General features: G+C 48.9%; 1 protein-coding gene across 1 annotated transcript; it reads right to left on the bottom strand.

Moving 5' to 3' along the window:
* Positions 1 to 12009: 12009 nt before the first annotated feature.
* LOC144134829 (uncharacterized) lies at positions 12010 to 44291 on the bottom strand. Its single transcript, XM_077667654.1, has 3 exons — positions 44200 to 44291; positions 42389 to 42449; positions 12010 to 14548 (listed from the first exon to the last, which is right to left on the bottom strand). Exons 2-3 carry the CDS (start codon positions 42447 to 42449, stop codon positions 13473 to 13475), a joined length of 1137 nt encoding a protein of 378 aa, XP_077523780.1. The 5' UTR covers positions 44200 to 44291; the 3' UTR covers positions 12010 to 13472.
* Positions 44292 to 72089: the final 27798 nt, after the last annotated feature.

Genomic DNA, 72089 nt, shown 5'->3' with positions numbered 1-72089 from the left:
TACCGCCGCCGAAGTTGCACATTTTTTCATTCACAACATTGTGCTTCGTCGCGAAGCCCCAACAGTCGTATTAATTGACAGGGGAACCGCCTTTACGTCGGCACTTACGAGCGAGGCACTTCGACTCAGTGGCACCAGCCATCGCAAGACTATAGCTTACCATCCGCAAACAAACGGACTGACTGAGCGGCTTAACAAGACAATTGCCGATAAGATTTCTATGTATGTCGACGATGAACATGGGAACTGTGACCGGATACTGCTTTGCATCACGTTCTCGTATAACACTGCGCTCCACAAAACGGCGCGCTTCACTCCGTTCTATTTGGTGCACGCTCGCGAAGCCTTGACCATGCTGGACGCCATGCTTCTTCCGGATCCTACTTCCTCTTCTTTCGTGGACGCTGATCAATTTGTTCGTGACGCCGAAGCCGCTCGCCAAGTTGCTCGCCAGCGAACCTGGTGCCAACAACAACGCGACGCCGAGCGCTACAACCGCCGCTGCCGGGAGGTGATTAACACACTCGTTGACCAAGTCTGGGTATGGGGTCCGATCCGTTTGCGAGGGCGCTCTGAGGAGCTTCTTCACCATTACTTTGGTCCATACCAGGTGTTACGGCGTCTCAGCGCGGTGACCTACGAGGTGCTCCATTAAGGAACCGTCCGGTCGTCTCGACACCCGACGTCCGAAGTAGTCCACGTGGCGCGAATGAAGCCGTAATACTACCGTTAGCCACTTTCCACAAAGACACCGCGTCGTTAACATCCCGCCTTACGTATGTTTTCCCCTCGCGTGCGGCATCGAGTCGATGCCTCTTGGAAGGGAGCGGGGCAATGCCACATTCCTGACATTCTGCCGGAGCCACCTGGTAGCCGAACCTGTCTCCCAGCGCGTGGCCGAAAGTCTTCTTTTGTCTTCAATAAGCGCGGCGGTTCGGCAAGCCTCGCCGTTGTAAACGGCTGCACTTCCCGCGTCCTGCTACGTTTGTCGCTGACAATATAATCACAAAACATCTCACACTTGAAGAGAATTACTGCTCGGGTTATAACAATGGCCTCGAGCCTGCCAGAAGCATGGAAGAATCCCTAACATCAACTTGATCCATAAGAGAGCAGTTGTCAGGGGCATGAAAAATTTCAGATGGAACAGTATAATGTCTGTTGCCTGCAAGATATTTTATAATGTGATCAGGTAATACAGTAGGACAACCACATACTTCTCAATAAGTTGCTAGAGAAATGCGCCAAACGGTACCAACCCCTATATATAGCGTTCATTGATTACGCGAAAGCACTTGACTCAGTGGAAACGTCAGCAGTGATGTAGGCACTGCAGAATAAGGGTGTAGAAGTGTCTTATGTGAAAATACTGGAAGATAACTACAACGGCTGCGCAGCTGTCATTGTCTTCCATTTAAAGTCAGCGATAAAATTCTAATAAGGGATGTCATCAGGAGGGAGAGACGATGTGGTCAATGCTGTTCATAGCCTATTAAAGGAGATATTTCGAGGGCCAGATTGGGAACAGTTGGGGTAAGTTAATGAAGAATACCTAAATATTTAATCTGTGATTCGTTGATCACATCGCCTTGCTATGTCACTCTTGAAATGAACTGCAAAGTATGATCAATGAGTTAACCAGGAAAAACGGAACGCTTTGGTCTAAAAATATAAGATGCTGTAAAACCAAAATAATGTTCAACAATATCGGTTGAGAACAGCATTTTCCAGTTCGTAGCGAGGAGCTGGAAGTGATTAAGGAATACATCTACGTAGAACAGGCAGTGACAGCTGATCTGGATCATGAGAGGAAAAAAACCAGAAGAATAAAAATTATGTGGAGCGCACATGGAAGGTTCTCTCAGATCATGACTGCCAGCTCGCTAATATCCCTCAAGATAAAAGAGCACAACAGCTGTATCTTTCCGATACCCACCTACGCCGCAGAAACGTGGAGGCTAACGAAAAGGGTTCAGCCCAAGTTAAGGACAACGCAGCGACCTATGGAAAGAAAAATCTAGGTGTAACGTTAAGAAACTGGAAGTGGGCAGAGCGGGCGAAGAAACAAATGCAGGAAAATGACATCCTAGTGGAAATCAAGAGGAAGAAATGGAATTGGGCGGAGAATAAATTGCCACGCTGCTGACTTTCTGCCGGCGCCACCTGGAGGTCGAACTGTGTTCCCGAGCGCGTGGCCGAACGTCTTCTTCGTCCAGAACGAGCGCGGCGGTGTTGGCAAACCTCGCCCGAGTGAACAGCTTTGTTCTCTGTATTTTCGCCGGTGGCATTTTTGGTGGAGCCGTGCTGGGTATCATCCCATGTACGCTGACCGGGACGATAGCCCTGACGCTTCTCCCCGACGAGCAGACGCCACACCTGTCCACAAAGCGAGCCGTCGCCTGCGAGGCCTGCAACCCGAATTTGAGCCACTCACGATTCCTGCTCGGGCCATGACTTCCGCCAATGGCAGCCAGACAGGTCAGTCCTTCGGCAGTGCCCCGCCGTTCGTCTTTCTTACACCTCGGTCGCCACCATTCTTCCACGGCGACCGGTTCGAGGATGTAGAATATTGGTTGGCCGGTTTTGACCGTGTGGCCGCGTTCAACCAATGGGACGACGAGCGAAAGCTGCTGAACGTGTACTTCGCACTGCAAGACTCGGCGAAAACGTGGTTCGAGAACCACGAGGCGTCCTTCTCTAACTGGGCAGCTTTTCGCCGCGAGGTGTTGGCCACGTTCAGTTCGAGCGAGCGAAAGGAGAATGCCGAACTTGCCCTTCGCTCCAGGTCACAGCAGTCCAACGAGAGCGTGGCCATGTTTATTGAGGACATGACCCGCCTCTTCAATCGGGCCGACCCAGCCATGCCCGAAGCTACAAAGGTGAGGCACCTTATGCGTGGGGTAAAAGAGCAGCTGTTCGCTGGCCTCATGCGCGACCCTCCGAGAACTGTCGCCGCCTTTGCCAAGGAAGCGACGAGCATAGAACGTTCCTTGCAGGAACGGAGTGCCCAATACGGACGTCAGGCAAATGTAGCGGCCGCTCAGTACTGCACGTCCTTGCCAGGCCCCGGGGATGAGGTGCTGCGAGCGCTTGTGCGGAGCATTGTCCGCGAAGAACTGCGACACCTCCACTTGAGTGCTCCGTCAGAAAGCGTACCTTCGACAGGCGATGTTCTCCGTGACGAAATCCGGCGAGCGGTGCAGCCACCCCCAGCACCCCTTTCGGAGCCGCACGTAATGTCCTACAGCGATGCCCTGCGCCGACCTGCCTCGGCGCCGCAAGCGTTTCGCCCCGTTGCCGAACAACCACCACCCCACCGTTACGTGCGTCCCATCGAGCAGCAGCAGGACCCGTGCCCTCCATTCCGCAAAGCGTACGTGTGACGAACGTCCAACGATCGTCCGCTCTGCTACCACTGCGGGGAGCCCGGCCATGTTCTGCGGAATTGCCCGTACCGGCGGATGGGTCTGAGAGGATTCCCACCGGACGCGCCTCGACCGCGCTATGGTGAAAGAACGCGGGTCATAGAGCAGTACCTGAACACTCAAGTGCCGCCCCCGACCTCACAGCGGCGACAGTCGCGATCGCCATCCCCGAGGCGCTTTGCTACGCCCAGTCGGCCCTCAACCTCCGGTCAGTTCGGAGGCACGTCCCCTCGGCGGGAAAACTGAAGACGGCGTCCTCCGGGGGTAGGGCCGCCGCCGCTGCACGAAGTCAACAGCCTCCACCCGACGATTGGACGCGACGGCCCGAGCGTCAATGACCCGATCCGACGACCTCACCGACGTGCTGCGAACGATTAGTTTCCGCTGAAATTTTAGTAACCGTCGACAGTTATGAACAGACCGCACTCGTCGATACCGGCGCTGATTTTTCAGTGATGAGCAGGGAGCTAGCCATGACACTCCGTAAGGTTCTGACGCCTTGGTGTGGACCCGTGATCCGCACTGCCGGTGGCCATGTCGTGACACCAATCAGCGTCTGCACTTGCCGCATCCAAATCCCTGGTCTTACTTTCACCGGCTCCTTTGCCGTGTTAGCTGACTGTTCAAAGGACCTCATACTGGGCATGGATTTCCTTCACGAGTATGGTGCGATCATAAACCTTCAGGAACTCATGGTATCTTTCTCCGCCCAGCGAGCCGTTAACACAACCACCGAGCCCTGTAAAGTAATGTTGCGCATATGTGACGACCACATAACGATCCCTCCGCGAGCCAGCAAGTTCGTCACAGTCGAGTGTACTGACAGCACCGGCGCTCTTGGCATTGCTGAAGCGAACATGTCCCTGCTACTCGCTCGGCAAGTTTGTGTCGCCCGAGGCCTAGTAGACCTTGCCAATGGTCGTACCGAAATCTTAGTCACGAACTTTACTCGTGAACCGCAACATTTGACGAAGTCAGAAGTCGTCGCTTATTTTGACGAGCTTGGAGAGTGTACGAGGCAGTGCTCTTTATCCACCACGTCAGACCTCGCCGACGCGACGGCTACAGCCATTCCGACTGACGTGAACCCGCACCTCTCGGCCAGTCAGAAAAACTGCGTGCAAAGCCTAATCTATTCCTTCCGCGACTGTTTTGCGGAAACTTCCAAGGTCCGACAGACGCCGCTTACCAAGCATCGAATTGTCGTTGCTGACGACCAAAGACCAATTTGCCAGCGCCCTTATCGCGTGTCTTCCAAAGAACGCGATGCCATCCGCCGCCAAGTTACACAGATGCTCCAGGACGACGTCATCCAACCTTCCACGAGCCCCTGGGCATCGCCTGCTGTTCTCGTCACGAAGAAAGATGGCACCCTCAGGTTCTGCGTCGATTACAGGCGCCTGAATACCGTCACGAAAAAAGATGTGTACCCTCTGCCCCGCATTGATGATTCCCTAGACCGCCTGCGCCATGCCACCTTCTTTTCATCCCTTGACCTCCGCAGTGGGTATTAGCAAATAGAGGTCGACGAACGTGACCGAGAGAAGACCGCCTTTATTACGCCTGACGGTTTATACGAGTTTAAGGTACTCCCTTTTGGCTTGTGCTCGGCCCCTGCCACGTTCCAACGAATGATGGACACCGAGCTGTCCGGTCTGAAGTGGCAGACATGCCTCGCATATCTTGACGATGTCGTGATCGTCTCTGACACGTTTGATGAGCACCTGAAACGCTTGCGTGCTGTTTTCGAGGCCATACGTTCCGCTGGTCTCTCTCTCAAGCCAGAGAAATGTCACTTTGCATTTCAAGAGCTGAAGTTTCTTGGTCACATTGTCAGCGCACGAGGTGTTAGTCCAGATCCCGAAAAGACGGCCGCCGTAGCTGCCTTCCCTAAGCCAACAGACAAACGGAGCCTGCGTCGTTTCTTGGGCCTCTGCGCGTACTATCGCCGGTTTGTTCCCAATTTCTCCCGGCTAGCAGAGCCTTTGACCCGCCTGACGAAGGATTCTGAACCCTTCATCTGGGGCCAAGACCAGGACAGCGCCTTCACAGAACTCAAGTCCCGTCTGCAGTGTACGCCTGTGCTTGGCCACTTCGACGAAGAGGCCGACACTGAACTGCACACTGATGCTAGTAACGTTGGCCTCGGCGCGGTCCTTGTTCAGCGGCAGGATGGTCTAGAACGCGTGATTGCTTACGCCAGTCGCACTTTGTCCCGTTCAGAAGTCAATTATTCCACAACGGAAAAGGAATGTCTAGCTGTGCTGTGGGCCGTTACGAAATTTCGTCCGTACTTGTATGGCCGCCCGTTTCGGGTCGTGAGCGACCACCATTCACTCTGTTGGTTGGCGAACCTGAAGGACCCCTCGGGGCGGCTTGCTCGATGGAGTCTTCGGTTACAAGAATTTGATGTCACCATCGTGCACAAGTCTGGCCAGAAACACAGCGATGCTGACTGTCTATCCCGCGCCCCAATCCTGTGCCCCACTGACGAGTCCGACGACGATTCCGCTTTTCTTGGTGCTCTCACCACGTCCACCCTTGCCCAACAACAAAGGGCCGATTCTGACCTGCTGCCCCTCATAGAATACCTTGAAGGAATCGCCCCATCTCCACCTCGGCTCTTCAAGCGCGGACTGTCATCGTTTTGCTTGCGCGATGGGGTACTCTACAAAAAGAACTACGGCCCAACGGACACTGTCTATCTGCTTGCAGTGCCAGCTGCGCTTCGTGACGAAGTTCTGCGCGCGTGCCACGACGACCTTTCTTCGGGCCATCTCGGGTTTTCCCGCACGTTGGCGCGCATACGCACCAAGTACTACTGGCCCAAGCTTGCTGCGGTTGTCCGCCGTTACGTCCGAACCTGCCGAGAATGTCAGCGCCGGAAGACGCCACCGACTAAACCAGCCGGGCTCCTGCAGCCTATCGATCCCCCGCGCCTCCCATTTCAACAGGTCGGCATGGACTTACTCGGTCCGTTTCCGGCGTCTTCCAGGGGTAACCGGTACATTGCTGTTGCCACTGACTATCTCAGCCGCTACTGTGAGACCAAGGCTCTTCCCCGTGGTACCGCCGCCGAAGTCGCAAGTTTTTTCATTCATAACATTGTGCTTCGTCACGGAGCTCCAACGGTCGTATTAACTGACAGGGGAACCCCGTTTACGTCGGCACTTACGAACGAGGTACTTCGACTCAGTGGCACCAGTCATGGAAAGACAACAGCCTACCATCCGCAAACCAACGGACTGACTGAGCGGCTTAACAAGACAATTGCCGATATGCTTTCTATGTATGTCGACGATTACCACGCGAACTGGGACCGGATACTTCCTTACATAACGTTCGCGTACAACACTGCGCTTCACGAAACGACGCGCTTCACTCCTTTCCATTTGGTGCACGGTCGCGAAGCCTTGACCATGCTGGACGCCATGCTTCTTCCGGATCGTACTCCCTCTTCTGTCGTGGATGCCGACCAATTTGTCCGTGACGCCGAAGTTGCTCGCCAAGTTGCTCGACAGCGAATCCGGTGCCAACAACAACGCGACGCCGAGCGTTACAACCTCCGCCGCAGGGAGGTGATTTACACACCCGGTGACCAAGTCTGGGTGTGGAGCCCAATCCGTTTGCGAGGGCGCTCCGAGAAGCTTCTTCGCCGTTACTTTGGTCCGTACCAGGTGTTACGCCGCCTCAGCGCGGTGACCTACGAGGTGCTCCCTCAAGGAACTGTCCGGTCCTCTCGACACCCGACGTCCGAGGTCGTCCACGTGGCGCGAATGAAGCCGTTTTATTCCCGTTACCCCGGACACAACCCCGCCATTACCTTTCGCCTTATTTTTTTTTTCTTCCCCTCGCGTGCGGCATCGAGTCGATGCCTCTTAGATTAGAGGGGCAATGCCACGCTGCTGACTTTCTGCCGGCGCCACCTGGAGGTCGAACTGTGTTCCCGAGCGCGTGGCCGAACGTCTTCTTTGTCCAGAACGAGCGCGGCGGTGTTGGCAAACCTCGCCCGAGTGAACAGCTTTGTTCTCTGTATTTTCGCCGGTGACAATATGTATAAAGCGAAGGAAAGATAACTGATGGTTAGTAAGGGCGCCTGAGTGGATGCCAAGGGCAGCTAGGCAAGCGTAGCAGACGGCGGCAGATAGTTAGAAAGGCGGATGAGATTAAGAAATGTGCGGGGATAGGTTGGCCGCAGCTGGCACAGGACAGGGTTAAATGGAGAGATATGGCATAGGTACCTGCCCTGCAGTGGGCGTAGTCAGGCTCATGATGGTGATGATTGGCGGTTTACCAGCTAATTTGCTCAAAACGAACTTTACATTACACTCTTATATGTTGCGAAAGCACTAGTCCGACGGGTATACGCCGAGCAAGATAAGAGGATGTATATGGGTGGGTGCTTGCGATATATCTGGGTTCGTGCCAAGAGCATAGCAACAGTGACATAGCAACCACAGCGTCAGAACAATGCTGTGACATAGTTTCGACATCATGTCAACATATGATGCTAAGTCCATGACCATTCATGACTTCCCATGATAAAAATGAAATAAAATGATGAAAACAAAGATAAAGAACAAGAATAAAAAGAAAAGAACAACAATTGTAAAAAATAAAAATGTAGGGTGGGCACACACATTTGCTTCGTTTATATAAAAATGCGTACACGATAATACTACGACATGAAAAACAGCAGGATAAGCCAGAATTAGAAAACCAGCACTAATGTAACAAGACGAGGCAATGCTCTTGCAGTTTTGGTTGCGCGTGTTTATACAATTTAGGCAAAAATTCTGTCATTTTTTGTGGTTCGAATCTGAAACGGTTTTTCAGATGCGGCCCTCTTATCAATTGAGCTGAAATTTTTTATTGTTAACACAGTATATAAAAAAAGACGAAAAGAAAATATATCGATCAATCACGAATTTACGTACTCCTTCTCACTTTCTATGAAACATTTAGTAATCGAGGGTTCAACGAAGATCTGTCTGATCAGGCATTAGTTGAAGTGAAAGTGTAACAGTCACTGCCCAAGTCAAAGTAAAACACGTTTCAGAACCCAAACGTTTTCCTTGTTTACAATGAAGCTAAAAGGGCAAGCAGTCCAAACTTAAATGCGCAGAATATGGCGTAATGCTCCCTCAACCTTTCATTTAGGCAACGCCCCGTCTGTCCAATATACACTTTCCCACACGCGAGTGGGATCTGATGAAGTTGTTTATCAGATGAGGGAGGGAGCATCAGGTGAGGGTGCATGAGCGTTTGATGGGAACGGGGACAGGTTGTAATCTGCCTCTTCACTGTAAGGACTGTCAACAAACCACCTGCGAGCCCATTCTTGAAAGAACTGTAGTTTTAGGTAGAGGCCGGGATCGAGTGTCCCTCGAATTAAAAGAAGCGTTTTTAATTAGGAAAACGGGCCTGAGTGCCGTTAGCGATGCTTCTATATTCTTGCATAAAAGCGAAGAAGCCTTTTTAGAAAAGTTTTCCTGATAGGAATACGTGTACAGGTGCTGTGGTTTTTCCAATGTAATCTGAAAGGTTGAGTGCACAAAGCCTTTTAGATGGTTTCCCTGTCTCACGTCTTTTTCGGAATTTGACGGTTTTAATGCTTTTTGGTTGGTCGTCATTCTTTCAGATCCAAATCAGTCATGTTTCTTTGGCCCTTTACACCACGTGTCATGCCTGTTATTGTTCTTTCTCCGAACTTATCGTTTTTAACTAAGTCATGTTTTTGCAGTTTTTTCTTTATTGCTTTTATGACCCTACTCATCTTTGTGACGTTTGCTGCAGCTGATAGGTGGTGTGACGGTGAACCTATATATTATGTGTTTTCTTTCAATAAAAAATCAGTTGTCAGTAGCGCGTTGTCTTGTCCACCTTTCTTGTGAGTGTCTCTTATTTTTGCGCTAACAGTTGTACATAGAGCTTCCTTCTAACCGCTATCCCGACAACTTTTTGGAAAGGATCCAAAAACAGACCTTAGAGCCGAGCTCTGCCAATCGTAAGGCTTTCACTGCCACTGGTGGCACTCTGTAGGTACGCGCATGGTGCAAGCGATGCTTTGCCCCGTGTTTTGCCGGAGTATAACCTGGGTGGTCCCACGTAAGCTCGAACAACGAGTGGCTGGTCGGGCAGTCACCACACGAGGCGTTGCGCCAAACGGCATCGTCTTCTGTGACCGGCGTCTCCTGGCAATAGTAGGACTGCGACTCTGGTGACCTACACTGTACAGCTGCTCCCTAAGCAATTTGCGCAGGTGGCACACTTGATCCGCCGTATCTCCAACAGACGTGGGGGGCTCAAGGAAAGTGGCACCATGCGAATCGTGTAGGCGTTGCTGATCGGTCGTGGGACGCTCTACACACCTTATCAATGACGAAATCGAAGAGAGTGAAATCGCCTGAATGTCCTCCTGCGATATGTGGTCAAGACAGCCCTCAGACTGCCCCCGTAGACGTCGACTCGCCGCCTCATCTAGCTGGGCCTGCACAACACGGCAGAAGAGCTCGTGGAATCCCAAAGGACCCGCCAGCTCACGCGCCTTCGAGACACGTGAATGGGCCGGAGCGTTCTGCAACGATTACGCTACCCCGAGCCGAACACTCCTTTGAAGCAGAAATCAACATTTGCAGCGTCAACATTTAGAATATACCTGCAGTCCACGGTTGTGACTTTTCGCGACGACATTTTCGCTCAGAAAGAAGCTATTTGCATTGGGTCAAGCATCGCTCATGCCGTCAGCGACATCTTTTTACCACCTTTTGACAATACCTCGGCCGAATCTCTTGTAAGCTCAAAAGTCATACAAACTTTAGTACGAAGATAAGCTTCTAGTAATTTGCAAAGTTGACAATACCGGTTTTTAACAGGAAGTGTTGTGAACATTGGCCATTTTTGAGGCGTGTCTGAAGCCGCTTGTTTTAACTCACGATGTCCCGATAGGTCGTCTCTTCGGTTCTTTGACCTGAGCCTTGTATTTTCAAGTTGGCATGTCTGCTGGGAGTACGAGAAGCGAGGCATAAAAGCTGTGCTACCCTGTTCATCGGCGCATACGAAGCTCGTAAAAGAGGACATCGTGCAAACATGCATTTTGAATGCCCTGGGAAAGTCTTGCCCTCACTTGATTAACGACACTTTCTTGAGGCCGATTAAACGGTAAAATCGAGCCGCTATCCCGCCCATCTGCTTCGTGCTGTAGCGGAGCACGTCCTCGAAAAGCAGGATGACAGTGACAAGATGCCAAAAAACTGAAAAGAAAAGGGTTGTAAACTTGACATACATCCATGGTTTGTTTCAATCAATCAATATCAATCAATCAATATTTTATTTCTTCCTCAGAGAAAGATTACCGGAGGACGAGGAGGGCTCGAAGAAAAAGTGGAAGTTTCCACTTGACGAGCTTCGAGCCCCCTATTTACAAGGCATATACAGTGGAAGATTTAGAAATATACACAATCTCGTGTAGATTGCTCGGAGAGTCAACATAATAGTCATGCTGTCAGCACCCGATAAACAAAGCACACTTTCTATGCTGATGGCTCCTTCGGGAAGTAAAAACGTAGGCTCTCAGACACGACCTTCCAACAGGTACGTTGATTGTGCTGAGGGTTGTTATGTGGCCCTTTCTACGTGGGCCAGAACGGACGGTGTGTTAACGAACGACTGCGAGAGCGCGCCTACAATGCTCGTGAAATGCCTGAAATGCTTTGCGGCATCAGTCACCCTTTCTAAAACAGAGATTATGTATTTCAGCATGAAGTACGGGACATGCCTTTGGTTTCGCATTGTTTGCTATTTGTGGTGGTTTGTTTTGTTCCCCCTTTCACGTGCCTCTGTATTACGGTCAATTTCTTGCGCCCCTGATTTTGCCGCGCTTTATGTATCCTAGAAATATGAAATAGGTCTCCTCATGACCGACGACTGCAAAATAGCATCATGGTAGTTAATTCAGGGAATACCATCGGTGCGAATGGTGGCCCCAAGGGCTCGTTTTAACGCGATAGCGTTAAAGGCCCAGTTGCCTAGGTGGGCCGCCTATGTCACGTGACCTTGCGGTGTCGCCACAACCTCTCCACCGCATTGTGCGGAAACTCACGTGGCAGGTGATTGTTAAATTCATGATTGATCGAGAAAGACTGCTAGGGAATAGCAACTTGGGCCGCACAAAGCCCACCGGTGGCAGCGCCTGCCATCTCAGGGCAGTGGCGCATCCCTTAACGGCTTCGCCAATGCGGAAGTAGTGACCTCAATTTAAAGTCGAGAATGATAAATTTCGCATACATGGGCATTAACTCATTAACGATATCGCCACACATGTTCAAGGCGGAGCTTAAGTAGCCGCTCTAATTTTTGCAGGTTGAACTGCTGGCCCTTGCGCCACTGATGAGTTATTTGTGTGGGACGGCATGTACGTAGGTGAGGAAGTGCAGTGCTATGAGCGGAATCGTTTCCTCTTAGATTGCGTGAGACTTTGTCCAGCGCCAACGCGCACTGCATGGTCGGCACTGCCACGGCCCAGCGGGTTTCCTGGTTCGTTTGGAAGCATCTATAGACACCGAATTTTTTTACGTGCATTTATTAAGACAATACAAAATTCTTCCATTTTAGAAGACGAAAAGCAAGAGGAATGACACCGTGGTCTTCTTCTGTAGAGGCGGTGTGCAGCAACAGCGACAGCATTTCAGTAAGCGGACCATGACATGATACCATATCTGCACAAAACAACTACAAACAGTATCTATCTTTGAATATCATCGGATTACAAACATAATACGACACTTCATTGTTCACAAACTCAGTTTTCCATATTGTAATGTAGCAGTCATGTTTTAAATGCATAAAAGCAAGAAAATTTTACGGAGAGTACAAACGGAGCAATGGTTTCCTCCAGAAGACAGAAGAAACAAACGGTATATTTCGCAAGAGTGCGCGTACAGAGAATGGTATTATTGCCGAGAATTAAAGCCCGAATTTTTGAAACGTTTAACATTATTAGAAACACCAGTTATTCTAAGCTAAGCGTCGCAGAATAGCGTGGTGTAGAATTCAGTCGTTTGCTTACGGTAACTGAAGGCCTATCTGCTTCGGGTGAACTTGTCAAAACGCATTGAAAATACCTCTGTTTAGGTACTGATTACAATATGCGCAGCGGGTTTTGTTATATAAAGCAGAGCTTTGAATAGCAATAGCTTGAAACAAGTCTTACGGCATGTTGTATTATACGGGCTAATAATTTAGTGCAGCTTGCAATCAGGGAGGAAATAATCGTACCAAGGAAGAACAAGTAATTTTGTCATTTCATTGTCACCACAGCTAGACAGATGAGCAATGAGTAATAATAAGTAACTCCTGGCTGAAGACATAAAGACGAATTTTAAGGTTAATAGGTCTCAATATGTTCTCGAATAGACAAGCCATAATCCAGGATAACTTCATGATCACCTTATCATCAGCGGAGAAAACAATAAATTCTGTGTCCTTTCTATTTTTCAAAAACTTTTTATTAGAGGCAAATAATAAATTCCTCAATTGTTCTAGTAGTGTAAGTAGTATTAAGCTTGGACAGTACTAACAATGCAAATATGTCGCTTTGCAGTGCCACAAAACGAAAGTAAACATTCGTGTCACCAGCTGTATAAATGGTTTGTGTTGTTCTGCTTGTTCTGCACTCAGGGACGGCTACTTATCTGTAAGCACTGCTTGAGAGCTGGGGCGTACTCCTCGCCTCTTTAGTGAAGCTACATGCAGCTGGCCGCGAAGTGCGCCCTTCGGCTTCCTCTATAATCCGGAGTGTCATAACAGGGATATGTGCGGGCTGCTGATATGGCTGTGTTCTCATCTCAACTTTCCACATTTTCTGTCTATCATCTAATTGGAGACGAAGCGCGGATTTAGCAGTTAAAGGGAACGTAGAAATAAGCAGGCACTCCGCTGCTGAGCGTCATTCTGCAGTCGACAGATATGAACTTATTGCCTACAAATCCGGTCAGAGCCTAAATTATACCCGGGAGTCCCAAGGCTGACGAGAGGCTGGAAAGAAAATTAGTTGTTTTTTGCTCGTTGCGTCTTGGCGAGCTGAAGGCCGAGCTCCAGGGGTCGCATCACTCCACGGACCACTTGCATAACTACAGAGCTTTCAGGGAAAATGCAGTGCTTGGTAGCTAAGGAGGCCTTTGCGGCTATTGTAGCAACTGAAGAAGTGCCGCAGGATGCATCATCAGCGATAAGGGTCGCGAAACCTAACTGTATGGCATGTAGCGCTGTTGAAGCCACACAGACATCGTAAGCTATTCCACAGATGACAACGTGTGTTATGTTTCTAGCCTTTAACTCCGCTTCAAGAATTGTTGCATTGCGACTGTCGTTATCCCAAAAGGCAGAGTAGCTGTCCACATCTGGATCCGTGCCCTTGCGAACTAAGAGCGCGTGGTCAGGCACCCTGAGCGCTTGGTGTAGCTGTGCTCCCCATGTATCCTGCACGCAGTGCGCTGGCCACAGAGTTTGCACAATGCTGCCAGAGCTCGTTTCATTATCAGCAAACGCCACGGTATCAAAAACCTTGGATTCCTCAGCACTCACGGGACTACTGGAATGGAACAGGCGGCGGTCTTTGTTCTCGAAAAATGAGATGTGGTTCGTTGGGTGCCAGTCTTGAGTGTAGACAATCACTTCCCATGGGAGATTTTCGGCAAGTTCATTGATCACAGGCACAATGCGTTCAGGGTCGCGATTGTCAGTGAGATTTTTCACTGAAAGACTTCCTGTGATGAAGTCGTTCTGCACATCAACAACAAGTAAGGCAAACTTTGGGGACAGTATGACCTCGATCCATGATGTCCACATTCTGTTAAACTCTGAAGCATCTAAGCCTTTGTTATCGTCAGTATCGAAGCTACTAAACGCCAACGCAGCTTCTGTCTGTGTTTCATTGGTTGTTACATCGCCAAGATCAGTAAAAAGTGATCTCATAAGGTCGAGAAAATCTCCATAGGACAAGTATTCTCCGTCTTGCCCAGCACGCTGACGGAACCAATCAAGCGGTGACTGGAACTGACTCCCAAGGTTCAGCTTCTTCATTCGCGTCGAGGTGTTCAGGCCAGATCCCCACTGGTTTTCAGCTAGAAAGAAAACATCGCTATTTTGAGTGGTGCCTGAAAGAACCCGAGGATTTGCAATGACGCATGCATGAAGGCAAATGCTGGACCGCCTTTGACAGCCGCGCGAGGCTTGAGAGATAAAGCTTCTATAAAGAGAAGGCGCAGGGACATCGGCTCTTAGAAGTTTTGGTAAGGTATAAAAAGCACAAGCACTTTTAGAAAGTGAAGAACAAGATGTCATTTTTATTTTTGAGCTTTTACAGGAATATGAACCTCCTCCCTCTTATTTTTATAGTGCCAGTCTCCTCACAACTCTCGTCAGGCCAAGACGGTAAGTGAAATACACAAAAATGAATCAGTGAATCAAAAAAGAAACAAATAATCGGCGGAGCCTTAAAAATGATCCAAACCATTACTGAGTAGAAACTTCCAGGGCAAGAAAAATATTTTAGTGGGTGTAAATCAGAACCGACAAGTCGTCATCGTCGTCGTCGTCATCGTCATCAGCCTGACTACACCCACTGCAAGGCAAAGGCCTCTCCCAAGTCTCCCTAATTAACCCTGTCCTTTCCCAGCTGAAAACACCACATTTGCACAATATCAACAACATCAAGAACATAGGAGGGTGTTATGGTCTGAATGTAGTGTTTTCAGCACCATGTAAGCTTGGCAAGATATGCTCCGTGAGAGAAAAAGGACCCCAGAGGTGCGTTATCAAGCATATATGCAGCGTTATGCGGAATGCAGGTCTAAAGTCATCTACGTGATATCGCTCAAGTGTGGGCGTGTCTACATTGTGCAAACCGGCTGTTGTTTCAACGAGAGAGCGAGTGAGCACAAAAGGACAATAAAAAAAAATGAAAGAGGGGAACCTCCCTGATCACTGCAGAGATTGTAAAGATTGCGGAGCGGTGCTGGAAGAGGAAAAGTTTATCGGGAAAGGCAGGGAGCGAGTTGAAAGGGAAGTTAAAGAAGCAGTTAACATACAGAAAGGTGGGCCCACGTGCAAAACACTTCGTCGGTCAAACTGAGCGGCCGGGAACAGGATTTTTTAGATGGTTATGTGTAGATTTTGTGATTCAATCTTGTTATCATGTTCGTAAATTTTTCATGCCGTCTTCTGTGAGTAGCAACGCCCTGGCTTTTATACATAAATGTAATCTTTTTCTGTAGATATATTTTTCTTGTTAGCTAGTCCTGACTATGATACGCATTGTTGGTGATAATGTATTGGCGTATAAAGGTTGTGTTTTCCACGATAAACTCAGTTCGTATTAAGCGCCTTTCACTCTCTGTGTCTTCCTGTGTTTGTTCCTTCACGCCATTCAACTTTATGCTTATATATAGCCTGCGCAACCACGGCCACAAGATAGTCGCACAGCCGGCAACCTGTTGCATTCACTTTGCTATATGGAAGACGTGCGCTGCTTAGACTGATAGAGGTAAAGATGACAGCACGAACTGTTAAGCGCAATCTACCACCTTCATATTCCGACTAGCCCATACACAAGCACTTCGCAACTGTGCCACTTCACTCTGTGTCGACGTGACATCGGGCGTTGCTCAGGGCTCCGTTTCGAGACCACTGACATGATCAGTGTAAGTTAATGAGATTCTGCAAGGAATTTCTGCTCGTTGGCGCTTCTTCGCCAGAACCTGCATTGCGTACAAAAAAAAAAACTCACACTGAAGGGTATGCTGTTCACTTTCAGTGTGAGCTAACGAATATTCTTGCGCGGTCTGCTATATTGAAAATAGAACTCGGTTCCAAAAAATGCATCCGCCTCTCTTTTAACAGAAGAAAAAATAAAAATGACACTCGTTATTTATGAGACGCAAACGTTATTTTCAGCAGCATACGTATATCTATATGAGTCAGGTGTTTTCACCTCACATTTCATAGAATGCCCATGTGAATCATCGTCATGACCAGTCTGACTACGACCACTGCAGGGCAAAAGCCTCTCCCATATTTGCCCGATTAACCTTGTCCTGTGCCAGCTGCGGCCACCCTATATCCGCAAACTTCATAATCTCATCTGCTCATCTCAAAATCTTATCTGCCTGCTACGCTTCCCTTCTCTTGGTGTCCAGTTCATTACCCTTAGCGGTCATCGGTTATCTTGCATTCACATTAGATTTCTTACCCAAGCCCATTTCTTCTTTTGATTTCTACTACGATGTCATTAGCCCGCGCTTGTTCCCTCAACCACTTTGCCCTATTCCCGTCTCTTAACGTTATGCCTATCATTCTCCTTTCAATAGCTCGCTGCGCTGTCCTTGACTTACTGGAACCCTTTGTTCCTCGCTCATAGGTGAGTATCGGTAAGATGCAGTTGTTGTATACCAGTCCATGAAAATGGTAGTTCTAAGGCAGCCAGAGGGCAAAATTTTATTCAACGAAGCCAGAAATCTCGTCCTTCTAAAAAAATTAGTTTATATTTATTTTTCATTTGATATTAGAGCAAGACAGCAATGTGGGCTAGTTGGTTGTACATTTGGTGTGAATAACGCGCTACACACTAACAAAACGCCAACTGGAACGGGGGACACATATTAGAGAATGTGCGTGATTGTTTAGGGACGTCATCAAAAATCCCTCATTAATCAAATCCACCAAAACAGAATAGAGTGCCAATGCCTTTCTCAGCGCGTTATTAGCGAGGAGAATTGTGTACTAAAACGAACACCGAGTTTAAACAGCAAGCACTATGCTGGTGTTGAACAAACCTCCACCTGAAATTGTTATTCGAAATAATTGACAAGAGTAGAGTTCGGCGATATTCACATTAAGAAACAGCAGTACATATCTAAATGAACTGATCATAAGATCAAATTCGACAACACCTGAAAGGGACTAAACTTTGTGCTAAGTCAGGTTTGTCTGCCAACCGCAACAAAGCGGAACGCACTGTCTGGCAAACAAATATGGCGTACGAATGAATATTTTTTTTTATTTTCTAGGCTGTTACCCACCTTTATAACGCGCCCTGGGCAAAGCGGGGTATTTCAGAGTAAATAAATAAATAAATAAATTTGGTGTGCGCAAGAGCTTTTTACTTGGGATAAATTTATAGTTGAGCGCGTTAAGGAATTGTGAGTCGGTTAGGTCTCTTGAAGCCCATCTGGCGGAATGTAGCTGTTTAGCCTCTCCCCGCGTTTCTTAACACCGTCTCTTCTATGTTTATTTTTGATGCGCCCACACTTCTCAGTCTAACTTTCTGGTTTACGGTTGGCATGTCTTCTACGGCCTAGCTCTGCCTGTGTGCGCGTTGTGTTCTCCTGAGTACTGCTTATCCAGGCACTTCTTGCAGATTAAAAGGTATTCAAAAATTGGAGCGTGCGACATGGCCTTCATTATGCTCTGAAAGGGTTTACGAGGACAACTCCGTATAATGTTTCTTCCTAGTGTAATGGATGCAAAACACTCAACTTATTACTGAGAAAATTGTAATAAAAAAGAGAAATTTATTTCCCTTTGCTAAATTCAAATTCGGGAGTTCAAGTGCGAAAAAGAACGGCTGTTGTGTGCCAGTCTATTTCCAGTCTCATGTTCCCGCTCCGCTCTAGGTGTGCGCCATTCCAATTCGGTGACATTGCATCTTTGCGTAAATAAGTGCGGAAAAAGATACGCGCTCTTTCGCTCTCTTTGTATAAGCGGGTGAATTGTAAAGAAAAATGCCAATTTAATATATGTAGCATAAAGAATAAAAACCTATTTCCTTCAATTTTTGGTAAACGCAACTTTCAAGGAAACTTGTGTTTTGTAGAAATTAGCCATGGAGTCCGTATCTGCGTAAAGCCTAAGCTTCATTGCTTGTCAGTTAACTTCTAGAGCTTCATTGGTGCTCTGTTCTCCACCTGTCTCAGTAGAGTACTTCCAACGACTGTCAAAATCACGCAACGATATCGCGGCAATGTCCCATGAGCATTGTGATGTTACCAGGAATATCACAGCATATTTATTTATTTATTACAAATACTGCTAATCCTAATTGGGATTGTGGCAGGAGGGCTTAGTAAGGTTAACAGAATGCGGTCAAGCATAATCGGAACATTCAACTGGTCAGCATGTTAAGAAAAACAACAAACGGTAAAACGAAAATACAACCGAGCTGTGACGAAAACAATCAAATAACACATAAAATAAGGCTAATGTCTGTAGTATTATACAAAGAAGAACAAAATGTTGAAACATTGCTAGTTGTTATAATACGCAGACAATAAGTAAACAGTAAATATTATAAGCGTACACTGCAAAGGCATTAACATAGTATAGGTGTTTAGTTTATGTAACGCTGCATAGTTTGACAAAAAGAAAGCTTACACATAAAAAAATAAAATAAATAACCATGGGTATAATAATAACAGAACGCAAGCAACCAGGAATGAATAACTAATAACATGACATACTCTCAACTGCAATATTAAATTTTGTCAATGATGAACAGTTAGTAATGGAGGAATCAAGGCTGTTCCATTCTCAAATTGCTAGTGGGAAAAAGGAATTTTTAAAGCAGTTAGTATGGAAATGATACTCACTTAATATATGTGAATGTTTATGACGCGTTGATCTTGCTTCGGAAAAGGAAATATATTTAGTAGTGTCGAGTTTTAGATGTCGATTTATTAGTTGAAACATGAGTTTTAGTCGTGCGACTTTTGCACGGGTCTGCAATGATTTTATTCCTTCAGTTTTCATTAATTCAGTAGGCGAAGCGGTTATTTTGTATTTGTTAAATATAAATCTGACTGCTTTTCTTCGAACGGCTTCAAGTTTGGTTATATCTTGATTAGTATAAGGAAACCAAACGACGTTAGCATATTCGAGAACAGATCTAACCAATACATTGTAGGCTAAATGGTTAGTTTGAAAAGGGGCTAATGTGAGGCGCCGTCTAAGAAAAAAGAGTCGTTTCAAAGCTGTTGAGGTGATTTTGTCCACGTGAGCGTTCCACCTGAGGTCATGGGTTATTAGTACGCCAAGATACTTATGATAGTCACTACAGTAAGTGGTGTGCCATTTATAGTATACCGAAAGTCGGATTTATGTTTCTTTCTAGAAACTGTCATAACAGCAGATTTAGTAGCGTTGAGTGTCATCTGCCAGTCAGTGCACCATTTTGCTATAGAATGTAATGCGTTGTTAAGAGCTTCATGATCCTCTATAGTATTAATTTCACGATAACTTACACAGTAATCGGCGAACAGTCGTATATTAAGGTTGAGATTAGTCGTCAGATCATTTATAAAAATCAAGAAAAGAACAGGTGCCAAGACACAACCCTTAGGTACACCAGACACAACATTTACTATGTGGGAAGCTTGATGATTAATTTCTACAAATTGTGTTCTGCCTGATAAGTAGTTGCTAATCCAATTAACTAGAAAGCCATGACCTAGATTTGATTCTAGTTTTTTAATTAATTTAATGTGTGTAACCTGATCAAATGCCTTTGAAAAATCTAGTAGTATTAGATCGGTTTGCTTTTGTCTGTCTATGCTGTGGGATAAGTTGTGGACTAATTCTAATAACTGTGTTACTGTCGAAAGGCCTTGGCGGAAGCCATGCTGAAATGGGGAGAGTATGGTTTCATTTTCAAGGAAAACGGTTATGTGTTTTAGTATGATGTGCTCGAGTACTTTAGACACTGAACAGGTGATAGAGATGGGTCTGTAATTAGAAACATCTGTCCTGTTTCCTGATTTGTGTACCGGAATACTTTTGGCTAATTTCCATTCCTTTGGAAGGGTACATGTTGAGAGGGATTTAATGAAAAGTAAGCACAAATACTTAGCCATCCATTCGGCATATCTTTTTAGAAAGGAATTTGGGATGTTGTCTGGTCCTGGTCCCTTTTTTGTGTCTAGATTTAACAACAGGTTACGTACCCCAGTCTCAGTTACAGTTAATGATTCAATGTGTTTCGTTGTTCGTGAGGTCTGATGAGAGACTATACCATTATCGTTAGAAAAAACTGACGCGAAGTAATCATTCAGTTCGTTTGCTATCTCAAGGCTATCTTCTTTAAAGGCTGGGTTTTCAGTTTGTCTTTAAGGATTAAGGTAGCTCCAAAAGTTTGATGGGGACGTTCTTATAAAGTTATTGAGAGTGTTATTAAAGTAATATAATTTAGAAGCCTTTATTCGATGTTTCATGCTTTGTATTGCAAGGTTAAGATTGCTCCTTGTTTTCGTGCAAGGGTTCACCTTGAGGGCTTTTTTACGGCGATTAACTTTGCGCTTAGCGTGTATGACTTCGCGGATGATCCAGGGGTTACGTATTTTTATTTGCTTCCTTCTACGTGGGACGAACTTATGAATACAATATGAGACAGTCGTTTTAAAGCTGTGCCATAAGGATTCAATGTCAGAAGAAGCATCGCTTGCAAGTTCTTCCAAGTTCTTCCTAGGCTGCCACTACTTAACATAAGCGCTTCGTCTACGATGGCCGATATTCCAAGATTAAAAAAAAACAGTGGAAGCCGTGAACAATGACAGTTTGGTTATCGTTGGGGATTTTAATCTGTCCGAAACAAATTAGTCGCAGCAGACCTCTTTACCTAATATCAACTGCGGTCTCGGAAAGGAAATGCTGGAGATTTTTAGACCATCTTCACTAAGGCAACTGGTTTTCGAACCCACCCATGGGAGCATTGCTCTAGCCCTGGCGCTGCCCAACCAACCTGCGGCAGCACGGTGTACTCCAGAACTACCAGGTATAAGCGATCATATGGTGGCCTACTCCGAAATTAATTTGCACCTTATAAGCTTCGCTAATAACAAAGAGGGCGCATATATCCGTACGCTAAAGCACGCCCGAGAGACATCTCGCTCGCACTTGACAGGTACTTACGTGGATCGGTTGGAAGCATTGTCTGCATCTCAAAGCGTGCAGGAATTGCTGAACGCATGGAAAACAAAAGTTAACTTTTTGAGCTGCGTGACCAGTATGCGCCGTCGTGGGTAATGACGCTGCGGCGCGGCGAACGCAAACCATGGTGCACGCAAAAGTTAGGGAGAGTAATCGAAAAATGAAAAACAGCTTTCGCAGCCTTCAGAAAAAAACCCTTCAGCACAGCAAAAGCAAAAATAAGGAGCGATAATTGAAGATCTGAACATTCTTCTAAAAGATGCGAATGATGCACACTGACTCATTTCATTTACTCGCCAGAGAGCCCCCCCCCCCTCCCCCCGTAAAGAACAGTAGCAATTTATCAAAACAAATAGCAAATATGACGCTTCTATTCCGCCACTTCCCGTCAGCGGTGACTTTATTCATTAAAATCTTAGACAAGCCCGGATTTCTGAACTCGTTGTTCATGTATGTGTTTTATGCCCATAGGAGCGACAACCGAACATTACTTCATTCCGGTGCAGTACTTCGTGAGCCAATTGATGCTATAGCTATTGCCGACGCCTTGCACCGTGCAGCCTTCGCATCGTCGCATCTAGACCGACCTATGACCTATGTGTGGTGTAACCCTTAGGCTCTCTTTGAGAGACGAGATGGCATGGAACTGAACTGTCTACATGCATGGAAACAAAACCATGTCATTGAGCGCATTATTAAAAAGGCTATTAGTACAAAATGTGTGCGCTGATCGTAAAGTACGGAACATCGTGATGAAAATATTTGTATAATACCTCGTGTACTGCCTGCTTTGCTCGCGCTAGATATTAACCGGAGAAAAAGTTGGAGGACGCTTAAGCTTCGTTTTTAAGAGTGGAACGCGACGGCGTGTTACAGTACTGCCAGGGAGTACACGGAACGCCGTCGCCCGTTCGGTGCGACGCCTTGCCCGTTAAACTAATCGCTCTGCTACGTACGGTGAAACGGACGCGCGGAGCGGCAAATCACGTAGAAGCGCTGCCAGGCGCCTTGCCGAAACGCGCGGGACTCAAGTTGCAGCCGTAGTTCGTCGGCACATCGTTCTCGACAAACCCGATGCCACGAACGCCAGCATAGCTTCCGCGCCGAACGAACAGACAGCAAGCCGCAAGCTTCATTGTGAACGCACTCTGAATGTGCGCTGCGTTGTTCAACGCTCACCGCGTGATTCTTGCGTGCCCGCATGGCACCACTGCGCCCGAACGAGACGAGCGGGAGGCGCTACCGTCGCGCGCTATCTCTTGGGGCAGTGGCGTATATTGCTAAGAGGAGGAGGAAGAGGAGGAGGAGGAGGAGGAGGAGGAGGAATTTTTCGCTCACGGCCATCGCCGCCGACGCCGACGACGACACCAGCTTTTCTGCGACATGGGGCCCTTAATGCTGTCACGTTAATAATAGATAGCAGCAGCGATTGAGGACACTCGAGGAGTACATGCACGGCCGTGAGAACATGATAGCACTTTTTTAGCGATAATATTCATGAAGCTTACTTAGTCAAACAACTGTATATATCTGTTTTTTGCGTAAATATCCCGGCTGAATAAACAGCAAGATTTTCAAAATAAGTTTTTCATCTGAGTGTCTTCAAGTTATTCAGGCTCTTCTTAAAAATGTGAAGATCGTTATGGTATGTACTTTGCTGGTGTTAATATTACATTGCATCCATACATTTTCTTCATATAGCAATAATAATAAAAAATAAAATTTTTTATTTCCTGTTTGCCTGCCAAATGCGGGCCTGCCAAAGCCTCAGAAGGCTTGAGTGGCAGTGCCCGGCAGCAGACAGCATATCAATCATGCACCGAGCACACAAGTTGCCAAAGAAAATAAAATGAGAGAAGAAAAACGGGTTCGAAAAGAGCTGACGCAAAATACCCACAAACGGAGAGAAAAACAAAAACATGTAAAAACAAAGCATCAAAACACAATACTAGAACTAACAAAGTAATTTAACACGACAAGCTTTCACTATCATTTTGGAATTAGCAGAAAATATTTCTTTGGGTAAATGGTTACGAACAGAAGGAACATAATGTTTTCGAAGACGCTCGCCGTAACGGGTTCGCACTCTCGGCACAAGCAAACGATCGTGAGTTCGCAGATCTTCAGCAGGAACATATGGTTTACAAAAATCGCTTGTCTAGATGGGCTTAAAAACTACTGTTCCAGAAAAAAGATGAGAAAAGTCAGACATATGTAAAAGTTCAAAAACGCTATCTTCATTTCGTGCCCTACCATAAAATGCTGATTTCAGGGTAGATTTCTGTATGCTTGTGACCTTCTTTCGCCAAAAGGCAGAACAGAAATAAAAGAATCATAAAAGACTTGAGTCGCCGCGGTGGCTGAGTGGTTATGGCGCTCGGCTGCTGGCCCGAAAGACGCGGGTTCGAGCCTGGCCGCGGCGGTCGAATTTCGATGGAGGCGAAATTCTAGAGGCCCGTGTACTGTGCGATGTCAGTGCACGTTAAAGAACCCCAGGTGGTCGAAATTTCCGGAGCCCTTCACAACGGCGTCCTTCATAGCCTGAGTTGCTTTGGAACGTTAAACCCCTATAAACCAAACCAAACCACATATAAAAGCTGCAAATACCATAGCGTAAGACACTGTAGGCTAAGGCGTATACTATTTGATTGCGTGCATACATAGGGCAAAGGGTCTTAACAGAATGCACCAAACATGTAACTTTCCGAAGCTGAGAACAGAAAAATGACAAATGGGTATTACAAGAAATGTCGGAATCGAAGAATACACCTAAGTATTTGACCGCTGACACAGGCATGATTGATGGGCATTTGCAAAGAGCACAATTTGGTCTGTGGAAACGATTTGACACACCATTAAGAGTTCCCTTTAAATATTTGTCAAAAAATACTCATTGTGTTTGTTTATTGTTAACATTAAGTTATTGCTGTACCATTCAATAACTAACTCGCAGTAGTGTTGGATAAGAGATAATGCTGTCTTATAGTCCTTATGTCTAGCAACTAAGAGCGTATCATCAGAGGATTGAAAAACACGGCACAGTTTTCAGAGAGCAAGATTCATTGACATATAAATTAAAAAAAAATAGGTGCAAGTATAGATCCTTGAGGAACACCGGATTTGTTCTGCAGCAGGCGACTTCTATATTTACCTAATACAACGAGCTGTTGAGGATTGGAAAGATAGTTAAAAAGAGACAGAAAGGGACCCCTAAACTCATAATTCTGGAGTTTATCTGAACACACAACATGATTAACGCCTTGGACATATCCAAAAATAAAGCACAAGCAAATTAATTTTCATCAATGCAGCTGTTTAAATCACATACAAGATCACATGGTTGCACGTGTGCTTTGCATGTTGGGCTAGAGAATGCTTGAAGAAAAATGGTGCACTCTTTTCACCACCATACCGAGACTTTTTTAGTGTGATCATCACAAAGTGAACACGTGAGGCAGTAGCCTTAGGGTTAAGTCCAACGCTTCGACAAGAGGACTTGTCTTTGTGTGGGTAAAGAGTTGCTAATTTCGAAACGCTGGCAAGCACCCTGAGTCTCTACCCTACCTTGTTCACTTTGCGCTGTCAAGGGACTCATCTACTTGCCCTCTCTTTACTACGACACAGTTTGATCAAGTATGAACTGATCTATGCACATATGTGCAACCTGATATTGTTAACGATTAGTCTTGTTTGTGCAGTTCATGTACTGAAGCTGTGTTCTAGCTACAAGAGATGCCAGACTGAGAACCTGCCGCAGATCGATGCCATCCATCTTGGGTCTTTAACACTATCGCTTAGCACATGGGCATTTTTGCATTTTGTCCCTAGTGAAATGTGTATGCTGCAGCTAGGATAGGACTTGCAACTCATGTTAAGCAGCTGAATGCTATAGCCTCTACGCCACCCCAGCCAGTGAAGAAGCGACTGACTTTGTTTAAATCTCCTGTGCAGCATTTCAAGCAGTTAATGTGCACATAACCATGCACTGGGACTTAATTTCTGTGCTCATGTCTATACACTTTTGACTAATTTTCACAGCACTCATTGACTCCTTTTCTGTGTGTACACAGGCTTGGTAGCTATCTCTTGTACTAGTAGCAGGGCATCGTGTGCTTACAGGTGGTACCATTATTTGTTTTGTCAAAGCGCAGAATGTGTGTCACCCCTCCCCCTCACGCACTATAGTTTCGTACAAAGTGGTGCATTTATGTACATAAACGCTTTCTGAGGAATTCTTTTGTGTAAATATTTTTACTCTGTACTATAATTTGGCATCATAGCTTGATTGAACTCTGCATATTTAGTTTTATCGCTTATTTCCTGTCTGCGTGATACCCATGGGCTAACTTTTTAAGCTGCGTTTGCAACAGGCCATCCTATGCTTAATGATGGCACTAGTGTTTGTTTTTCAGTTTATGTAATGTGTGCAGGTCACCCTTATGAGCACACTTTGCAGTAGGACTGGAACATCTGTAGATGACAGCTAGCGATTAGTATTCACACTTAGTACTTTGTTACCTGAAACATTTCTGGTTTCAGTGTCGGGTTAGAGTGCTTAGTGACACACTGCTAGTGGAGGAATACACACCATATGTTTTCAGCGCCTGCTTAGTTGGTTGTAAGAGCCTTAATAAACATTTTCACCAAAATGCATTTGTGTTGTTAATGCATTACCTTCACTATTGAATGTTGAGCGTTCTTTAAAGAAATTTTAAAAATTCAAATATTGTAAGACACTCTACTGGAAATATTAAAGGTGTGGTCTATTCCCCCGATGCGTAGCAAAATCTTTCTTTCTATTACAGTTTTTCCGTATCTCGCATCGAGAAGTTAAGACTGCAATAGAAAACCAATCGGGAACGTTTTTAAAGATAGCAAAAATGTTAGCAGCAAACAACTTCAAATCTTCCAAGGGCAGACCTGCGGATACACTGATTGTGATAGTGAAATCTTAGAATCCATACCTCCGCGAAGACATCCTTTCGGCGTGTCATGATGAACCCACCTCTGGCCACTTGGGATTTGCACGCACGCTCGCTCGAGTGCGTCAGGCCTATTATTGACCTAAACTTGCAAATACCACCACCGCTACGTCACAGGTTGCCGTGAGTGCCAGCGCCGTAAGTCACCACCGCTAAAGCCCGCAGGTTTGCTCCAACGAATTTCGCCACCTCGCACACCTTTTGACCAAGTTGCCATCGATTTTCTGGGCCCATTCCCTGCGTCGTCTTCTGGCAATAAATGGATTACAGTTGTGACTGATTATTTGACGCTCTATGCGGAAACCAAGGCGATGCCGCACGGTGCATTCTTTGAAATCGCGCACTTCTTCATACACCACATTTTTTTGCGACACGGCGCCCCGTCCTCCGTCATCACCGATAGGGGCACCGCGTTTACAGCGCAGCTCATGCACGAGGCGTTCCAGCTGAGTCACACGACCCACCGCAAGACTACCGCATACCACCCGCAGTCAAACGGGCTCACGGAGCGCCTCAACAAAACCTTGGCGGACGCGCTCGCAATGTACGTGATGTCGCGTGATGTCGAAACGATGCTCGACGCCATGCTTCCGTGCTCCCCTGACGACCAGGCGCTCACGCCAGACGCCGAGGGATTTCCCGGCACGCAGAGGAAGCCCGCCTACTGGCCCGTATGCACATCCGCCGGCAGCAGGCAACGGATGCACAACGCTATAACCGACGACACCAAGACGTCGACTACCACCCTGGCAAAGGGGTATGGACTCCGGTACGTCGCCCAGGCCTGTCGGAGAAGCTACTGAGCTGTTACTTTGGACCGTACACAGTGCTGCGCCGCATCACGGATGTGACGTATGACAGTCTGCCGAGTTCGCGCCGTCGAGCTCAGCCTGAGGTCGTGCATGTACTGCGTATGAAGCCTTACTTTATGCAGTAACGGGCGTCTCTTGCACGCTTTCTTTTGTTTTATTTTTGCCTGCAGCCGTTCGGCGGCCCTTTGTTCGCTGGGTTTACTAGTAACTCCCGTTCGCTCCAAGTGCGCCCACGTTTTTGCTTCCTTTTTTGGGGCGGAGGGGGATTAATGCCGCCAGGTGTCCCCGGGTGGCGCCTTGAGGACAAAGAAGTGAGAGACGCGCGTGCTCTTGCAGCCTGGACATTGCTTTACTGCTTGCGGCCTGTGCCTAGCCCTTTTGATTCCCCAACCTATTTGTGACAGTATGAAAAAATTGCGTATATAAGCTATTTCCCGTTTAAAAATGCTTTCGTCCAGAATTGCCGGAAATTCAACATACTAAACAAACAATGATGTGCAAAGGCCACGACTTTCCACATTATGTTGGCCGCACTTAATAAGCTATAGCTAGCTGAAAATAGGTGACCATGCTTGAAACTAGGGGATTAATAAGCTACACTGGATATGCCTTGCATAAGATAAAGACGCATGAGTCAAATACCCCATATGGGCTCAGCATGGGCTCAACATCCCTTCTTACACGAGGCTCGGAAAGATTCTTTGTTCTGCAAAGGTTGCACGTCCAAATCGTGCAGAGAGATTTTATGGAAACAAATGCACTTGATGAGCTACAAGCTACCAGGCCAATTGGCCCTAAGTTAGATATTCATGACAGTTTTGCATTAAATGCGCTGCAGAAGAAGCATGTATTTAAAAAAATATTTCGTCCCTTTGTAGCTGAAGGGCCCATGGCTAATTTAAAGATGTGTATATGGATCAGCGCGTGAATGAGTACCTTATTGATTGTATTCATACCTGCACACGGGAGCGAATCTATTCATGACGAGTGAAACTGCCTCAAAAGTAGTTTACCAGCTTTGCAAAAGACGCACTTTGCTACTTTTTAATTCATCACGTGTGACACACGTCATTGGTGTAAGATAGTAACACGCAAATCGGCTCCGAAAGATCAATATCAAACGCACCGTTGTTTGCCAACGTTAGCAGCCATGGCGCACGACGAGCAGGGATCCCACCGACGCTGCGTTGTTCAAGCGTTTCGTGAAAGAAGCTATCTCGAAAGTGCGCCGCTCGCCGCAGTCCTCCTGCACGGCCAACCAACGTCCTCCCAAATACACAACCACACACCGACCGGCGCACAGGTGAGGTGAACCTTTTCCGACACCGGCCCGAGAAAGACGATTTCGCCCGCCGCTTACCTCAGAGCAAAACACTTCTCGTTGCTACCGTACGCCACATGGCCTACGAAACGTAGCTCAGAATGGCTGAGAGCGGCTTCCTGTTTTTTCAGTGTTGGGCGACGTAAAAAAGCCTACTGGTTGAAATAATCAACGCTCTTCGCAAGTCCAACCATGATTCAGTAGTGCCGCCTCTTCGTGGGATTAATTGCAATGCATCGATTGCTACACGTCACCACGCCAAGTTTGGCGAAAATATATCAAATCAACGATTATTTGCCGCATTTGAAAACAATCCTACATGCGTGCGCAACGTTATGACGCCAGGCATGTCGACTTCAACACGCAAAGCTCAACACACCATGTGGAAAAGCCCGTGCACCGCCATCGAGAAACACGTTCGGGCACTCGGGCCCTTAGCAACAATGAAGCCTTACACCGTTGCTAGTGGCCCGAGTTGTTATAGCAGCAAGGACAACGTTGTCAGTGGCCGGAATTTTTAAGCCTAAATTCTGACGTTATTTCCGTCACATTTTTGCCAATGCATTGGGATTATGAAGAGCCTCTCGTCAGTCTTCCTTCATCCCTGCTCGGCTACTACGGTGTCAGTATAGTCTGATGCAGTGGCCAACGAGCTGATCTGTTCGCGCCACCACAGGTTCGAAAACCACTCGGAGCCATAGAGTGTTTACCATAACATTTTTGCATAGTTCCCCACAAGGCAAGTTCCACACAACTCAGCGGGCAGGTTTCCCTTTGCCCATTGTGGTAGATGGGCCACCTGGCAGTGGCTTCAGACAAACGTCGTCGAAATCTGAGATTGGGGGTTTTAGTGCTTCTTGAACTTCATGCCGCCATATTTATCGACTTTTTAAAGCCAGCATTTCCAATGACATTCTCCTCACTGCGCCTTGAAGTACCCTATAGGTTTCAATTAGCACCGACCTATGTTCTGCCTTGCGACCTCTGAAAGCTGGGCACCAAACGACCGCCCCTCTTTGTGACTTGGTGGCCGATTTCTGGCTGAGCTTGCCTCGATGAGTTGAGGTCTCCTGAGAGACCGAAACGGCTACTCTACACGCTCTAAGGATGTCAGGGAGCCCACGCAACTACTGCGTCATTACACCATCTAAAACCTCCACGTACCACAAGCCATTACAAAGTGGAAACGCAGAAATTTCCGCCCGCTGACAAAACGTTGGATAATGCGCCTGAGGCCACCAGCAGGAGACTCTAAACGAGGTCCTTTCTTGGCCCCTATCTATTGGCAAAAATGTACCCGGATGAATTTAATCCTAAGGGAAGGTTCTATGGCGAAACAGCGACATATGATCATATACCATGGCGATGTAAAGACCCCCCCCCCCCCTCAGAAGGTCTAGTAAAAATTTTTTCTCTTGATCAATGGGAGGCCGTTCTGGTCAGCTCGGATCCGGGCATTCAAGCCTTGGCACCAGAGTAAGCCGCTAAGGTCGCCGCAAGCCACAGTAAACGTTTTCCAGTTCAATCCACACGAAACAATTCTTAGGGCACTCAAGTATGCTTACACGCAAGAATGCAAAAACATGTGCTTTGAGGAAAGGAATCGTTTTTGAGGAAAGCAAAGGGCGCCGTAGCTATGAGATCCCGGCATCTCGGTGAGCACCTAAACCAAGCCTTAAACTTTGAAAGTGAAACCATTACTACTCCCCTCCTTAGCGCCTTAGCCGTATGCGCCAGTATGACCTTAAACCGAGGAGAAACCACGTGACAGCTATGACGTCACTCAACCGCCGCCGCCTAAACCGAGCGCTCGCCTTTGTTTCTAAGGCCATCGGCATTCACTGTGTGCATTGGTGTTGGCGTTTAGAACGTTCTAGACTCCTATGATTCTGAGGAAACGAAGGAAAACTGCCTACCTGGGTAAGTGGACGCCTCAAACGCGCTTTCAGGTACGTGACGGTTGTAAGAGAGAGAAGTGGGCTGCATGCGTCAGCGCTGACAACGTTGCGGCAGACATGCAGCACTGCAGCAATAGGCCGCAGCGTTCACTGGCTGAACGCCCCTTCGCGATCTGCCATTAATTCAACTGCCACCTCAGGCAATGTGCTCGCGCTCCCTATCTAGTGTGCGGAACGCACTTAACGTTACAGATGCCAAGCCGCGTCTACTTCCCCAATACACCACAACTTTCGCTCTCTAATCAGGTTCAGCAGTAGTTAAACCGCAGGTAATTTTTTGTGACCTATTGTGTGAACCATGACTCGGCAAGTTTTGTGACCATTTTGTGACCCATGACTCAGCACTTTTGACCATGACTCAGCATTTTTGTGACCCATTTTGAGTCCATGACTTATGATCATGACAAATGGCTTTGATGACCACGACTCAATCCCTGTGAGAGAGACAGAATGAAAAGGAAAGGCAGGGAGGTTAACCAGATGTGAGTCTCCGGTTTGCTACCCTACACTGATGATGGGGGATAGGGGTTAGAAAGATGACAGAGAGGAAAACGCAAAAAAGGAACGTGCACACATGGAGACACACAGACACAAGGCGTCCCAGTTAAAGTCTTTCACACAGGCTGGTAGATTGTAAGAAGCGCAAAAGCGCTTGCACGGCCTTCTTCTGCGACGGTAGGTCCTTTCGATGTTGTAGAATTCTTTTTTCGGATAGCGGTTGGTAGTACAGTTGGTCAAGTTCATGGCTAAGGCATGCCCTCTGTGGACTGACTGTACTGCGGGCTTAGAGGTAGAGCGTCCGCCTCGCATACAAGAGGACCACGGTTTGAATCTCTGTGCGCGCAATCCTTCACCGGGTTTGAAAAAAAGAAACTCCGCCTGACGAAGGAATTGTATAGCCAGGTCCGGGGTGCGGCCTGATCTCGGTGACGAGAACCTACAACGAACTCCTTCACCAGAACAATATTTGGCCACCTTGGCGTAGTACTTGGCCGCAACCTTCTATGAGCAAACTAACCCTCGGCCCTCAGTCCCCAGCGGCTACGGAGCAACTGACCAAGGCGGCGGTCAGACCTGTGACGCCGCGGATGGTGCTAAGAATCTCTGGCTCCAGACAGGCCGCCATTGGAATCTGAACCTCGCCACGTTTTACGCTAGAACGTTACCTAGGAAGGCTGGCCTAGCAGTGCAGTTTGTGGGGGTTGAATTGGGGAGATAAGTACGTTCTCCCCGCTTAATCGCGGCTGGCACGGTTCAAAGCCGCCCGGACCCCACCCCGTCATCGCGTACGCTACCGAGCGCTCGAGCGCACGGCGGGCCTTGCTCTGAGGGAACAAAGGAACGACACATTGGCTGACACAAACAGGCATTTATTGCTACAGAAACAATAACGCCAGCTAGCAACAAGGTACGCTAATGAATCGAGGTCGTCCGACTCACCAGCAAGGTTCCGAGCGAATGTTCGCCCGCGCTAGGGCAAGAGATGCTCCAAAGGCCTGACGGGACGAGTACGGGAGCCTGTCTCCCCGTCGCTTCCTCGCCCCGCCGACGAAGAGCGGAGCCGCGAGCGACACGCCCGCCCGCGCCGACGATCCCTGCCGTAGCGCCCATGCCCCCTCTCCCGCGCGCGGGCTTTTGCAGACTCTCGCGCAGCGATGCTGGCGCCCTCTCTTGCCAGTTAATGTCACTGACAAGGACTTAGTGAAGTTAGGAGGACAGGCGGGGTGTATACAGCACTAAAGGACGGGCAAATACTGTGCTATCGCGTATAAGCGGACAGACGACAATTAGGTGTGGGATTCGTCATTAAACAGGGTATAGCTGGCCACGTAGAGGAGCTCTACAGCAGTAACGAAAAGGCGGCAGCTATCGCAATTAGGCATAATAAGTGGTACAAGCTGCAGGTGGTGCAGGTCTACGCACCTACATCCAGCCGTGATGATCAGTCCGTTGAAAGTTGATATGAAGACCTGGAATCGGCAATTAATGAGGTGAAATCACAGTACACCGCACTGATGGGTGACCTTAATGCGACGGTGGGCAAGTAGGCTGCCGTCCAGGCGGTAGGCCATCATAGGATATGTTCTAGGAATAGCAGGAGATAGTTATTAGTAGAGTTCGCAGATATAAATGATTTACGGAACATTAACACTTTCTTCCGCAAATGAGAGGACAGGAAGTGGACCTGAAAGAGCCGCGATGGTGAGACTAATAATGAAATCGACTTGATACTATGCGCTCAACCTGGTATCGTGAAGGATGTGGACGTCCTCGGAAATGTGCGATGTAGCGACCACAGAATGGTAAGGTCTCGAATTAGCTTAGACATGAAGAGGGAAGGGAAGAAGCTAGTGAAGAGGATGTCCATTAACGAGTTAGTGGTAAGAGGGAAAAAAGAGGAATTCCGGATATCGCTGCAGAATAGATATTCAGCCTTAACTGAGGAAGACAATCTTAATGTCCGTACAATTAACGATAATCTGACAGGTATCACTAAGGAGTGCGCAGTAGAAGTAGGCGGTTGGACGGCTCAACAGGATACCGACAAGCTACCTCAGGAGACGAAATATCTGATTAAGAAACGCCAAAGCATGAGGGCATCTATGTCTACAAACAGAACATGACTAGCAGAGCTATCAAAGTTAATAAATAAGCGCTAGGTAGCCGGCATAAGGAAGTTTAATATGGAGAGAGTCGAGAATGCTCTAAAGAACAGAGGTACCCTAAAAGCGGTGAAGAGAAAACTAGGCACAGGTAAAAACCCGATGTGTGCGTTAAGAGACAGGAAGGGCAATTTCATTAGCAATTTGGATAAAGTAGTTAAAGTAGCCAAGGTGTTTTGCACAAATTTATACAGTAGCCGATGTAATCAGAACATTATTGATGAAGACAGCAGCGCACAGCAATACGTCATCCCGCCGGTAACGGATGAGGAAGTGAAGAAAGCCTAAGGAGGAATGCAAAGGGGTGTAGGCTTAACGCCTCAGGAGCGAAGGAAACGAGACCACTGCTACGAGCCGACGCCAGAACAGAACTGCCAGCCGTGGCTGCATGAGCCACGACCAGGTGCCGTCTTTATTCTCTTCGCAGAGTGGGGCGCGCTAGCCGGATTGTCGGCGCCGCCCAAGAGAGAGTGCTACAGGGCCCCCCGCCTAGACTGGAAGTCGAAACAGACGGAGGGCCGGCGATGGCGGTCTAGAGTGACGGTCTCTTCGCGGCCGTTTTGAAGGATGGTGGCGGTTTTCGGGGTGCGGCGGAGAACGCGGAAATGTCCGTCGTAAGCCGGTGTGAGTGGAGCTCGGACAGCGTCGCGGCGCACAAAAACGTGGGTCGAAGTGGCCAGGTTGGGGTGTACGAAAATGGTATGGTGGCGGGACGGACGTGGGGGAGTAGGCCGGAGGTCTTTAACGCAGTCCAGCTGGCGTTGGAGGAATTTTTGGGGCTGGGCTGGAAGCTGCTGGGATGTAAAAAAGTCGCCTAGAAGACGCAAAGCACTACCACACACGAGCTCTGCAGCTGAGCACTGTAAGTCTTCTCGGATGACGGCCCTTAGACCAAGCAGCACAAGGGGCAAGGAGTCGACCCAGGGGGCGCAATCGAGGCGGGCAGCGAGGGCGGCCTTCAATTGGCTGTGAAGGTGTTCCAACATGCCGTTAGCACACGGGTGATATGCAGCGGTACGGTAATGCCTGGCGCCGAGAATATTAAGGGAACCAAACAGGGTGGACGTAAACTGGCGTCCAGGGTCGGTTGTTACAGTGCCAGGACAACCAAATCGAGATACCCACGCAGACATTAAGGCGCGCGAAACAGTCTCTGCGGTGATGTCAGGAATGGGGACTGCCTCCGGCCAGCGAGTGAAGCGGTCGACTATGGTCAAGATATAGCGGTAGCCTCGAGAGATGGGTAGAGGGCCCACGATGTCGAGATGAACATGGTCGAAACGACGGCCAGGGGGTAGAAAGGCTTGGGAAGGTGTCTTGGTTTGGCGACAGATCTTGGTCGACTGACAGGGTAGGCACCGGCCCGTCCAAGCGCGCACATCAGCGTTGATTCCGGGCCAAACATAGCGCTGGGTGAGAAGGCGCTGAGTAGCCCGAATGCCTGGATGGCATATGTCATGGAGAGAATGGAAGATAGGGCGACGTAGTGAAGCCGGAACAAAAGGCCGAGGAAAGTCCGTTGAAACATCGCACCACAAGGGCTCAGGCAAGCAAGGATGAGGCACAAGCCGTAACCGGAGAGAACGAGGGTTCGCTCGAAAAGCGGCGAGCTCATCGTCATTTTGCTGGGCAGAAGAGTATGCGGACCAGTCAACGGTGGAAGATGAAGCGTCCACCGCGACTATACGAGACAGGGCGTCAGCGGCGGTGTTGGCTGCACCTTTCACATGCCGGATGTCGTTAGTAAACTCCGAGATATAAGCTAGATGACGGAGTTCACATGACACGTACTTCGATGAGTTGGTCCGGAACACACATTCCAGCGGTTTATGACCGGTTAGCACGTAAAACTTGCATCCTTGTACAAAATGCCGAAAGTGCTGGATAGCGGAGTAGATGGCGGGGAGCTCTCGACCGAAGACGCTGTAGCGGGTCTCAGCAAGAAGTAGCTTCCGAGAGTAAAAAAGACAATGGTCTCCACTCGGAGTTAATGTACTGCTGTAAGACGGCTCCGATGGCCACGCTGGAGGCATCCACCATCAATCTCGTAGGGGCGTCGTTGCGCGGATGGACTAGAAGCACGGTGTTAGCGACTGCTTGCTTCGCGGCAGAAAAGGCGGCCTGGGCTTCTGATGACCAAGATATTGCAGAGGACGGGCCAGCGGTTGGCCGGAGGAGGTCGGTGAGCGGGCGAAGTAGCTCTGCACAGTGCGGGATAAAGCGGCGGGAGAAATTCACCAGCCCCAGGAATTGTCGCTGGAGGCGCAGGGTTGTGGTCAGGGGAAAATTCTCGATGGTCTGGACGTGGGACGCGAGAGGCCGGATACCCACTGAGGATATGTGATGACCTAAACACTCGAGCTCAGAAGCACCGAAAACACACTTGGAGGCATTCACAACCTGGCCGTAGTGCTGCAGACGCTTGAACAAAGCATGTAGGTCTTGCTCATGATCATGAGGTGTAGGGCTGGCGATGAGGACATCGTCAAGGTACGCGAATACACTCGGTAGGCCCCGCGTGACCTCAGCCATGAGCCGCTGGAAGGTTTGAGCCGAATTGCGTAGTCCAAAAGGCATACGGACGTACTCAAACAAACCAAAGGGCCTCGTGATGGCGGTCTTAGGTATGTCGGTGGGTTCAATGGGAATTTGGTGATACGCCTTAACCAGGTCAACTTTGCTAAAAATGGCGCAGCCGACGAGGCGCGATGTAAAGTCCTGGATGTGGGGCAGCGGATAGCTGTCGTGGAATGTGTTGGCATTCAACGCCCGATAGTCGCCGCAGGAACGCCAGTCACCGGGATCACGCTTGGGCACTAGATGCAGCGGAGACGCCCACACGCTGGACGACGGGCGTATAATGCTGAGCTCCAGCATGTGGTCAAGCTCACGTTTGGCGATAGCTAGGCGGTCTCCAAACAAGCGGCGTGGTCGAACAGCTGCGGGTGGACCCCGGGTGATGATGTGGTGTGTCACAGTATGTTTAGCCGCCTGAGTGAAATTGCATGGCTTAGTGAGCTCCAGGAAATACACCAACACTTTTTCGAACTGAGAGGAAGGTATCAGCGTGCGAATGCCCATGGGAGCAAAGTCGGACGAGACTCTCGAGATGGAGAGATGAGTCAGACCGTCGGTAAGGCGACGATGCCGCACGCTGACGTCTAAGTCGAAGTAGGAGAGCAAGTCTGAGCCGATGATCGGGCGAACCACGTCTGCGATGACGAAGACCCATCGAAAAGTGCGGCGTAGACCGAAGTCGAGGGTGAGAGATCGTAGCCCATACGTGGGTATAGACGAGGCGTTGGCAGCACGGAGCGACAGTCCTGATGGCTTCTAACGATCTGCCTTAGTCGGTGGAACCACGCTGATTTCCGCGCCCGTGTCGATAAGAAACCGGGTGCCAGAGAACTTGTCAGTGACCATGAACAGGCGGCTCGAATGACTGGGGGAACCACATGCCGCCGTTAGTGATCCTGGCGGGCGTTTCCCGGCCACGAACAGGGCGGTGTAGACTTTGTGGCCCGGTGGCGAAAACGCCTGTGGTACCAGCAGAGAGATGTAGGGCTGGGACTCCGAGCTTGACGTGAGCGCGAAAGAGCGCGATGATCAAGACGAGACGGACGGGTCTCCAGAGGTCGGCTCCGGAGTGCAGCGACTGAGGCGGCAAGCTCCTCGAGACGGGCCTCAAGGCGCGAAATCGCTGGGTCTCTTGGCGGCAAAAGAGCAGTGACGGACGGGGAGGTGGCCTCATGAATGTTATCTGCGAGCTCAGCCAAGCGGTCGAGGGTGACGTCACCGGCCGCCCCAAGGACGAGGCGGATGGGCTGGGGAAGGCGTTGGAGGAAAAGCTCTCGAAGCAACGCTGAGTGATTGGGGATGTCGCGCTCCCCGAGAAGCTGTTGCATGCGGCGCAGAAGCTGGGAGGGGCGCCGGTCGCCAAGGTCTTCCCCGGTAAGGAGCTGCTGCAGGCAGGTGTGGTCCGACGGCATAAATCTCTCCAGCACCTCGGTTTTCAGGTGCTGATATGGTGTAGCACCCATGGGGGCGGAGAGAACGTCGGATAGCTCACCGGCAACGTCAGGAGGCAGGCTTGAGGCAACATGGCAGTAGCGCGTCGTCTCCGACGTGATGCGGGCTAGGCAAAATTGCGGCTTAACCTGGTGGAACCAAACTTGCGGGTTCTGGGGCCAGAAAGGTGGAAGGCGAAACTGCAGCGACGAGACGTCCTGCGGACGCGAATCCTGCTGCGTGGATGTTGCGGGATCGGTCATTGCTCGTCCTTGGTCACCAATGTAGGCTTAACGCCTCAGGAGCGAAGGAAACGAGACCACTGCTACGAGCCGACACCAGAACAGAACTGCCAGCCGTGGCTGCACGAGCCACGACCAGGTGCCGTCTTTATTCTCTTCGCAGGGTGGCGCGCGCTAGCCGGGTTGTCGGCGCCGCCCATGAGAGGGTGCTACAGGGGTAAAGCAGCTGGTGAGGATCGGAAAACAGCAGATCTCTTTAAGGACAGATTAGAGATTGTGCTAGAAAAACTAGCCACCCTGTATACAGAATGCCTTTTGACCTCGACGTACCAGAAGCTTGTAAGAACGAAAAGATTATCTTAATCCGGTATAAATGAGACGCCAGGGACTTGAAAAATTGCAGACAGATCTGATTACTGACCGTTGCATACACGGTATTTACTAAGGTTAGCGTTAATAGAGTCAGAGGAAACTTAGATTGTAATCAACCAAATGATCAGGCAGGCTTTCGCAAAGGATATTCCACAACAGATCATAAGGTGATAGAGAAATGCACAGAACGTAATGAACCCCTATATATAGCATTCATTGATTACAAGAAAGTATTTGACTCAGTGGATACCTCACCAGTCATACAGGCATTGCGTAATCAGGGCGTAGGAGAGCCTTACGTCAAAACACTTGAAGATATTGAATCGGAAAGACGACAACGAGACTGAGCGAGTGAACGGGTGGACGAAGACGAGGACGACAACGAAGTTCTGACTGTGTTCTGAGTGCCGCTCGTAGCTGTTCCTTCGCTGGTGTACATAGATGTAAGTATATTCTTTGCCGCAACATGTTTGGTGGAGGTGTGCCTTTCCCCTACGTCTACCAACGACGGAGCTCCGCAGCGGCCGACAACTGCCTTCGCTCATCATGACCTAGGACGCCTGCCAGCAAACATCACCATCGGCCATGCCATCACTTGTTCTTTCTGCTCCTCGTGACCCTGGGACGGTTTCTCGCACTTACAACGTTGACGTGGACGACTGGATCCTAATGTATGAACGCGTGAGTACATACAACCGCTGGGATCCAACCCTTATGCTCGCCAATGTCATTTTCTACCTAAAATTCACCGCCCGAGTCTGGTACGAGACTCACGAAGATGACTTGACCAGCTGGGACGTCTGCAAGCAGCAATTGCGCGACTTGTTTGGACGGCCGCTCGGCCGAACACTCGCCGCTAAGAGGGACCTTGCATCCCGAGCTCAAACGTCTACGGAATCCTATGTTTCGTACATTCAGGACGTGTTGGTTCTCTGCAACAAAGTTGACAATAACATGCCCGAATCTGACAAAGTGGGTCACGTGTTGAAGGGGATCGCCGACGAAGCCTTCATTCTGCTCTTCTACAAGAATTGCACTAGAGTCGACGACATTATTAAGGAATGTCGCCGCTTCGAGGAAGCTGAAAGCAGGCGTATTAGCCAGCCGTACACATGCCTCCCCAACACGGCTGCCACTTCCTCATGTGAAGACCGGCTGAACCGGCAGACTCCTGCGCCTCCAGAAAATGTGACCCGCATCATTCGACGCGAACTCGAAGCCATGTCCTCTGCCTCCCTGCACCTACGTGATGGCGACAACCACTTGCCCACCATCTCTATGGTACAAGCCGTCGTCCGTCAAGAGCTTGCAAATCTTGGCCTCCAACCTGTCAGCCCCGTACGTCCTTCATACCCACCCGACATCACTGCGATTGCTCCTGACCGACCTTCCTACTTCGCTCCACGTCGACGCAACCCTAGCGACTGGCGGACACCCGACGACAGGCCCATTTCTTTCCTCTGCCGCCGTATTGACCACATCTCGCGTCACTGTCGCAATTATTGGTCCCGTCGTAGCGCATACAATTCTCTCAGCTCTCACCGCAACGACGAACAGCCCAGCCACTTCACGCCCCCTCCAGCCCAGCAGAGTGCTACAGTCAACAGCCAGTTTTCCCGTCCCCCCTGCGTCGGCAGTCTCGTTCGCCCCTACGCCGTCGCTCCTCTCCTGGCCCCTACGTACGCTCGCAAGCGGAACACTAGACACTGCAGTGTCTGGAAGTGATGCTGCAGTACAGCCCCAGTCCCAAAATCCTCGCTTAGCCCTCGGCGCCCACCAAAATTTGCTCGCTATTCATGTCGATGGAGTCCCTGTCAGAGCCCTGATCGATACGGGCGCGCACGTGTCCGTCATGAGTTCAACTCTCCGACGCCGCCTCAGAAAAGTACTGACCCCTGCACCCAAAGCCGTTCTCCGCGTTGCCGACGGCGGAACGCCTCTTGTGGTGGGACTATGCACAGCCCGTGTGACCATTTCCGGCCGCCATACATCCGTTCTATTCTATGTTCTGTACCAGTGCCCTCATGACGTCATACATGGCCTCGACTTCCTGTCTGAGCATTCAGCCCTCATAAACTGCGCCACCAGTGTTGTCCAGCTTGACCTTCCCCTTTCTGCTGAGTCACCGTCCCCAGTTGTACCTCGCCTTTGTGCTGTCGACTTTGTCCGTCTAATGCCTAAAGCCGCCACTTACATTTCTTTCTCATCTGTTCATCCTGTCCCTGATGGCCCCTACGTAGTCACTCCGGACCTTGACGTCGCCCTCTCGCGAAGTATTGCGCTTGCGCACACTGTCTGCACAATGTCGGCCAACCGAGCGTACCTTCCGGTTCTGAACTTTGGCTCGTCTATCCAACCGCTCCCGCAAGGCATCTCACTCGCCACGCTCTGCCCGGCTGCCAAATGTGCCATATCAGTCGTGGACCCTGCTTACCTTCTACTCATCAAAGCCTGTTTCCTGCGGCCATATCAACCGAGGAACCAACGCAAGACTACGCCGACATGATCTCTTCTGACCTACCGCCGATGCAAGCTCACGATCTTAGGTGCCTTTTATCATCTTTTTGCGACATCTTCGACTTTGATGCACGTGTTTTGGCTCGTACCTCTGTAGTGACGCATCGCATAAACACTGGTGATGCCGCTCCTATCCACAGACGTTCGTACCACGTGTCCAGCGCTGAACGCACCGTCATCAATCAAGAGGTGGACAAGATGCTCGCAAAAGACATCATCGAGCCCTCGTCAAGCCCTTGGGCTTCACCAGTTGTCCTGGTAAAAAAGAATGACGGCAGTTGGCGCTTCTTCGTTGATTACCGGCACCTAAACCGCATCACAAAAAGGATGTATATCCTCTCCCGAGGATCGATGATGCATTAGATTGCCTCCACGGCGCCGAATATTTTTCTTCAGTTGATCTTCGATCGGGGTACTGGCAAATTGCCGCTGATGAAAAGGACCGCGAAAAGACCACCTTCGTGACGCCTGAAGGCTTATACCAATTTAAAGTCATGTCATTCGGACTCTGTAACGCGCTGGTTACCTTTGAACAAATGATGGACTCCCTTCTTCGCGGCTTTAAGTGGTCGACCTGCCTCTGCTACCTTCACGATGTTGTGGTTCCTCCCTCGTTCAATTGCTAACCTCTCCGCCCATCTTAGCCCATTTTGACCCGTCGTCTCCCACAGAGGTTCGCACCGACGCCTCCGGATATGGGATCGGTGACATGCTAGCCCAACGTCAACAGGGACAAGATTGCGTCATCGCTTATGCCAGCCGCCTACTTTGCGCCGCAGGGAAAAATCACTTCATTACTGAGCGCGAGTGTCTCGCCCTTGTCTGGGCTGTAGCTAAAGTCCGCCCGTACCTGTTCGGCCACTCATTCGCTGTCGTCACTGATCACCACGCTCTATGTTGGCTCAAGAAAAAAAAGAGTACAACAGCTGTATCTTACCGGTACTCGCCTAAGGGGAAGAAACGTGGAGGCTAAACAAAAACGTTCAGCTTAAGGACAACGGCGCGAGCATTTGAAAGGAGAATGATAGGTGTAACGTTAAGAGACGGGAACAGGGCAGAGTGGTTGAGGGAACAAGCGCGGGCTAGTGACATCCTAGTCGAAATCAACAGGATGAAATGGTCTTGGGTATGGCATGTAATGCAAAGGAAAGATAACCACTGGTCCTTAAGGGTAACGGATTGGATTCCAAGAGAAGGCAAGCGTAGCAGGGGGCGGAAGAAGGTTAGGTGGGCGGATGATATTAAGACGTTTGAAGGCATAGGATGGGTGCAACTGGCAAAGGACAAGGTTAATTGAACAGACAAGGGTGAGGTCTTTGCCCTGCAGTGGGTGTAGTCAGGCTGATGATGAGGATGACAGTGACTCCGCTTATTACCACATTGATTATGATTCCGATCATGATTCATGGCTTCGTATTCATTGATTCATGACTTCGTTCATGATTCATGACTTCGTACTTCATACTCATTTTTTTTACGCTCTGCCACGGCTGAATAAGATTACAGTTCTGGTCAAGGGTTGTGATTCAATCGCACGTGAAATTATGGAAGCATTTTTCGTAAAGAAAAGAGGAGGTTCATGTATTAGTGATTCTTCGATTTTACTGTTCAATAGCGAGGTAGCCTTCCTCGAAAAGACAATGTAAGTTCTGGCCTTTGTGTTACTAATTGTCGCATTTTGTAGCCTTTCACTGCGCATGATCAAAGTGCATTCTTTTTTCTTCAAATATGTAATGTGCCCGTTGAATAAAATCAGTTGTACGTTTGTGCTCGTCCTGCACCCTGACGTGTGTGTGCTTCGTGCAATTACCATGTCTGAAGAACTCATGACTCATTACAATGACTCACATGACCTTGAGAATGATCTGAAACTCTACACATCAGTTGTCTTACATATTTAATCATCACTACTGTATACTTGCTGTTGACGTCATATCGAAATACAGATTTCGCTTCCACATTTTGCGTCCGCATTTTGCGGACATGTCAGCTGCCATCATAGACTAGTATTGCTTTCCCATTAATAAAACTTTTAGAGACGTTCTCCAGGAGTAATGCGCTGGCGGCAACAGGGCACTACAAGTGAACAGTAAGTTGTGACAGCTTTCTTACCCATTGTATCCACAGCCATAGAAACCGCCATGATTATCAGGTATAGCGTTGAGTGTTGCATCTGAAAATAAAGCAACCAACGATGACGAAATATATCATCTGATATCTTAACGTGTGTAAGAGGTATTTGGCGCTTGTGAGTGCTGCTGAAAGGAACACCTCAGCTGTTTGTGCCCTTTTTGAAGAGCGACTTACATTCTGGAAGCTTTTCTTAGTGTCAGGATCAGACGTTAACTAAATTCGAAGCGCACGCACTACTTACGACAGAAAGTTGCATCAAGATAAAAAGCAGTGAGTCCGACAAAAACAGGCTAGTGCTGATTTAGCCGTTCTCCAGCCTTTCACTTTTGGGTTTCTCAGTCGGCTGCCTCATGCCGTGCAATCATTTGGAGCCTCTTTATCGTTAGCAGGTATTCGGGACAACCGCCAGCTAGCACCGCAAAACCTTGCAGCGTGTTCTTCAGTGGGAATAAAAGCCACTTTGCAGTACAACTAAAGGCAGATGTAATAGAGTGCATTTATTCGAAGAATTTATATTCTCGGTGATCGCTAGAAGGCGTAAAAGGCAGCGGCGTTTCGATGCCTGGCAAACGTTCACTACAGCGCCGCTCGCGGTTTAAACACTAGACATCTTCAGGGTGACAAAACCAGGATTTTTGAAGAAACTAGCTTCACTTGCGTATTTTCCAGCTAGTTTAATTAGAACAAAGAAGGATCCTTCCGATATTCAGTGAAAGTTTTGTCATCAAAACAAGCAACACTCTTCAAAACTGACATTCTCACACTGCACGGCTACAAGTCGAGGCATACACACACTTGTACAGGTCGCGAAGTATCCAAATGATCCGACTCCGCACTACACCTGCAATAAGGTTCTTCGATCGAACCTTCATTACAACTGTATATTATAGGTAGAGAAGAAATATATGTGTCAGTTTCTTGGCACGCGCCATACGGCGCAAAATTCAGTGAACTCAACCATTGTCCCAAATACGTGGTAATGTGTCGACATGTACAGCGTGGGGCTCTACTTAGCTTTGAGACACCTGTCACTTTATTATTTTTATTTATGCGATATACCTCGCTTACTGAAAATGCAATTACACTGCCTTTCTTTTATAGCCGCACAGTTTTTCTGTCTTCACCACACAGATGGCCATTTACGCATGTTGTACTCCTCAGGCTTCCCATCCACAGGTTACTGGCCGTTCTTCATGAGCGCTGTTAGAAACAGCGCAACGCTTCCTACGTCTGCAAAGTTCAAATGCAATGATTGAAGGCATTCACACCGTTTTGCCTTTACGCGAGGATAAACATGGGCCAGGAACTCAATTTCGGGATGATATAGCGCATCACCTATTGTCTTGAGGTCCTCTCAAAAATTCTCAATCTAAAATGCCGAACAGAATTGATATTGATGTGCTTATATTATAACTGTTCAAAATCTTGTTTCCGTTTGGCCTGGTGCATTTACCTCTACTGCTGAGCAGTTTAAAAAAGAGAAAAATTTCTTTATTTGGCGCGAAATTTTATTTCGTATTCTCCCAATATCTCGCCGATATCACGCTGGTACGAGCGCTTAGAAGCCAATCTATACATTTAAACCATTGACTTTTTTCAATACCTCTGCTATTATTGTGGCGTGAAGGTCGCGCACTTCAGGCTTCATATCCGTACAGCCATCTTAGTCTGCGCAACAGAAGATAAGTTCGGAAATTTTAAAGCATGAGCGCCCAGATAGAAGCACAATGAGAAGCCCCTAAGTAGAATGCCCCTAAGTAGAATGAAATCGTTAGTGCGAAGCCACCAACCTTTGCGCAGGACGTCTCGATGTCGGAGTACTGGCCTAGTGCAGCTGCTTTTGTAGACTAGCTAACCAAGAGCTCCAATGGCTTTTTAAGCTATCTGCCTTCGTTCCATCGGCGGCCATGATCGGTGAAAGAATCATCGTTCTCTCGACGGATTCGTCAGCTCGCCGATCATGTGTTAAGTGTGTTTTTTTTCTTTTTTCCTTCCACCACGCGCAGTGTGCTTTGATTGGCGGGAATTTGTGGATGACTTATTTGCCTTTCCTGCATACATGCTAGGCTTCAAGGCGCTTCTACATCTTGCTCTTACTATAGAGAGCCGCATTTCGCAATTTATTGGTTTTCCCACAGGGAACCATCTAATCTCAAGCACGACGCCGGGAAATGGCATTTCCGCAGGCGTTGTCATCCAGGCCTGCCCCATCACGCTAGCAGAAGTTCCTCACAGAGCATACTGCTGGGTTGCCGGCTTTTTCTTTTTTTTTGTCTGTGCATTTAGCAAAACAAATGAGCGGGTTCCATATCTGCGCAAAGCAGAGCCGGAATCACATGCATATTTATGTGGCTAGATTATCATGGGTGCTTGTACGGTATGGCAGCCACTGTTGGTGGGCCTATCGCAAAAAATAGAAACAATGAAAAGCACACTAAAAAGAACGTAGCATGTAATAAGAAGAAAAACCTAGAATATATTCAAGTAGTAATAATAGCAGCATTATGCGTTTTCCATGCTCTAGACCACAAATGTGCAGTGCTGTAGTTAGGAAAAATTGCGCTGTGATGTCAAGTGTATCATGCGCCAAAATCAAGGGTCAAAGAAGAAACCATGATATCGAGGTAGTATTTAACTGTCGCAACAGTGCAGCAATTAGCGGCTGAAAAATCGCCACACTAACGGTAAACTATATATTATAGCAGGCTCAACTGCACACTGAGGTGCAAAAGCACCAAAAAGAATATAAATTAAGCGCGCACAAGTTGTTTAAAAAAAATGCACACCAATTTGCAGTTTAGAATTATTCCTCAGGTATCAGAGAAGGGGCTGGCAACAGCTATGGCTCCACAGCTTGAAGGGCTTTATATGAGCGGATCTATGGGCCTCTTGGTGGGGGCATGCGAATGTTAATCAGCAAATGACTCTACGTGCGCTAAAGGTTTTTTAAAAAGAGGTGACGGTTTTTCGTAAGAAAGGTTCTTGTTGACGGGCAGAGGGGGAAAGGGAGGTGGATGGTGGTCACCTGCCATGGTACCCTCAACCTTCACTTTAATTAGCTCCTGGACGTGAAGATCCTCGTCGCGCCCACAAGGCATCAGTATACGCCTCACAAGTTTCCACATTTCATTCATAGCCAACCATGCTTTTTAGAAGCAATTTAGTGAATGCACTTGGAGATAAATCACACAGACTTTAAGCATAGTGCAGTGCACAGTCGACATCCGCTACAGTCGACCTGGATACAACAGCCATCTGGATATAACGCATGGCATCGCTAAGTTGATTTGAGGAGCATAAATTTTAATTCCAAGATGCTCATGGTCTATAACATGTTTATAAGCGCTCTTAGCACTTTAAATGAGCATAGAATAACAATAGTTCGTTAGTCTAGCGCGCTCCTGGTCCTTTCAGAATTTATTCCACTTTCAAAAAGGAATGACAACCGGCTATGTCGCTGTCGTACCACGTCGCACACCACCAGGAATTTGATGACAGCATGCTCCAGATCTATTGCAATAGAAAACAGTTCACATTTTGAGCATGGCAGTTCAATGAGCACATCTCCTATTAAAATACGTTTATAATTCGCGTTTATTATGTAAATAAAAATGGTCATTCATGGTTGGTAAAAAATTTCGGGGTATTTTCTGAAATGTATCTACCGGACTGCTACCACTTGCATCTAATTTTTCGTCACCTGAATAATCAATCTGTAAATTTAATTTCTTTTACCCGCCGCGGTGGCTCAGTGGTTAGGGCGCTCGACTTCTGACCCGGAGTTCCCTGGCTCGAACCCGACCGCGGCGGCTGCGTTTTTATGGAGAAAAAGCGCTAAGGTGCCCGTGTGCTGTGCGATATCAGTGCACGTTAAAGATCCCCAGGTGGTCGAAATTATTCCGCAGCCCTCCACTGCGGCACCTCTTTCTTCCTTTCTTCTTTCACTCCCTCCTTTATCCCTTCTCTTACGGCGTGGTTCAGGTGTCCAACGATGTATGAGACAGATACTGCGCCATTTTCTTTCCCCCCAAAACAATTACTAATATTATTATTATTAAATTTATTTTAATCGAAAATAAAGGGCCGCGAAACCTCTTCTATTACCTCTCGCACTTCTTGGCAGCCAAAGGCGTCTGAGGGCGGTGAGTGAAGGGACAAAGCCGTGACTGAGTAGTTAAGCCTCGGTCTGTTTACCACGTCTCCAGGTGTGGGTGTATGAGTATTTACATGCTCATGAATCCTCCCTTTGAAATAATACCGACTCCTTCATCTAAATGACGTCTGCTGTTCTGAAGGTAAAAAAAATGTTCTAAAAAATCAGCTAATCGATGGCTTCGTATGTGTTTCTCGCAGCAAATAAATGTTACTTGTGTGTTCCCAAGCTTATCAATAGCATCGTGGATGTAAGCTACGGCGTTCTGTTATGCGCATAAATATTGCTGCTTCCATATTTTGGTACAAGCTTCTAGTTCAGTCTTTACGTTTTTGTTTATTTTATCTCAAACGCTCCGGGCACAGGGCAATACGTGCAGGTGTGCGCAGGAGTGGAGAGACTATGCGAGTGGGGAAGACTGCCATGTTTGAAGGCGGGCCTTGCAGAAGTGAGTGGGCTAGCAGGCTCACATATTTTATTGGTCACCGTACGCATGTCGTAAAAACAGTTGATGCATCGTGAGAAAGCGCTGGCACACAGTTCTATTGGCCCGCGTGGTCTCTCCACTTCTGCGCAGAGGTGTGCATGCGCGATGTGCTAAATGTTCAGAAGACGAGGAATTTCATGACGGCTTCCAACTTTATTGACATTACAAGCCAACCTTTATTTGCGCCGCGTAGTTCAAGATTGATATCAGCTCCTACAATTTCTGTCTTTATTCAGGCGTAACAATATTTAATAGAAACGCCGCAATTGTATACACTATAAGTGCGTATCTTTTCGTACAATTATGGCCTACCTAAATGTCTAACATCCATTATTGCATACTATACGCTAATCACACCACAGTAATAAGCTCCGACACATGTATCGCTTCTCTAAATAGCAAAGTCTAACATGACGTACTTCTTGTCCACTGAATAAGCTACAAGTGAGCCACGTACATTACGAGTAAATTTCCGTCGTCTAGTACCTCACATTTCCTCATTGCCAATCTCTCTACCAACTAAAGAGGCAATTTGGCTTTGCACTGTAAGAAGTGCAAAAAAAGGGATTGCCACCCGTTTCTCGAAAGCACAAAGTTCCTCACTACGGCTAGAACCAAAACAGAAAAGGAAATAATTGAGGCCTTCCTAATCGCAAAGAATGCGAACAATTGTGTGAGCACACCGTTCATTCTGCTTTCGGGTAAAGAAATCACGTTTTTTAGAAAGTAACAGTTTAAACTGTCTTTTTTAACCCTGCACCTTTACTTTTGTTGCTTATTGTTTCCATCCTTCATAGGTTTTAGCCTAGTTTTAGCCTTTTCATTCTCACGTCGCCTTTACCTTTTTTATTATTGTCTCCATTTTTTACGCTCGGTTCACGTTTTTAACCTCGTTGTGAATCTTTTTTGTATCATTCATATGGTTTCTCTTTTATTGCTTTTCTGCTTACTTCTGTTTAACACTTTGCACCTTCATTTGTTACTGTTGTTACTGTTGGTTCTACGTCTCATCCTTTTGCTTAGCAAGTTTTCGCTCATAATACATGGTTCTGCCGCTTCCATATCTCGTTCTCTCTGAATTTTAGTTTCACCGTCAGGCCCTTTACCTTCCTCTCTCCTTTTATCTAGGTGTCAAGGGTGTGTAGGCATGTGCACACTTGGGGTTCATTAGATTGTCTCTCCAGATTAGCTCTACTGAACTCTTATACTTATCTGCTGTGTTTGATCCCAGCCGGGTCACGTGGTGGTTTGGAGCGTATGAAATGGAATGCTCGAAGCGTTTTCGAATAAAAGTTGGAAGTCTGCGCTCTGTGTGTGTACGTGTTTCTTGTCTCTGTCTTCGTTCTTTCGCGCACTTTAATCATGAAGTAAAACACACAGCTTCATAGTTTTTTTTTCATGAAAAAGAAGTCCACAAGCACTCGCAAAAATTACTAAGCAAATACCTTAAACCTGCCTCAGATAAGTCTATCTGAAAAATTTCACTAATTAGAGTGAAGCTTCACCGAAGGACTGCTGACACAATTTGACCCTTTCTTCCTGATGTGAGAAGCTTCTACTAACTCACGCGACAGCGCGTCGTTGCCTCTTTCTGTGATCCCTGTCTCATTAAGAAATTGAGAGCATTTTCCAGGCCATTCGCAAGACTTTCAATGGACCACTAAGTTCGTTCTGGTCTTATTCTCTAAGGATGTTAATGATGAAGAAGCCGCTGATACAGACAACGCCGAGACGGAAAAAAGAACACTGTCCAACATGCTAGCGGTATTTGACAGAAATTCCCTACATTGCATGTGTAGAACGGTTTATGGGCACGTTGGCAGCGCCAGCGACGCAGGCCTTAGCACACGTAATGTATGAGCCAGCGAGGCGAGAAACTGGGACACAAGCGGCAGCGTTCCAGGACGAGCATCCGACGGGCTTTTTTTTCTTCTTTACCTGAGTAAACGAGGGCGCAAGCGCATCGTCGTCGTTGGCGTCGGTGCTGGACCATCTTCTTCATTCCGACTGCCCCGGCGGAAAGAGGGAGCCACCCTGGCGACTCAAGGCGAGGAGGCGACGAAGGGGCTGTAATAAAGCCTGGACTCCTTGTACGCGAAAACTCACGCGTGAAGGCGACGGCGTGAAGGCGAAGGCGGCAAGCGACGAACGACGCCGTCGCGCGAAGCAAAAAGCAGGTGTCGGTTGCCGCGTCGCTCGGATCTGCACCCACCGAAAATTTCGCTCGTCGCCCTGAAGCCCCCCACGCGCCTGGCCAATCAGAGCCCCCCAAAGCCGTTTCCGGTTTCTCCACGGTTTATCACGGGTACATCTCACGAAACTAGCCCGTCGTCTTGGTCATCGCTACCGTCGAGAAAATATTTGGTTTTCTAGCTGAGAGGCAGACCCGCATGATTTAAATAATTAAAACAATCTACTTGGGTGCGGAGGGCTAACAGCATTTGGAGCGGGCTACGCGAGCGGGCGTACTGCAGGGAGAGATGCGTGTCGAGCCGCTCATATCGGCGCTCGATCCACCGTGCCGCTGCGCTCCAATCGTGCAGAAACACTCGCAGCGCGCATTCTCACTAGTAAATTATATTTTGCTCACTTACAATCAGATTGCGGCGACAGTTTATGGGAGTGTTTTTACTAAGCCAAAGTGCACAAGATCTGAACGAAAGCACACCTCCCCCGTGAACCCGTGATGTGACTTCTTCTCCGCAAGCGCGCCGTTGGTTATCTCCACTGCCGCTACACCGCTGCCGTAGAGGAAATATTCCTTTGGCCCTGACTATGAGGCACACTCACAAAATTTTAAGAGAGAGAACAGGTTACGGGCGTGTTCCTAAGCTTGAGTGCGCAAAGCACGGAGTCCGCTGCGCACGTCGCGGGTGTGCGTCGCCTGCCGCCTTCGCTTGCATGGAGGTTGGCCACAAGCGACGGAGCGAGCGTCGCCGTGCCGCCTTGTCGCGTCGCTCGCTCTTTCGCGCACATGAAGTTCAGGATTAAGGCTTAAAGCGGCTGACGTGAACGACGTCGCGGCCACGGCGGAAGTGGTCCAAAGAAGGGGTCATCGGTTCGATAATGTAGTTGACAGGTAACGTAAATTCTATGATACGGCAAGGGCCAATGTGCTTGGCCGAAAATTTGGACGTAGCCGGAACAGAGAGCCAGACCAGTCCGCCTGTGGAGGCCTTGACGTTCGGCGGTGAAGGAGCGAGCCAACTGGCGGCACTGCTCAGCATGGCGGGTTATGTCAGAAAGCGAAGTATATTCTGAGCCGTCGGGGTTTTAGGGAAGGATTGTATCCTACATACAAGAAGGTTCGCGCTCGAATAAAAGAAAGAAAAGGGAAAAGCCGGTACGTGGCTGCTTGAGAGGCGGTGTTATATACATAGGTGACGAACGGAAGAACCTGATCCCAATTAGAGTTGTCGGAGCGAATGTACATGGCGATCATATCCCTAAGAGTCCGGTTGATGCGTTCGGTGAGGCCGTTGGTCTGAGGGTGGTAAGCAGAAGTGGTGCGGTGGACTGTGTGGCACGCAGCGAAAAGCTCGCGAAAAACTTCAGACAAGAAAACACGGCCGCGGTCACTGAGAAGTTCTCGAGCAGTGCCGTGACGCAGGACAAAGTGATGAAGAAGGAAGAAGGCCACATAGCGAGCAGTAGCCGCATGAGGGGCAGCGGTCTCAGCATACCGAGTGAGGTGGTCCACGGCGACTGTGATCCTTCGATTCCCAGTGGTTGTGAAGGGCAGTAGCGCATATAGGTCGATGCCCACAAGATCGGAAGGGGAGCCGGACACGGTATTGGATGTAAGGGGCAGTCGAAGGGCGAGGTGTCGACTTCCGCTGCTGACAAGCACTCCAGGAGCGACCGAAGCGAGGAGCGAAGTTGTACATGCCCCGCCAATAGTATATCTGGCGTAGTCGCTCATACGTTTTCAGCGTGCCAGCGTGAGCCCTCTGAGGGTCGGCATGGTAGCGTTCACAAATCTCAGATCGGAGATGTCGGGGAATCACAAAAAGCCACTTTCGGCCGTCTGGACGATAGTTACCGCGGTACAGAAGATCGTTGCGGAGGGCAAAATGGGAAGCTTAGCGACGAAGGGCCCGAGGGAAGGAGGCCGTAGAGTGTACACAAAGTACGTCGTGCAAGGGTAAAATTGATGGATCTTGGCGTTGTTGAAGGGGCATGTCCATGGTAGTGAGCGCTGCGAGTACGGAATCAGATATTGGCGAAGAGGGCGAAGGAGAGCGCAATGGCGAGCGTGATAAGGCGTCTGCGTCGGAGTGTTTGCAGCCCGACCGGTAAACTACGGTAATATCGAATTCCTGAAGGCGGAGGGCCCAGCGACCAAGGCGCGCTGAGGGATCTCTGAGTGAGGCCAACCAGCACAAGGCGTTGTGGTCAGTGACGACAGTGAACGGGCGGACATATAAGTATGGGTGGAATTTTGTTAGAGCCCACACTACGGCGAGACACTCCTTTTCCGCCACGGAGTTGTTCGACTCAGCTTCGCTGAGGGCACGGCTGGCGTACGCAACGACGTACTCAGCAAATTCTGGCTTGCGCGGGGCAAGGAAAGCACCGAGGCCGATTCCGCTTGAGCCAGTGTACACCTCAGTAGGGGCATTGGGGTCATAGTGTCGAAGGATAGGTGATGAGGTTAGAAAACGACGGAGCGCAGCAAAAGCGTCGTCGCAGGCCGAGTCTCACGTAGACAGGTCGGCGGGACCATTAAGAAGTTTTGTAAGGGGCGCGACGATAGAGGCGAAATTGGGGACAAATCGCCGAAAGTAGAAGCAGAGACCCACAAATCGGCGCACCTGTTTTGTTGAAGTCGATTTAGGGAAGTCAGCCAAAGCGCGGAGTTTGTCGGGATCTGGCAGGACACCACACCGTCTTTGGAGACGAGGTGGCCGAGTACTGTCAGCTGCCGGGCGCCGAAGTGACATTTTTTGAGATTAACTTGAAGGCCAGCACTGGTGAGGCAGCTCAGTACCTGGCGCAAGCGCTTGAGATGCGTCGGAAAATCGGGCGAAAACATGACAACGTCGTCTAAATAGCAGAGACAAACGTTCACTTTAGGCCGCGCAAGATGTTGTCCATCAGTCGCTCAAACGTTGCGGGAGCGTTTCACAGGCCGAATGGCATCACGTTTAACTCATAGAGTCCGTCAGGGGTGACGAACGCCGTTTTAGGACGGTCGGACTCAGCCATCGGGGCTTACAAATAGCTGGAACGAAGATCTAGGGAGAACTCGGAGCTTTGCAAGCAGTCAAGGGCGTCGTCAATACGTGGTAGCGGGTAGACGTCTTTGCGCGTAATTTTGTTAAGCCTGCGATAGTCCACACAAAATCGTATCGAACCATCCTTCTTTTTCACCAGGACGACTGGGGATGACCAAGGACAGGCGGATGGCTGAATAATGCCGCGTTGTAGCATGTCGTCAACTTGCTCAGTTATGACACGGCGCTCAGGAGACGACACACGGTAGGGTCGCGCGCTGACGGAGAGGAGCATTGGTGCCGGTGTGAATGTGGTGCTCGGCGGTGGTCGCACAGCCCAAAGAAGTGGACTGGTGGTCAAACGATGAGCGAAACTGGTTGAGCAGGGCAAGGAGCTGCGTTCGGTGAGCCGTGTCAAGAGAGCGCGGTCAATGGAGCCGTCGAAAATGTCCGAAGACGGCGGGTGATCTGGAGTAGCGCGACATGGGGTGAGGGCAGCGACGTCGGCACTGGAGGAGGTCACATCAGTGTCCAAGGAAGTGATCAAGTCATCGGTTTCACAATGGCAGAGGCACTCACCACGGAGCAGGGAGAGCGCGGAGAATGAGGTGTTAGAGACGAGGATGGCGGCAGCCCCGTGGTGAATGTCGATGACGGCGAAGGGAAGAGATATGTGTCGGCGAGAGGCAAGGACGGTCGAAGGCGTGAAGAGAAGGGCGGCGTCAGAAACAGAGACGGCGCAAACAAAGACGAGCACGGCACTGTGGAGGGTATGTCAGTATCCTCAAAGACAACAAGCTTAGCAGCACGGCGAATCGAAGGCTCGTCGAAGGGCGCATCGCAGAGCGGAGAAAAGACGACGTCCGCACGGGCACAGTCAATAGCGGCACTGTGGAGGGATAGAAAATCCCACCCTAGGATGACGTCATGGGAGCTTGCAGGGAGGTCTAAAAATTCGACAACATATAAAACATTGGCGATGACGACGCGTGCTGTGCAAGCGGCATAAGGATGAACGGGCTCGGCGATGGCTGTACGGAGTGAGAGTTCATTAGACAGGAGGTAACTTTGCGAAGCGAGCGGCAGAAGTTTTCGTGAATTACTGGAACGGTGGCCCTAGTGTCCACAAGCGCAAGTGTCTTGACACCGTCTACAAACACATCAAGAAGATGCGGTGGAGGAAACCGAGGACTTAAGCAGGGCGATGAGGGCGCAGTTCATGACCCAGAAACTGCGACTGCTAGTTATCGGATTCGGTGGGGATGTTGTGATGCCTCATGGGTGACAGTGAGCGGTGGCGAGGGAAAGGCGAGCGGTGGGAAACGTAGGGCTGGCGACCGAGCTTCCGGTCAGGAGAGGTCCCCTGAGGTGGTGGTCTGAAAGATGGGCGAAAGGAGCGGTCTACATCGGGCTAGTCTGATGCAGGATGGACAGGCGCATGAAGAGTACGTCGACAGAGGCGCGCGACGTAGCCCGGAAGAAAGCAGGGGTAGCATATTGTCAGCTGTGAAGTGGGTTCGTGCAGCAACAGGCGCAGGCACCGCTGGAGGAACGTACGCATAAGCCTGCGGTCGCGGTGGTCGTGTGACAGCTTCGGCATACGTGAGAGAGGCGGGAGCGGGGGCAGGCGGCACGGCAACTGGAGAACCATAGCTCAACGGGGCAGCAACAGGAGTTTGTGCGATCGGGGGAAGGCCGACCTGGGCACCCAAGGAAGCTGGTTGCCGAAGAGTAGGGAGTGCATCGGCGACCTCCTGCGTGATGGCGTGCCGGATCTCAGCGATGAGGGCGGGAGGTGACTGGTGTTGGCGAGATAGGAGCGAGAGCTGCCGGCCGACCGCGTCCCGCACGAAGTCTTTCATGGTAGCAAGTAAATCGGGGTTGATGGCCAGGCCGGAGATGTCGGCATGCGCGGGAGGGCGACGAGCACAAAGGCGTTGATTGCGCAACTCGTCCAAACTTTGGCACAGGGTATACACCGAGGCAACGGAGGTGGGACTCTTCGCCAACAACATCTGAAAAGCATCGTCGTCGATACCATTCATGATGTGCTTGATCTTGTCAACCTCTGATATAGCCGGATCAACACGCTTGCAGAAGTCAACTAGATCTTCAATGTAGCTGGTGAAAGTCTCGTGCGTGTGCTCAGCTCGGACGCGGAAGCTTTGCTCAGCGCGCAGTTTCCGCACGGCGGCACGGCCGAAAATTTCCGCAAGTGTGCTGTTTAGAACGGCCCAAGTGGGAATGTCGGCCTCATGGTTGCAGAACCAGAGGCTCGCGACACCGCTGAGGTAGAAGATGACATTGGTAAGCTTGACGCGGTCGTCCCAGTTGTTATTACGGCTCACCTGTTCGTACTATTCCTGCCAATCTGCCGCCACATCCTGGTCGCTGTGGCCGCTGAAAACAGCGGGGTCCCGCTGCCGGATGGCACCGGAGCAGGTGACTGGCTGCGACGGCGCGGCGGGCTGTTGACTGGCCTTGGTCGTTGACATCTGGATGGTGCCGCTCCGAAGGTCCACGGTTGTGGGGAAAAGGGGAACGCAGCAACCTCCACCAAATGTACAGCGGTTTATTGGCACGTTGGAAGCGCCGGCGACGAAGGCCTTAGCACACGTAATCTACGAGCCAGCGAGACGAGAGACTGGGACACAAGCGGCAGCGTTCCAGCACGAGCATCCGGCGGGTTTCTTTTTCTTCTTCTTTACCTCAGTAAACGAGGGCGCAAGCGCTGCGTCGTCGTTAGCGTCGGTGCTGGATCACCTTCGTTCCACATGTAACACATCTATGCACATGCCTTGTTTCGCATTTTTTTAGTTCATTTGCATTTACACCAAGCCTTTTAAGCTTGCAGGACGCCGAAAACACAAGAGGTACTATGTCTGAATTTTAGAAGATGTTTTAGATAAGGAAAAGCTATTTAATGTTAAACTGGGCATAAGATTTTGTGAAGAATACATTAGTAGTCTGCTATTCTCTGATGGCATAGCCCTGCTAAGTCCCTGAGATGAACTGCAAAGCATTATTAATGGGTTAGACAGTCAGAGCAGTACTGTTGGTCAGAAATTAATATGCAGGAAACATAAGAAATGTTGAAGCGTCGGGGAAGGAAGTAGCAGTTTACAATTGGTAGCGAGGTGTCGGAAATGGTAAGGGAATACGTCTGCTTAAGATAGTGACAGCGGATCCAGATCACGGGAGTGAAATAACTAGAAGAATAAGATTCGGGTAGAGTGCGAATGGCAAGTTATCTGAGATCACAATTAACAGCTTACCTCTATCTCTCAAGAAAAAAGAATATAGTAACTGCATTACCCCGGTACTCGCCTATGACACAAACGTGGAGGCTAACAAAGAGGGTTCAGCTAAAGGAGAGCGCCGCGAGCTATGGCGAAAAAAGTGATAGGTGAACGTTAGTGACAGGAAGAGGGCAGAGTGGGTCAGGGATCAAACACTCGTTAATGATATCCAAGTCGAAATCAAGAGCCAGAAATGGGCTTGGACAGCGCATGTAAAATGAAGGCAGGATAACCGATGATCCTAAGGGTAATAGACTGGATACCAAAGGAAAGGAAGTGTATCAGAGGGAGGCAGAAAGTTAGCTGGGTGGACGAGATTAAGAAGTTTACGGGAATACGGTGGTCGCGGTGGCTCAGTGGTTATGGTGCTCGGCTGCTGACCTTAAAGACGCGGTTTCGATCCCGGCCGTGGTGGTCGAATTTCGATGGAGGCGAAATTCTAGAGGCCCGTGTACTCTGCGATGTCCGTGCACGTTAAAAAAACCCGAGGTGGTGGAAATTTCCGGAGACTTTCACTACGGCGTCGGTCATAGCCTGAGTCGCTTTGAGACCTTAATCCCCTACAAAACCATAAACCAATACAGTGGCCGCAGGCGTCACAGAGCAGGGTTGCAGAGATATGGAGAGGCATTTGTCCAGCAGTGGGCATATCCAAGCTGATGAGGATGAATAATATTTTAGTCATTTCAAGAAAAAGGAATGTTGTGGCCAACCCCGACATTGTGATGGAAGCTTTAACTATTTTTAGGCAGTGTGTAAACTATCTAAACTTTACGCACGAGGTTGCCACAGATAAGTTAGTTTCTAGACTTTCGAATTTCTCTTCTAGAATAACTTGTTTGCTAGGGCTACAAGTCATGCGCCCAAAAAGGAAATAATGCCGTATGAGTCAGCCCAACCTAAGATATAAAAAGGGCGGTTGCCGCCGTGTGTCAAGAAGAGGCTATAAACAAGTGCTCTCGTGCAGTTAAGCAAAGAGCTGACTTCCTTTTTCTTAGACTACTATCAGCTGGTTTCCCAATATCACTCGTGTCTGCCGCTGCAGAAATTTTCGTGCAAAAATTAGGAATAACAGTTACGCAAAGGAGTCAACAAAGAACGCAAGGAAAGTTAGAGAAATCAACAGAAGGCAACAGGTTGCACCGCATTCGTATCGCATGGCCATAACATGAAAAATGTGGCCAATAAGTAGCTAATAAGTAGAAAGTGCCTTTTGTCTTTTGGCCGTTCTGTAAGCTTAAATCCAATGGTGAACGGTAAGTGCAGCATATAGTAAGAAAGAAATGATGCGAAACGAAGCACGAGCACAGATAGGTAGCGTGCACGGTAGAGACTCCTTATCAAATGCCTCTTTCATGTGGGAAGCTCTTTCATTGGCAAGTCCTGATGTAGTCTAAATCAGCGCTTTCGTGAAGGTGAAATATAGAGAATGGAACCTTAGTGAACTTTGTAGTTCCTTGCATCTTGCGAACGGCATGAAAAACGCTCCCAATTTCTAAAAATGACACTGGTAATTGGAACAGGCAAAAAAGTGGTATCCCGGTAGTTCTCTTTTCACATCAGAAAGAAAGGGTCAGATTGAGTCAGGCCTCCCTCGGTGAAGCTTCTCAGTATTGAGTACAATTTTTTAGATAGAACTCTAAGGCGGGTGTTTGCTCGCTTATTTGCATGAGTGCCAGCGGTGTTTTGTTCGCGTGTAAAAACTGCTTAAACCTGTCGGTTTTATCCATCAATAACACCAGCTGAGAATAGTGCTTCGCCGTTCATCGGCTGTCTCTCATCTTTTATATCATGCTACATGCATTCCCAATAAGTAAAACTTTCATTTCTCGCTTCCTCGGGCTAAAAAATGAAAAATAAACAAATAAAACTTCAATTAAGAGTTGGTGTTGTAAAAAGAAACTACAAGGCACAGCTTGTACTCCACCGCCAACTTAAGTTTTTGGTGGAAGGTAAAAACGCCAGTCATATTTGTCCGATAGCCAATGTTGCGAAAGTTGACAAATACTGAAGCAGAGCGAGAAGTTGGGCATGTTGGTACTGCTCCATCTTCACTGAAGGACAGCGGAGAAAAAGACGAGACACTTGAAGGAACACACAACGAGCGTTCGTCGAGTGCTCCTTCGTGTCTCGTCTTTCTCTGCGCTGTCTATGAAGTTGACAAATACTGACAGCAACTAACTATTTTCAGCTCAAAAGTTCGAGACAAATTCGGTGACTTCTCCAGGGGTGACAAGTGTGAGCCAGCAGCAGAGAGCGGCATTCGTTTTCCCTTTGCCAGCACGTGACGAAGTCTTTTAACATGACCGAGTTGGTTTCCAAAAGCTGGATTGAAAATAAATTTATGGTTTGTTTCAGTATTCCTCAGGTTCTGTATCAAAACCCAACAAGGCGGACTTCCACTGTAGATGTTCTTAATCAAAACTACTGAACTGTGGCAAACTAACGATTTCGCCGACCTTTGTGTGAAGCCTGCCTAGCCGTGAAAACCTAGCCTCTACCTGAAATTGAAGTAAAAACAAAATGCAATCGGACATATTTCATATTTCACCTAACCACACTTAATATTTCGAAATTGTTATTTTCGGCAAGGGTGTTTGGGGGATGACCTTGTAGGGTTCGGCGCACTGTCGCATCTTTTTGTACATGTGTTGGGAATATTCCGCGAGAGGGCAGTGACCTAGGCTGCGCGTCCGGTTTTGTTCTATTTTGTTTTGCTTTGGTACACGCCGTTAGAAGGGGATTCGTGCTTTTTTGGTTAGTCTCCCCATTCGTCCTTGCGGTTTCCTTCACCGCTCCGGACGGGGGGGGGGGGGGCTATCTGCCGGCCTCGACCTAACACCCCTGTCCCCTTTGCGAAGGATTGCGAGACCACCTAGGGAGGAACTCGGGGGCAAGGGAAAACGCTGACATCAGTTCTGAGCTTTCCTATTCGTCACAACTGATGAGCCGCAGTTAGCAGTTTGTTTTTACGTGTGGAAAGGGGCGCGGGCATCTTCGGGGTGGACCCGCGAAGGGAGCCGCGCCCGGGTGCTTTGGTCTCTAGCTACTCCTAGCTGGCAGGCGCTCGGTCTGTCCGAGTGCGGAGGGAGTGATCGTTGAGAGCTTGTGCACGGCGCGCCAGTTTGACTGTTGGGACGCGGTGTCCCTCGCCTCGGTGCAGGCAGTCGGCTATGCCGGCCGCGGATAGTTGTGGCCCTCTACGGACTTTTGTTTGTACCCATCTGTAAATAGCCTGTATAAAAGTTCGTTTCTCACTAAATCGCTTCGCCTGCAAGACATATCATCGAGAAGTCTTCAAGCGGTGCATCCAGTTTCTGGAAATCACCGGACAAACACCACCGGCAAACCTTTCCTGGCGCAGTCGACAAGATTGGTGCTCTGCAGCGGCCCCGAGGAACGGACGAAGACATCCACGGAGAGAACGACGAAGTTGGGCATCCAAGGCGAGATACCGAAAGGACGACAGGCTACGGGGGTACGAAGGTGCCAACCGCATCGGGCGTGAAACGCCGAAGTCAAGGGCTTCAACAGACACAGAGTGGTATCCCTGAGCAACGGCGGCAGTTGGAAGATTCAAGCGGACACTGCTTTCTGCGGAGCGGACACGGGCGCTATGGGACACCAGCGGAGGGCGCCACCTTTGTGAGAGTCCCCGCCGCTGTGGCTGATCATCGCGACAAGTGAGCGCCGTTGGAGAGGAAGTAAGCGAGCTGCTGGTGACGGGCTTCGGAGGCAGTTGGGAGCGAAGAGAGGCGACATCCTGGCGTGAAGCCTCTGGAGCTGTTGGAGTCAAAGAGGGGACGACAGCTGAGGAGTGTCTTGGACGAAAACTGGTGCAAATCTGCGGAGCAACGAGGAGGCAACAAGAGGCCTCCGAGGAAGAGAGTGCTGCAGCCGTGGGAAAGGACGAGGCGGCATCTGACTGAGAGGTTCGGAGAGGTCGCAGGAGCCATGGGCAGCGACGCGACGGCAGAGTGAGTCCCCCTTCCCATTTGCTTGCCTCCGTAGCTCTCGAGCCGCAGGGTTACGAACAAGTATGTGCGGAATTTTCCAATGGCCCAAACAAGAGCCAGGCACTCGCGTTCTGTGATGGAGTAATTCTTCTCGGCGGAAGAAAGAAGGCGGCTGGCGTACGCAATCACGCAGTGCTGGCCGCGTTGTCGCTGAGCAAGGATGGCGCCAATTCCGTGACCACTGGCATCGGTGCGAAGTTCAGTCGGGGCAGACGGGTTGAAATGGGCCAATACAGGAGGGTTGGTGAGGACGGCGATAAGGCTGGAGAATGCAGTAGCCTGCTCTGGGCCCCAGGAAAAAGGAACGCCTTTCTGCAACAGATTGGTGAGAGGGCGAGCGACGGCTGCGAAGTTCGGGACGAACCGGCGAAAGTAGGAACAGAGACCGATGAAGCTGCGGACATCACTGGGCGAGCGGGGACAGGGAAAAGTACTGACGGCACGAACTTTATCAGGGTCAGGTTGTATGCCACTCGCATTCACCAAATGGCCGAGGACTTTGAGTTCGCGGCGGCCGAAAGTACATTTTTTTTAGTTGAGTTGAAGACCTGCGCGGCGGAAAAGTGCCAAGATGGACGAAAGGCGAAGCAGGTGGGTTTCAAAAGAGGGCGAGAAAACAATTACATCATCTAAGTAACAAAGGCAGGTCGTCCACTTGAAGCCCCGGAATAACGAGTCCATCATCCGTTCAAATGTGGCAGGGGCGTTACAAAGGCCGAAGGGCATGACCTTAAAATGGTAAAGGCCATCAGGGGTGACGAAAGCTGTTTTCTCGCGGTCTCTTGCGTCAACAGAGATTGGCCAATACCCGCTACGAAGTTCGATGAAAAAAAAGTAGCGGGCGCCATGTAAACAGTCCAGGGCATCATCTATGCGCGGAAGGGGATAGACGTCTTTCTTCGTGACCTTGTTGAGATGACGATAGTCGACGCAAAACCGCCAAGTTTGGTCTTTCTTTTTCACGAGCACGACAGCAGATGCCCAAGGGCTGTTTGAAGGCTCGATGATATCGTTGGCCAACATCTTGTCCACCTCCCGCTGGATGATCTGGCGCTCTGGTAGCGACACACGATAAGGCCTCCGGTGTATAGGTCTGGCATCGCCGGTGTCAATGCGGTGAGTCACTACCGACGTTTGACCCAGAGGAGCAGAAGCGAAGTCAAAAATGTCGGAGTAGGACACCAAAAGGTTGTGAAGATCCTGTGCATGCTCGGGGCTCAGGTCAGAAGCAATCATCGCAGAAATGGATTGCGGAACGTTGGCCGGGATGTCGACCGCTTGAGAGACAGTAGAAGGCGGTCCAGGTGAGAGAGCAATGACGGTACAGTCGGTGAGAGAAGACAAAGTAGCAAGTGATATGCCTGCAGGAAGAACCTGTGGTGACAAGCTGAAGTTGAGGACAGGAAGGGAGGTGCTATTCTTGGTGACGGTCACGATGAGGTGCGGAAGAACAACATTGCGGGAGAGAACGACATCGGCGAGTGGACAGGCAAGATAATCCCCATCAGGAACCGCAGGAAATGGGGACATAGGCAGATAAACGGCAGAGTCGGGGGGCAGGCGAGCGTACTCGGTGGAGCGAAGGCGGGGCGTGGAGCTTGAGGGTGTGTCGGCTGAGCTGAGAGGCAGGTCCAATCGTAGAAGGCCGCTGGAGCAGTCGATAAGGGCAGAGTGAGCGGTTAGAAAGTCTAGACCAAGGATCACATTGTGAGGGCAGTGTTCGAGGACGGTGAACAAAACTGGGATGTGACGATCGGCAAGAGTGACGCGGGCAGTGCACAGGCCAGTGACGGCAGCAGTGCTGCCATCGGCAACGCGAAGGGTGGGCGAAGCGGCAGGGGTCTGAACTTTTTTGAGGCGACGGCAAAAGGATGAGCTAAGAACCGAGACTTGGGCACCAGTGTCAATGAGGGCAGAAACAGGAACACCGTCCACAAAAACGTCGAGCAGATTACAGGGCGAAGGCTGGGTCAGTAGAGGATTTTCAGGTCGCGGCACCAATGCAGCATCACCTCCGGGAGCTGCACTGGCTAGTTTCCCGCGAAGCAGCCTGCAGAGGACAGTGAGTAACTGCGGTGCGGAAGAGGTGAGCGGGAACGGTGGGCTGTTGGGGAGGGCGAGCGGCTGGTTCTACGAGGAGGCGGTGTGGACTCGGCGCTGGGTGGGTCATTCCGAGGCGTGAAGCGGCGGGGTCCATAGTCATAACGGCGGTCGACGTAGGGCAAACGTCGGGGAGGTGCGGACCAACGGCTGCGGCAGTGTCGGGAGATGTGGTCTACGCGCGAGCACGTAAAGCAGATCGGCCGGTCGTCAGGGGTACGCCACTCATCCGGATTGCGATACCTTGTGTAACGTGGGACGAAGGTGTTGCGGGCCGTAGCAGTAGCGACCACGGGAGAGATGGGGCTCGCACTCCGAGGTTTGACGGGACGATGGCTGGAGGGCATGCCCAAGTTGGCGACCTCCTGGCGGACGACAGCTTGAATAAGGGATATTGTGGCCAGAGTGTTGTCCGACAAGGGCGCGTTGGGCGTAACAGGAGCCAGCGCCTCCAGTTCACGGCGCACGATGCGAGTCACGTTGTCGGGGTTGGAAGGCTGCCTTAGTGTCGGCAGATCCTCGCACGTGGAACTGGCAGCTGTGTTAGGCAGGCGGTCGAAGCGGTGTGCAATGCGCCGGTGCTTGGCCTGCTCGAAGCGTCGACACACCTGCAGAATGGAGTCAACCGTAGAGCAGTCCCGGCAGAGAAGAAGGTGGAAGGCATCGTCGGCAATGCCTTTAAGAATGTGGCCTACTTTATCGTCTTCGGTCATGTTGGGATCGACGTTTCGGCACAGTGCCAAGACGTCCTGGATGTATGTAATATATGATTCAGTGGCCGTTTGGGCGCGAGCTGCAAGTTCTTTTTTGGCAGCAAGCTGACGGCCAACTGGTTTTCCAAACAGGTCGCGGAGCTTTTGCTTGCAGGCATCCCACGTGGCAATCTCCTCTTCGTGGGTTTCGAACCAGACGCGTGCGGTGCCGGCGAGATAAAATATTACATTGGCCAGCATCAGCGTGGCGTCCCACCTGTTGTGCTGGCTAACACGCTCATAAAGCGAGAGCCAGTCCTCGACGTCCACGCCATCTGTACCGAAGAATGTGCCCGGGTCGCGAGGGTGGGCTACGACGACAGTTGGCGTGGCAGGCGCAGACGGAGGGGCCGGGTCGGTAGTCATCTCGCCGGTTCGGCCCGTCGTCTCGTCGGCTCGTCGGGTCGTCGGCATGTCGGCTCGAACCCGCGACCTCCACCAAAAGATGTTACGGAGATGTTGCGGCGGTAAGTCTATATGGCGGCTGCTCTGAGAAGGCCAGCACTCAGCTCAGAACCGAGCGCCCAGCTACCAAGTGTCAACGTCGTCGTCGTTCCGCGCACCGCCACTTCTTCGTTCATGATTCGTCCACTTGTAACAATTTTATGGACATCCGGTTCTTTCTTTTGTATTTTCCACCTTTGAAAATGCATTAGGCACCCGCCAGTAAACCGCGTTGCGAATTACTGGCACTGGAAGTTTTTTGAAAGAGATAATATCGTGCTTTTTCATTGATGTTCATGCTTCACTTTTGCTTCAGATGTAGAATTCTAAGCAAAAAGCTTCATTTTGAGAGCTTTGTTCCTTATCGTTTTATAAACTTTCTCATGGAAAAGTGCGTGGGCTGTAAACCTTAAGAGACCAGACATCCCTGGCATACAAGCAGATTCGCACATGGAGCTCACCTTTATATTTACGTAAGAAGAGGCAAAGGGCAGGAGGTTATTGATATCCCATTAAGTGTTTAGATGCTCCTTTAAGACTTTTAAGACAGGGACAATATGGCTTTCTACCGTTTACACCTCAAGAGTGTTTTCTGCACCGCAGAGTCATTATAGCAATAAATGAATCGAACGAGGTGAGGGATGTTCTCGCGTTCGCACACAACCTGCTGGAATGGCCCTTTATGTAGCTCTTTTTACCGTTGCTGCACATTGCCATTTGTCATGTATGGATGTTCGACGCCTGGTGCAATATTTTTTAGCAATGTGCAGTGGACGTCACTGGAGTATTCGTGTAGCATCTCGGCCCCTGCACAAACATTTTTACGTGACCTGGGACTTAGAGACGATCAAAGCTGGCTACGTGCAATCTCCTCGCTTATGTTTAAACAATTTGTGACCATGAACACCTTTGTCGGTTCTTGCAAATTTTTCCGCAGCTAAATTTTTTTCTTTGCGGCGCATCTTCAACGTTCACTTTTTATTAAAATAAAATTAACTTATGTATACGAATAGAAATAAAATACAGATATAGGCTACAAGAGTAGATGTGCGGGCTAGTTGGTGGTACATACTTGGTTTAAACAGCGCGAAAGACGCGGATGAAGAAAGAAAAAAAAAGACTTGAATAGCGCTGACTCTCAACTATGTTTATTCATGAAATTTACATGTATATATGCGGATGACTTTATGCGCGACATGTGCGAATCAAATAGCGCTGTGTGAGACTTGTGTGTCCTTTCTACGTCTGCGTCTTTTGCGCTGTTTAAACGAAGATGTTGGTGCTAGATTTGTTGACGAAACGGAGCAACGTCTCTTTCTTGGGACCGTAGATCCACCCATTTAAGCCCAGTGGTCAACCAGGAATCACTGCCCTTTAAACACAGTATATTTTTTTCTGCCTCAGGGATAGTTGAGTACACGGGAGGTAATCTATGTGTATAGCTCAACGACAGAACAGGGGTGAACGAGCCAGGAATCTCTGAAGACGCAAACGGATGATGCTTGCGCCGTATATTGACTGGGATGGGCGATAGCGAGAGGAAGGCGCGATAACTTCGCAGAAAGACCTCTTACCAGCAGCAAGGCTGGAAGGATGATCGGTCCCCTCACCTTTGGTATCCTGTCGCCGCCATGGCAAAGGTGATTAGATTTGCATACATAGGGTAGTGGTAGAAGCAGTGGGGGCTGAATGAACGAAGCGAGGACGGGTACTGATCTGCCTGCTGTACAGTTTTGGCTACCTATATGTACGAAGGACTACGTGCATGTAAGGTAATGACACCGCTTTGGTGCCAGCGGAGGAGGAAAATGCGGTTGATTCGCGTAATTAGGCCTCATTCCGATTAAGCGCAGCAAGAGTTCGGTTGTCACTTCGAACCTTGTGTGGCACACACACACACACACACACACACACACACACACACACACACACACACACACACACACACACACACACACACACACACACACACACGCACGCACGCACGCACGCACGCACGCACGCCCACACACACACACACACACACACACTCACAGAGACACACACACACACACACACACACACACACACACGCACGCGCACACACACACACACACACACACACACACACCACACGCGCGCACACGCACACGCACACACACACACACGCGCACGCACGCTCGCACACACACACACACACACACGAGTAGTTGTGAAGTGTCCTTAGCTCTGTGGTTCTGTGCACAGTTCGAAAATCAACTTCAAACTCCAACTAGCCCGCCAGAAAACGTTTCTCGTGTTCACATCTGTTGTTAACGAATATTGATGTTCGGATCGCGGTAATCGGTTAATGTCCGCATATACAGAATTGGTCTTTCTGTACTTAACATTGATAGATCACTGGGAGTCCTCATACTCTTCCTGGCGCTGTGGTAGAGCGGTTTAGCGATGTGCAACTGCCCTGCAATGGCGGGTACTGCCATCGGATGGGTTTCTTAGGCCGAGTTTGCGCTTCCTGAGCAAACTCTCGTGGTGAATCCTTAATTTAACCGCGACCTACCACGGTGGGCAGTATGCTTCTTCCGGCGAGAAGGTTGCAGGTGCACATTTTAGCCACCTGTTCAGGTTGCCGACAACCAGGTGGGCAAGTGGGCAGCCTGCCAGAAACACATGCAGGTCAAATGCGGGGAATGGCCACTTTAAGTGCTAGCGCTTTAAAAAGGCCAGAAGTCCTGAACATTCAACTGATCCCGCCGGTTACTGAGGGTGGTGGCTGAAGAATCTGTGGAAGCGCCAACGAGAGACAACACTTCTTTTCAGTTATATAAAAGGCGATCAGCCTGTTTCTAGCAAGCTTATTTGCATCTTATCACCCCTCGGAGACTGGTAGGCCGGCAGGTCGTGTAAATCTCCAGGAACCACATGAGGCACGGGAGAGCCAAGAAAAAGCAGAGTGAGGCGACACCTAGTACGATCACCACCGCCCTTCAAGTTACAAAGTAGTCTTCTACATTGATTGGCTTGGCGTGCCACGACCACAAAAAGCGTTCTACTGCTTTGGTAGCGTTCAGCTCATTCATGGGCGTGAAGGACGAATTTGACAAATGTCATATTCTCACTTTTAGTGTCAAAATAATCACAGTTTGTGGGCAATGTGCATAAAGACAGGATCCTCACGATTTCAAAAATGTAACGAATGTTTTTATAAAAATGGCTATAAAATAATTATATTGTATAAAACACAAGGTTCCTGCTTTCAACATTTTGAGAAAATTCATATACATCACCCGGTGAAAGATCCTTCATTTTGTTGCATTCGTACTATGTTGAGGGATAGGAGAAAGGTGGACATCTTCACGCTAGTTTGCAAGGAAGAACGATTCGCTACACTTGCACAGAACCTACCGAAAACAGTCACCAAATTCCCGACAGCTGCGTAGAGCTCAAAAAAATTGGCTGTGATTTAGCTTCGGTTAAACTCGGTAAGTAGCGAGAGCTACAGGCCATGACTACGCTTAGGCTTGGCTGTGGTTAAGCAATTTAATGGTACTGATGATTTCCTTGGGTAATCTCTGTCTATGCTTGTTTCGTTCCGACACTGAAGACTGGCGTCCTTCATAGACGCTAAACTCGGCACGTCGTCTTCTACCGTCGCCGATTTACTGTAGGAGGCTAAGCCCGCTCGTCTAGCCGCGTCGTCATTAAGACGCTTATCGAGACTTTTGACACGCTCTTCTTCGGTCTCTTCGGCACGCTGTCTCGGCCTTGTTTCTTTCCGACGCAAAGTCTGGCTTCTTCCATCCTAGCCGACTCATCGTTCTCCATAACGGCCGAAGCGCAAGGCGACGTTTCTGCAGCGCCGCTTCAGCGTGTGGGCTACTGGCGTCGCCGAAGGCGAAAATTCGGCGCTTGGAGCGAGGCGACGCAGGGAGACGCACATATCTGGTGAGGCCAGATCTGAGCGTCGGGGCCGAAAATACCTCGTAGGTGGGAACTGGTGGGGCCAAAAGCCGCGGCCCGTTTCTCCGAAGGCAGCAGTGCCCCTTCTGTGCCCTTGCTATTGTTCCCCTTGCATGCCCCAGCATAAGGTCTCCGTTGCCGCTGAATGGAAAGGTTAGCTATGGACAGGGGATATTTGAGTGGCCTTACGAACGATGTCTCCCCACCCCCATCTTGAGATGCCAGTTCGTATATCCTGATATGACTGGTCGCCCTCTGCTGCAGGCTCCGAGCGACGACGCCGGTAGGCGGGACGCTGACGCGACGCCGAACAAACGCTGCGGCTCGATTCACCCTACGCCGAACCGTATGTACATATATATACACTGCGACAGCCCCTTTCCCTCTACTACGTATGCTCACAACTGGCGAGGCATGTATCGTCTGCTCCATGACGAGCGCAATGGCGTAGTGACTTCATGCCAGATGACGCGCCGAGCGGTGCGACCACGCCGACAGTGCGACCATGCTAAAGAGTCGAAGGAGCTGCCGTAATGTAGCTTTCGCTACAAACGATAATAGATGGAGAGTTACGAATGCAAGTACTATACTTCCAGGAATCCATGATGGTGATATGAGTATTTGCAGTAAAAATGTACGAAAAGTAGTCACTGATGTTATTTACGAAGAAAGTGTTCCAATCTGCTATTTCATTTGAGCCTCAGGTAGCGTCACTTGAAGATAATGCAGAAAAATTGTGGCATGCACTTCGCTCGTTACAAGAAATTATTGCAACGATATAGAGACTGACCATGACCTACACGAACAAAAATTTATTGAGACAATCCACAGACTGCTTGTAGAGCTGATTCCATAAAGACTAAAGAATTTCTATAGATTAGTCTATAAACAGCCTTTAGATTTATTGCCATAAACTTTTGTAGACTTTTGTCTATAGACAAGTGTCTACAGAAAGTCTAATCGACACAGGTTTGCAGACCGTCTATAGACGAACTGTAGATTTACGACCAGGCACTTCCTAACAATTTTTGTCTACGGAGAGTCTATACACAAAACTATTGAAAGTCTAGTAGACACAGGTCTATAAACAGTCTATAGACAGGTTCTACAGAAATACATATGGCCGTACACTTCATGTAGATTTCTGTCTATAGACAAAAGTCTACTGGTCCAGTAGGCATAAGGCTATGGACAGTCTACTAACATTCGACAAGTATATAGCCTGGCAGTGCTGGGCACCGTTGTCTATAGATGATGTAGAGATGTATATCTGCAAAACCTCCAACAGACCATTGTCTAAGGCAGACCGTCTACAACCGTCGAAAAAGGTTACCACGCAGTCTTCACAAATGACATAACGATCAATATACTTACAAATTTAGTTTTTTCTATACTTTAAAAATTGCTTTTTGCGGAAATGAAATGGTGCAGCAACTGTCTCATATATCCCCGTGGGCACCCAAACCGCGCCGTAAGGGAAGAAAGAAAGGCGAAGTGAAAAGATAAAGGAAAAAAGAGGTGCCGTAGTGGAGGTCTCCGGTAAAATTGCAAGCACCTGGGGACCTTTAACGCGCACTGACATCGCCCACGGGCGCATTTTCGATTCGACTCCATCGACACCCGGCCAACACAGTCGGCTTCGGACAGGTGTACTTCGGCTCAATAGACAAGCACCTCACAACTGAGTCATTTTGCCGGGTAACCAAGCTAGGAATATGCAATACGTGCACCTTAAAAATGCACCACATTTATACTTATAAATACAGAAAGTAACGACCCGGGTAATTTTCTCAGAAGCATTCTTGCGACCTTTTGCATGCAGTCATTTATACTGGCATGGTGACCTGCACAGCGTAAAGGAAATATATTATAAGGGAAACTGAAAAAATTCCAAATCCATCTCCGGACATGTGCTTTTCATCGCAAGGATTATATCCTGGCTATCCCATTCTAGAAACGTAACCTGGACGTTTTAGTTTGGCTTTATGTGGTTCAAAGACACAAGGTGTCTCAGACTATTAGAGACGCCGTAGTGAAAAGCTGCGCATGACATCGACCATCTGCGGTTTTGAAGCGAAAAGCTTCACTACGCTAGTCAACAAGTCGCTTCGCGCGAGCCGGCGTACGTCGGAGTATGAGTGCCGTCACGCACGGCGCAGGTGGCCGCCGCCGACTCCGGTCGCCTGACCTTTCGTTTCTCTCTCTCTCTCGCTCTCTAGTCACTACTGCGCATGCGCCACTAGTAGCACCGAGCCATTGCTTTTCCCCCGCTGCGCAGGGCCACGCCTTTCCCTCTTTCTTCTTTCCCTCTCTCCTTTAGGCCTTCCTTTACGGCTGGTTCGGGTGTCAACCGAGATATGTGATACTGTTACTGGGCCATTTCCTTACCTCAAAAACCAAACAAAACAAGTGAGCCGACGGCGTTCACAGAGTTCCTTGGCGTCGAAAACTTTGCAAAGGCCATTCATTTTCAGGAAAGGAAATGCGCACAACCAGCCCGTGGGTAAGGGGAGACCTCAATCTCGCTTTCGCTTTGTATATTCTGGATTAGCTGAGCTAATCCACAATAATTTTTTACCGTGCACTTTTATTGTATAGTACACGGGCCTCTAGCATTTCTCCTCTATCAAAATATTAACGCCGAAACCGGTATTGAACCTTCATCTTTCTGGTCACCATACGAACACAATAACCACTGAGCCATCGCGCCAGCTTTATTTAACTAAATCCATATGACAAATTCTCAGCGGCTTGTATAAAATATTGTAACTAAGGCCATTAATTCCTGGGGCAATCTACCTCTACACTTAATACATACTGCTAATACTGATGTCTGTATGACAGCCTTTTATATTAATTGAAACAGAAGCTTTTAAATAATTTTGCCTGGGGATCTTAAATGTGCAATGACATCGCACCGCAGACGGGCGCCTTTCCGTTTCGCCTCCATCGAAACGTGGCCGCCGCGGCCAGGAAGGTTTAGACTTCGTTGATTTTGAGGAAAGGGAAGGCGCATAACTGGCTCCTGGATCTGTGGACACCTAAGAAGCGTTTTCAGGTTCGTGGCGGGGCTGAAAAAGCCGGGTCTTCGCACTTATTTTATGTTTAGTAATGCTTAACCACAAACCATTCTTTGTTTTTTTTCGGCTCAAATAATAAAAAAAGGTATTAACTTGGTTAAAACTCTGATGTAGCGCTCTCAGTGCAGTCTCATGCTCCCCAGTTACCTGCCTTGACAAGATACTCTTAAATTCGCATGCATTGCAATCTGTAGGCATAAGATTTATAATGACATCGCCCATAAGTACGAAAGGAAGTTTAGTAGGAGCTAGATAGTCAACCAGGCACTCGAAAAATTGAAAAAAGTCTGCTTATCAACCACGTGTGGTCGGTACATTGCAACAATAATAACGTGTGACAAGGACATTGAAAGGCCCTCATAACTGGGAGTTTAGATCGAAAGCTCTTCAATTACATAAGGCGTGTAGCAGTCTTTCACATATATTGCGACACCACCACCTATTCTATGAAGCCTCGTCAAACCATTGTACTTATAACCATCAAGATAAATAGATTCATCCTGTGTGGAAAGCCAGGTTTCAGAAAACAAACAGCATCGAACTTTTTTCGCAGTGACGAAAGCAGGAGGAAGCTGAACTTGATTCCAATCTTCATATTAAGAAGTACTGATACCTGGGAAACTTGGCAAGCATTAGTTGAGGGCGGTACAGCAAGAATGAGAAGAAAGAAAAGATCAGAAGACGATACAGCCGAGCGTTACCTTCTGATTTTCTTATTGAGAAAAAAAAGACATTTAATAAATCACAGTTATATGGTGCTGAAGTGCTTACATCACTTGCCCAAAGCCCTTTCAAGGGGTGTACCTTTAACAACTAATCTGCTACTCGGTGAAACCGGTGTCCAATAACTAAGACTTATCAAGAACCGAGACCTCCTCTACAAAGAGCAATAAAAAGGATAGTAGCCCAGATGGTGGAGTAGCAAAAAACGGATAACGGACTTCGGATAGAGAAGAACACGCGGGCGCTGACTAGCAACTAAATTTTATTGGAAAAACATGTGAACTATATAAGATGAAAAACGCACGAAACCAAACAATACAAAAACGCATCGAAGACAATACTGCGGATGGAAGCCTCTCATCGAGGAAGGCTATCTCATTTTCCTGTAAAGACACGGATGGTATCGCGACATTCGTGTCCGTGTTCTTAGCGATGCAATAAGCTTCGAAGATTTCCCTGCTTAACTAGTTGCTGCTGTAGTAATGGATCTCTTTGTTATGAATGTCAGGCCGGTAAGGGTTGTCATTTTGATCTTTGCAATAACTGCAATGCTGCACTAGGTGGGAAGAAATGGGTTTTAAGGCGAGAGCCTCTTATGGCTCATACTCCCAGTCGAGGTCCTGTTCGTCCGCTATATCGCCAACCGGAAGTCACGACAACAGAAGTGACACCATACCATCCTTCAGTCCGTTACGCTCTTCATTTCGATAACAAAAAAAAATGTTTGAGCACGATTGGATTCGAACCAACATCTTCCCGATCAGCAGCCGATCGCGCTCTGCACCGCAGCTTGCTGCCAACGCTTATGTATTTCTCCTTGTTTAGGACGCTAGAGAGCGTTTGCGGGAAGGCAACGAATCAGACGGATGCCTTCCAAACGCCCTCCAGTGTCTCCAGCATTTAAAATTCACAAACAGTTGTGTACTTGATCAACATCTTAATCTCACATCAGTTAGTAACACAAGCACCAACACCACGCTAAAGGCTTTCTTCTCGCCGCACTTCAGGTTAACAAAGTGCCCCTGAATATTAGAATTCTCGTGCTCTTTCAGTTTGATGCTTACGCACCTGTCCGCCTGGCTGTAATATACGTTTCCACAAATGAAAGGCACCCTATACACGACGCCTTTTTTCCAGTTTATGAAAGTTTCTCCTTTTTCAAGTGAGCACTGCCGATTGTTTTTTCTAAGAGAGCCCGGATTCAGCTTCCTTAGCACAGCAGCGCGTACTTTCTCAACTTTATGTTCGGCGGAGAACACCACCTGCATATTCCGCCGCGCAGCAATCTTCTTCAGACGATGTGAGACACCGTTCATATACCGGATGCACACGACCTTCCTTAGTGTCTCTTCCTACTGCCCCTGAGGTTGTGGTGCCGCCTTAAGCTTCAGCTTGCACAGGATTCTTTCCACGAACCTTGCAAGGTTGCTGTCTTGATATAATAAAAAATCCAATTTAAAGCCGTGGATTG

Source organism: Amblyomma americanum, chromosome 5 (assembly GCF_052857255.1).
Source record: "Amblyomma americanum isolate KBUSLIRL-KWMA chromosome 5, ASM5285725v1, whole genome shotgun sequence".
Lineage (NCBI taxonomy): Eukaryota > Metazoa > Arthropoda > Arachnida > Ixodida > Ixodidae > Amblyomma > Amblyomma americanum.
The sequence above is the reverse complement of the archived record's forward strand: the minus strand, read 5'-3'. Positions and strand labels throughout refer to the sequence as shown.

Excerpts from the sequence above, each read along its gene's own strand:
- LOC144134829 (XM_077667654.1), bottom strand. The coding sequence starts at position 42,449 with ATGCAACACTCAACGCTATACCTGATAATCATGGCGGTTTCTATGGCT. Across the intron at positions 14,549-42,388 it reads TATGGCTGTGGATACAATGG|CTGAAAACCAGTGGGGATCT; the intron begins GTAAGAAAGCTG and ends TTTTCTTTCTAG.